General features: G+C 37.7%; 1 protein-coding gene across 1 annotated transcript; it reads left to right on the plus strand.

The window, feature by feature from the left end:
• Positions 1 to 7,761: 7,761 nt before the first annotated feature.
• LOC149223636 (neuronal acetylcholine receptor subunit alpha-5) lies at positions 7,762 to 36,043 on the plus strand. The gene is made up of 2 exons (XM_089385896.1): positions 7,762 to 8,128; positions 35,651 to 36,043. Exons 1-2 carry the CDS (start codon positions 7,961 to 7,963, stop codon positions 35,699 to 35,701), a joined length of 219 nt encoding a protein of 72 aa, XP_089242022.1. The 5' UTR covers positions 7,762 to 7,960; the 3' UTR covers positions 35,702 to 36,043.
• The last annotated feature ends 36,046 nt before the right edge of the window (positions 36,044 to 72,089 follow it).

A 72,089-nucleotide genomic window follows, 5' to 3' on the forward strand; every position in this document is an offset into this window, starting at 1 on the left:
TGTGTCAGAACAGTTTAGTTAGTTAATCAATTTTCTAGTCAGTTTTAATCTGAGTATGGGAATGCCTACCTCAGCGATGATATGTTCACATATATATATATATATATATATATTGCATTGAATGTTTTTTACAGGTTTCAACTGGGGTGTCCACAGGATGATCCTTGAAATGATAAAGTACTTCACTCTTCATACATGAAAAACTTCATCTTCATCTATTACAAACTTCACACTTTAGGGGGCAATCTGTTGCACAAAAAATCGTCACCTTGACATTCTGCAATTTGTGTGAGTCCATTACCACTCATACTTTCCTCCTTTGCAAGTCTTAAGCCTCAGCTCTTCATATCAAGCCTTGAAAATAAGAGAAAGCCCTCAAAAGTCTCTAAAACTCTGGTTTCGCACTTTCTCTTAGCATTACCTACGGTCCTGCACCTGAAGCTCATTTCTCCTGTGCATCTGACCGCTCTATCTCTGTGTAATGGGTGCGGACCCCTGTAAAAGTTAAAAAGGCGCAAGTATATTCTTAAAAACTCACTTTGAGTCATTTCTAGAAGCTTGTGGAAGGAATCTTGAGGTGGCAAGTTCGCTCCCTTAAGGTTCATGCATCCTATACCTTAAGGAGCTAACCCCTTGATGTGAGGAGCTTATCCCTTTGAAGGAGGACTCTATCCCTTCATAGGTGGACCTATAACCTCCTTCCTCTGCACTATAAAATGAAGCATTGGGCTAGTTACTGGGGAGGTTAAAAGTTGAATATTTTTGAGGTGAAATGTTGCTGGAACTTAGTCTCCTTAATTGAGCTTTTATGAGGAGAGATTACACACCTCTTTGATCTCATTTGGAAGAGTGTAAGGCTTGTCAAAGTAGAGGAGATTCCTATTTCGGAACCTGGGAAGAGCTTGTTCAACATCAAGGCACCAAAGGTTGTAAGGTTCTTCTACTTCAAAGTTAATACAAATAAGTTTATTTTTCTCAATAAGCTGTGTTTTATGGTGTATTTTATGGATTCCTTGATCACCATAATAAACATGATTTATGATATTAGCTATGTAGGTGTTATTTGATGTTTGCTTGTTTATGTTTGCAGGTTCTCAAAAGGAAACTCTTTCGGACGGTTGAAGAATGGCTGCTACAAACTAGCGTTGGACTTAAGGTAGGGTCTAAACACCTCTATAGTTTTTATTAATGAATTGCAATATGTTTAGAGAAAGATAGATTTGCTTGTCTGCTTGTTGCTAGATATATTTTGATACTAGGGAGATCGGCCTTGTCCGCAAGATCGATTTATCCGACCAAAAATTGTTGAGATCATCATCGTTGTTGCACCATCACTGAGGTCTTCATCAACAAGATCTTCATATTGAGATATGTATAGGAGAGCTGCATGTAGATCCACCGATATTATGACAGTCTCATCATGATTGTTCCTTAACCGAGATCATAAACTTTGTGACTGTGTCTTCATCAAGAATGAGATTGTGACTGCACCTTAATGTATGTCGAGATAGTATGTCAATATGAGATTCTTCTCCCATAATCAAGCCGAGACTGTGTGTGGTATTGTAGTATTCCTGAGATCATACTTACCACTATAGTTATGGCAGCACTAAGATTTTTACCGAGAATGAGATTGTGTTCTCTTGACACCTAGTCATTGTTACGCCGAGAATACCTCACTGTACACCCATCTAAAATCATAGTGATATCTCTCCATCCAAGGTACTTAACTGTTGCCTTGATCCAAGATTCCTCCACCTCTTGTACCCATTCGAAGTTCAGAGCATAATCCGAGTTTCTTACTTTTTTGTGGTGACCCTAACTGCGTATATATATTAGTTATGTATCTATATTTGAGCCGACATGACAGTGTGAAATGTTGTGTCCTTTTATTGAGCTGGAATGAATTTCTTTAGTTTATTTAATTCAATTTGAGGCCGACATGACTGCTCTCTTCATCGTTTTGCTTGCTACCTTCTTCAAGAGGATTGTGCTTGTCTTGAAGGGTTGTTATAAACCTTGTATACATTACATATAGGCTCAAGAATAGCATGACATTAACTCTTTGACATCCTAAGGCTCTCAATGGGAGCTACTAAATAAATAAACATCTTGCTTATGAAACACATGCAACAAGGAATAATAATAATTCTTTTTCTTATTTACAAAGATCATAATTACAATGTCATGAAGACCGAACCTAGTTACACTTTCTTCAACACTCCCTCTTAACTAGGGAGGTATTAATAATGATACTTGGTTATTCTCAATATGAATAATTTCTCATAAGAAGAATTAGACTGGTAATCCCATCTGTATAACATCATATCAACCAACATTGTCACAATGCAAGGCCTTGACTAACAACTCCATCTCTCCATGAGACCATGAGCTACAATGCTGGCGAGACCAATGACTATAGACACCTTCATCATTGTCTCTCAAGGTACATACTCACCCGGATGTTCTCTGAGTATGAACTTCTAGGACTATTCTTATCTTGGGTTCCCAACCCTCAAAGAATATCGGTCCTCTTGCCTGCTCTTATCTTGAATGCCCTACACATCCACAAAGAGCATCAGATGCCAGATGATTACCAAATCCTCCATTCTTTCTTCCAAGAATGTTGTGTCTATATCCCCCTCTCAATTAGGGAGGATACATCCATCATGTGTCTACATTTCTCTTCATGGCCTTCACTAAGACTTATGACTGTTAGTCTTGGTCTAGTGCATGACACATGAAATAGAAAAACACAATTGTCACTCCCTTTTAATAAGGGGTTACCCAATCCAAGCTCCCTCTTAATCAAGGACTTGCCTTTTCATCAACAACTCCTTCTTCGTGTGTCCTTCAACTGTTTGATCAACTTCTTTCCTTGATGTCATGAAATTCACTTGAGCTCATTCCTTGTAGGGCATCAACCATCGATCACTTTCCTTCTTGGTTCATCATGTCATTCCTTTCTTCATGGAAAGTGGCCTTCTTCATATCTGGAACCTTCGTCATATGGCTACTTCTTCCTCATCATGTTTCTTTCAGGAGTTTCCATCCACCACATGAATGCTAGTTGTACTTGTACTTTCAATTCTTGTTCCAGCAGCCCTGCATGAAATCATCCAGATATTATTCAAGAAATCATAACATTAAATCAAGTCACACCTTTCGAGACGACTCTTCATTATGACATCTTCCCGTAGGTATCGACATCATGCATACATGTTGACACATCTCCCAAAGATATCCATTGTTAAGGGTCTTCATCTTTTTATACTTTCATCAAAGTCTTCATATCTTTTCCAGGAGATTTCCTAATCAAATATTCTTGGTCCTTTGGATGTTGATTGCCTTCATCATGGTTGTATATCTCACGATCTCTTCCTTCCTCACACATTCCATTCCAACGAGTTTCAATCAGGGTTTCTTAATTGTAGTCAACCACCTCATACTTCATACGAGGACATATTATGTTGATTTCATCTTAGTGTGACTTTATGCCTTCCCGCATCCTTTCAAAGGAGGAGATCCATTTCCCTTGATCATGATTCTCAAGATAGAAGTAATGATCCATGTTACCTGCAACCATATGACATGACATTACAATATTAAACACAATCATACATACCTCATTTTACCTTTAGGTCATCTAGGCTTCTTCCAATAGCTTCCTTGACTGAAAAGATCTTCAATCCCTTGATCTGCTTCCTGTCATCACACCATCACCCCATGAATTCCATAAGTCTGATGAAACACTTGCTTCTTCTCTAGATTAGTGAACCCTCCGATGAGGACTGCATCAGAGAACCTTGAGGATGTTGCATATCCCCCTCTGGCAGATGTTTCCTTTTGCCTTGATGTATGATGAGCCCTGTCTCGAATGACATCTTTCTTTGCTTCAATGTTCAATGAGATTCCTAATAGCTATATCCTTCATGTTTGACTACCATCGATTTTGTCCTTCATGATTCCCATGGTGATGTCATGAGCTCTCGTTTTTAATGCTTCCATGATGCCATGATACATCTTATTATCATGGTCATATCTATAACAAAAGCTTATGATAGGACACGTTTGTGAGGGATACCATCTCAATCATAGTAGAGATATGTTATTCCTCTTTTTCTTGGCCCTTTTCATCTTCCTCCATCTTTAAGGTGATATGAGCTTTCTTTTCATAACCTTTCCATAACAGTATTGTTTGTCTTTGTTTAAGGACCAAACTTCCTTTTCCTTTCTGCAAATGCTTGAGTTCTTTGACCTTCAACATTTTTACCTTCAACTTGTCTTTTCCTATCTAGCATAGAGACCACAAGTTGAATGAGGTAACTTCCTTGTCTATGGACATTTGTTACCTTGCTTATCAATTAGTGTATAAATGATGATCATCTTCTTATCATCTTTCCCAGATCTCCCAATTAAGATATCATGAAGATATTCCTTCATTATTTGATACCTTCAATCAGATCTAAGTGATATGACCTTCTTAACTTCATTTCAGAGAGTATATCTTCTAACATTTCATATATCTCTTTTATGTCTCCTTTCTTGCTACATAGGGATGAGAGGACTTTAAGAGTTCACTCCCATGAATTCAAAGGAGACCTGTTCACTGACTTCTCTCATCTATGAGGATTGTGACAATCCTCCTTATTCCATGCAAGGACCTTTGATGACCCATCCAACATATAGATCTCCTTGCAATTATGAAGTCATTTTACCAATTTGATTAATGAAAAATACTTACTTGATCATAAATTTTTCACCTTGATCATGTTGAAAGTTATTGAAGTAGATGCATTGATGCTTCCTTCGAATAAGATCCTTGTTGTAATGATAGGAAGATTGCCTTCTTGCCTTCGAGTTAATTCGACTTATACATCTAACAAACTGTAGACATACTTGGGATGGCAATATATTGCTATCACATAAGTGGACTATGGAACCTTGTAGTATGCAACATCGTATAGAACCATAAAGTATTGAGGTCGCTTGCCATGATGTATACAAACCCATCAGTTAGTATTGTTGTATCATAGGACACCTTCATTCTATATTGAGTACTGTCCATACAAACTTTTATATATGCCCTCGAATATGTATCATCAAGCTTTGAGAATCTGAGATGTCAACACTGCTCCTTTTATAGAAAGGATTCAATCCAAGGTTGACGTCCTCATATTATGGCACCGAGATTGTGGGTAGTATAAGACTTGTGAAATAAATGTCATTTGGCTGTGTATATCCGAATTGAGCTGCTGTAAGAGCTCTCCTAATCGAGTCTTCTGCCTGTGATCATTTGCATCTTTTGATCGAGTTTTCTGAGGCTGAGAATGTGGGAAGAATCTGAGTATAGGCCATTAAGCTATGGGAGACTATAATCTAAAATTGTGACATTGTATAATGTTGTTGTAGATTGATCCTTGAATGTCTCTTTTAGTTTCCCTTCCTTTGAATTTAGAACCTTAGCTCTAAAACCATGTTGAAGAATTTGGGGAAATTAGAGTTGATAAAATTCTTCTTAGCATGACAACTATTTGTGAGGTTTTCTTATCAGTACAATCTTTCCTTATTATTAGAGTGTGCCTTCTTTAGTTCATCAAATAGCTGCCAAAGCAAAGAGACAAGAACACAAGATGTTTGGCTTTCTACTAGGGCCAAAACCTCTCCCTCTTGGAGAAGAAAACCCGAACAAAATTCTTCTTATAGAGATTCCAATTGATGAATACCAAGACCATGACCCTTGACCTATGAGGCCACTCCAAGACTAAGACACCAATCCTCTTTTTTTGACATTGTTGAGATCATCATCATTGCTGCACCATTATCGGGGTCTTCATCAATGAGATATTCATATTGAGATATGTATAGAGAGTTGCATGTAGATCCACTGATATTATGATAGTCTCATCATGACTGTTCCTTCACTGAGATCATAACCTTTGTGATTGTGTCTTCATCAAGAAGGAGATTGTGACTACACCTTAATGTATGTCGAGATAGCGTGTCACTATGAGATCCTTCTCTCATAATCATGTTGAGACTATGTGTGGTATCGTAGTATTCCTGAGATCATACTTATCACTAAAGTTATGACAACACTGAGATCTTTATCGAGAATGAGACTGTGTTCTCTTGACACTAGTCAATGTTATGCTGAGAATACCTCACTGTATTACCCATCCGAAATCATAGTGATACCTCTCCATCTGAGGTACTTAACTGCTGCCTTTATCTGAGATTCCTACACCTTCTGTACCCATCCAAAGTTTAGAGCAGAATTTGAGTTTCTTGCTTTTATGTGTTGACCCTAACTGCATATATATAGTAGTTATGTCTCTGTATTTGAGCCAACATGACAGTGTGAAGTGTTGTGTCCTTTTATTGAGCCGACATGACTTTCTTTAGTTTATTTAATTCAATTTGAGGCTGACATGACTGCTCTCTTCATCATTTTTCTTGCTTCCTTCTTCAAGAGGATTGTGCTTGTCTTGGAGGGCTGTTCTAGACCTTATATACATTACATATAGGCTCAAGAAGAGCTTGCCATTGACTTCTTTGACATCCTAAGGGTCTCAATGGGAGCTACTAAATAAATAAACCTCTTGCTCATGAAGCCCATGCAACAAGGAATAATAATAAATTCATTTTCTTGTTTGCAAAAATCATAATTACAATGTCATCAAGATTGAACCTAGTTACACTTTCTTCAACATCACACACTCTCCCTCTTGCACTCTCTATCTCCCTTTATCTATCTCTCCCCCCTCTCTTTCTCCCTCCTTCCCTGCCTCTCTCTCTCTCTCTCTCTCTCTCTCTCTCTCTCTCTCTCTCTCTCCCTCCCTCCCTACCTTTTTCTCTCTCCCTCCTCTCCCTTTATCTATATATCTCTCTACCTCTCTCTCCCCCCCCTCTCTATTTCTCTCTCACCTTCTCTCCCTCCCTCCCTTTCTCTCTTTCCATCTCTCTATCAAAGTCATATGATGACTATAAACATATGCGGGTGTTGTGTGTGCGTGCGTGTGAGTGAATGTGAGTGAGTGTGTGCATGAGAGAGAGAGAGATACACTAGGGGGATTGGTAACTGAATAGAGTAACTTGGGTTAGGCTTGGAATTAAATCGATCAAATACTAATATAACCCCTAAGATATACACAACAACATGCAAGTTACATACACTGATATCTCATGGCCTAACCTAGAGATGAGATCTCTCTCTCTCAATATATACTAGGAAAATTAATAACTAAATAGAATGACATAAGCTAAACTTGCAATCAAATCAACCGAATACAACTATAACCTCTAATATATATATATGCTAGAAAAACCAACAACTAAATAAAGTGACATAGATTAAAATTAAATTAATAAAATACCACTCTAACTCCTAAAATATATAGGACTAATAAGTCATTTATAATAGTATTTGTGACTAAACCTAAAAATAAAATATTCCAAAATGTAAGGGAACTTACCCTTTTAACCTAACAATTTGAGATGAACATGTCATTGCAAGATTTGAATCGAGATAAAAAGGTTAACAAACTCACTCCTTGCAAAATTGAATTAATACCTTATCCACTAGTAAACATATACAAATAATAACCCTAATTTTATCTTCAAGATTATAGCCTAACCTAAAGAAACACTAGAATGAGACACTTTGTCTCTTGCACAAGAAACCCCTCCATGAGGCGATTTCATACTTAAATGTGTTCATTGATATCCTCACATAAAAAAACCCACACCTAAAACATTTTTATATTCATCCCTCATTAAGTTGTCCTTTCCAATATATACCGCTCATGGTGTGAATCTGCCTTCCCGAGAGGGTTGGGTTTTCAGAAAGGGCATTATAAATCAGAAAGGAAGGATCAGCATTGGGATTTCGAGCGATTTGGGCAAACGCAAGCAGGCATTTTCCGAACTGTACTGTTGTTCGATCCCGGGATTCGTAACCATGGCAGGCGGAATGGAGGTGAAAAAGAATAAATACATTGAAGAGTGGGGGACAGCCAGGGAGAATCTGGAGAAGAATTTTCGCTGGAACAGGAAGAACATAGCTATCTGTAGTATCTTCGGCCTTCTTGTACCCTATCTCGTCTACAAGGGAATTGTCAGAGATTTTGTAAGACTCTTCTTTTTTATTTTATTTGTCTTTTAACTTTATATGCGAACTACCGGAAGTTTTATGGTTACGGGTTGATCTGGATCGACGCGAAGCTTATTATATACCCGTTTTTTTTTAAAACCCGAAGTCATTTGGGTTATTTACCATCTATTATTGTATATTATGATAAATTTCAATGTGCGAATGCTATCAGGTATCTAACCAAATTCCAAAGATTGCTTTGCTAAAACTAAATTTTAAGGCTAATCTAGAGTCAATCCTGTTCAAATGAAACTCACACAAATAAGGCAATTCACGAGAGAAATGCTATGGGTGCACAAGTTATGCAGACTATATGTTATTATATTTATGACAGTACATAATATCGAATATTGGAATGGAGTCAATTAATGGAGCGATTGATGGAGAAGTCAATGGAGTGATTGATGGAGTGGCAGGTAGAGTGATCAGTGGGTGTTTATCTCCTAAACATAGGGGTTACAGTGAGAAGATTACAAATACATTAGTATGCATTGCCACTTGTTGCTTTTCACCTACATTATTTTTTATCTCACCTTTTGTGCCTTGCTTAGAGGAAATTGTCCCTAGTCCTCGTTGGAGGTTGAGAAAATACCTTGTACTTGGCTAGAATATGTGATGTGCTCAAGCATGATTTTTTGCAAGTTTCCACATAAATGAAGAATTCTTGTCTTGCTCCTTTTGTAGCTGTGAAGTAGCTATGGATGAAAGAGAATCTAGAATCTCATAAGGTCGTAGGGGTTGGAAACCATAAGAAACTTCAAAAGGTTACAGCCTTGTGGATACATGACTAGCTCCATTGTAGTTATGCTATTGCTGGGGCCCTCCCTGTTTTAGTCCAGTTTGGTAGCACGGGTCAAGAAGAGCAATCAAAAGGCACATTCCAGTGCCTCTAGTCGAAGTTCACCGGGACAAGTCAATAGGTGTGATAATTTAGGACTCGTTAGCGCCCTTGCATGCATTTTAGATTCTTGGGAGTTGCACCACTCCATACGGGTTCACCTTATTTTTTCAGATAATCTGAAGTGGACCAAAGGTTGACCTAAGGGTTGGGTCCACCTAAGTTGCATATGCTAGTATATATAAATTTAAGTCTTCAGCCTTGTTTGGGGAGTTAGAGAGAGAGACAATGTTACAATGTTACTAAGAGTGCCCCCCAAGGTTCCCACAACACGCACCCCCCCCCTCGTCACCCCCCTGACTCCCCCCCCAAAAAAAAAGAAAAGAAAAGAAAAGAGGAAAAAAAAGAATAAGGAAAACCACACTTTGAGTGGGAACATCTAGGGAATGTGCTCCTGACAAATTTAAGACACTTTTAGCCCTTTTGGGAGCATGGCGCTCCCTAGGACACTCCTAAAGCCAAGGAGTGCACTCCTTGGGCACTCCCTGAATGCTCCTTGTAATATTGATGCATGATTGGTACAGTGATGTGTGGTTTGACGGTAAGTCACTTGGGCGAAGCCTGGGAGACCGAAGTTCAAATCTCATTGAGTACACTGACCTGCTGTGGTGGAAGCTAAAGGGGCGGATTCCCCAATCCCGTCTTGGCAGCACGTGAGTTTGTGCTTGCTAAAATCATAGGATCTTAGTATACCCGACTTGCAGGTGGTTGGATGTACTCCCGGTGTTATAGAGGCAGCTACGAGGATTGATCCTGGGTCTCCCATAGATTAGGACTGGCAGTTACCGATTCACCATGTGGTTAATAAAAAAAAGGCAGCTACGAGGATTGATCCTGGGTCTCCCATAGTTTAGGACTGGTAGTTACCGATTCACCATGTGGTTAATAAAAAAAAAAAAAACATTGACGCATGATTGTGGTCTTTGAGTAGGTTTGATCAAAAGTGCTAACAATAATGGTAATGTTAAATTCTTAAAGTAGGTTATGCTTTTTCTTAATTTTTTAACATTACCATTATTTGTTTTAGGATGTTTGAGAGGGTTCCATCCTCATCAAACTTCATGTGGAGATAGTGGAATTTCATATCCCAAGCAAAATTCAACAAACCTAACAATTTTTAGGATTTCATGATTGATGGAATTGCAATGTTTTCATTGGATTCTATCACATATAAGGGTATGTGATTGACATGTAATCAAGAGCACTAAGCCCTTTATGTACCCCAATGTTCGTGGTGTTGATTGTTGAACTTCTTTGTCATCGCTTTAGTAAAAATGTACCTTTGACTCGGGCCAAAATCATTGATTAGGCATGTTAATCTTTTTCAACCCTTTATTGAGGCTTGGATTAATCAATTTCAGCAAAATTGGGTGGTGTCGATTGATGCCCCTAGAGGATTGAGTTAGTGGCAAAGGCTAAAGAAGAGGCAGAGGATGAAGGATGATACTAATGATAAGGATCCCAATATGAGTGATGTTAGAACACTGCTTCTTATTTAAATGGTCTTGCTCATTCAAAGTTTTAATTAATCATGAATGTACTATGGATGGCATTTCTAACTTCATTATACTGTGGTATTCATCTACAAGTATTGCAAATATGCACATTTTAATATATTTTGCAACTAATTTTGCCATTTTGCATAATTTTTTTGAATATAAATGTAACACTATATATATGACTCTGTTAGGACACTTTGTCCTCAAGGTTTTTGGAAAATGACGCTCCCTACACTCTCGCTCTGCTCTGCGCTTTGGCAACATTGGAGAGAGAAATATACAGTGTTGTAGTTGTTCATCCACTTTGTTGTGCTGCAACTATTGTGTGATCATTGGTGCACTAGAAGTTTGAAGTATGATAAGATTATGGGGTCTACTACAAATTTTATGTTGCATATGGATGAATGACATGGTTATGGCTTGTTTTCCTTTATTTCTATGAATTGTTATGGTGTATGATATGTTGTGCTAAGAATATATGAGGGTGCATGAAGATGTCAATCATTGAATTGATTTGTCCTAGCTTATGCGTCGGGTAAGTCTTTCCCCCAAGAGGGATTCTTGCCTAGCTTTGTTCATTGACCCAGTTAGATTGAAACCTAACTAGTTAGCTTTGTTCATTGACCTAGTTAGCACTTATGAAACCTGGTCTTTGAGGTTGTGCCAACGACTACAAAATATGTTGATAGTTGTCTCATTGTCTATTTTTTTGATGGTATAGGTAGAGAGTATGGACTAAGGTTTTGTTAACAACTTTAGGCTAACTATCTATTTAAGGGTGGAGTGAAGTAGAGAACCTCAATTCACAACCTAATAGTTTCAACCTAAGTTACCAAAAGTGATTTAAGAATCTTGAGTCATTGTTTGAAGTGATAGTGAGGACAACCCAAATTGACTCCATATATTCTTAGTGAAGAGTTGCAATTTGTGCAACAACTATGGAGTTAACAATTTGTTACAAGGATTCCACCATCTTAGAAAATTTGTGAACTATGAAAAAAATACAATCATGCATCGTTTGTGAGAAATCTATTGAGATGGATTCCCAAGGTTGAGAAGGTATTATTGAAGGCTAGTATAGTGCAAAATTCCAATAAGAAGGCTTAAATTAGTTGCAAAGAGCATTGTTTGATGCTATGTCACATGGTTCGGGTTCGAATTCAAGTTCGGAAACAATTAAGTTCGATTCAAATTCGAATTTTTCGATGAGGTTCAACATTAAGTTTGACTATATATATATATAAATATATATATATATATATGACATAAAATAATAAAAAATCAAAATCAATCAATACAACTATATGAGTAGCAGTGAGCACCCATGAGCCACAAATCACGACCATTATTAACTTCACACTCCAGGCGGTGGGGACAAGCAGTGTCTAGAAATTGAATTCAAGAAATTGCAGAGAATACAACACATAGCGGCAACATTGAGCACAATAGAGCGAGTACACTCAGACTGAAGTTGGATTGTGAAAATCTATTGACAACCATGGTAAATAAAGCCAAACAAGTGTCCACCGCGGGAAACTAATTGGTGGGAAGCGGAACAAGAGAAAACCATGTGCTGCTGATGGTTTTTCTCATAAACCTTAAAACAACTGACAAAAACCATCCGAAATCTAACCTCGAACCCCAAAAAAAATTTGAAAAATTAGAAAATTGGGCTTCATGTTCGTCTTTAGGTTCGCCTTCAGGTTCAAATTCGTTGAGGTTCGACTATCAAGTTTGAATTCGTTGAGGTTTGAAATTGAGGTTCGACTTTCAGGTTTGCCGAACTTGAACTAATTTGAAATTTTTTTTTGGGTTCGCCGAATTTCGAACCTCAAGGTTCAAATTCGGCAAACCCTGTGACATAGGTTTGATGTAGTCTTCTACTTGTTTTTGCATGGAAGGCTAGGGGAAGTATTGTTGAAGGTAAAATTGTAAATAGAAGTGTTATTGAAGGTAATGCAATATCTTAACTTTCCACCATAGGAAGAATAATGGGTTTGCTGAAGGTGTTGGTGGGTTAGTCCCATTGGCACACAAAATTGATCAAGCTTGAAAATAAAATTATATCTATCTATATTGCCCAAAAAAGGATTTTATTCACAATAACATTTTTCTATAGTACTTTGAGAAATGGGGCAAAAATGAGGATCAATTGAGCACATATCTTTCCATTCTTTATCTGCAACGCATTAAACGTCAAGAATGTTGAGGACCTTGGTGGGAGGTCTACTAGGTAAAGAAGCCTTGTTGGATGAGTCTTTCTTGTCTTTGATCACCAAATGAAACTATCAAATGTATGAGGCCCGCTAGAGATTGTCCTTAAATTTTTGACCATGAGTTCAATAATACAAGTGGTTAATGCTTTGTGTATAGAATGGCATCTTTGCCAAAGAAATAACGGTTCCCTAGCAAGGGCATACAATTCCTTGTTACGTGTTGTAATTCATATTTGTTTGGTTGAGACAATTTTTCATAGTGATATGTCACTAGGGGTCCTCTTTGCTCAAGTACAATTCCAATAACATGCTAGGAAGCATCAATTTCTTTCAACACATTATTGTATATCAGTAAGGGCAAGCACGTAGGTTGTTTAGATGGCATTCTTGAGCTGTTAAAAGGCTCTACCTACTTTTTGGTTTTGGCTAAAAGCTTTTTAATTTGTCCCTTGATGCAAGAGATGAGTAATATGTGTGATTAACCGTAGAATAATTTCTTGTATAAATTCATGCCACCCATAAAACTTCAAAGGTTCAAGATGGTGTTAAGAACATACCGATCTTCAACACCTTGACCTTGTTTTTTCTCTTTTTTTTTCCATGTAACCGAGGATCCAACCCTCTAGCCTCCCACAGGGGGTAAGATACTCTTCAGGGCTCAAGGTCATTTAACACCAAGGTTATGGGTAACGATCATTATTCTTGACCACCTGAGATAAATCCAATTGACAACCTTGATCTTGTTTGGATCTATATGTACACCAAACTCACCAATAAGGAACCGAAGTACATGATAGATTTGTATCCAAAGAAAGATATCTTCATTGTAACTTGAAGCTTGTGTTGCCTCAACAGGTTCATGATAACACAAACATGTTGTAGGTGTTCCATCCAGGTGTTGTTGCAAGTGAGGATATCATCTAATTACACAACATATGCTTTATAACGTGGGGTTGGAAGATGTCATTGATGAATCATATGAATGTGACATCGAAGGGTATGACCAACCATTCGTACAACCCAAAATTGGTTTTAAAGGATGTCTTTACACATCCTGGGGCTTCACGCAAACTTGGTGGTATGATTGGGATTGGATCATTATATTATTAGTCATCTATCTTGATGCCTTTAGAGTGGAAAAAATTAGAGGAATCAACTTATAAGGTTATTTTAGCGACAGGTCCCAATTTGGAAAATTAGGGTTTGAAACCTTCTGGAGCGATTTTGAGGCATAAAACAACATTTTTAGGGTTTAAACTTTCCCAATTATAGTTTGGACCCCTTGATGCGATCTACACCTAGAGAAACCTTTCCAACGCTGCAAAGATCACATTTGTCGAAGCTCATATGCAAAAGTTATGCCTCTTGCAAGTTGAGCTACCTTGTTGACCACCATGGTATTTAGAGGATGTTGCGTCAACTCTATATTTAGGCATATGGGCTAGCCACGTGTGGACTTTCAAGAAGACTCTAAAAGGTCCAAACCAAAATTGTAATTGAGGATTGAGGTAGTTAGAAACCTACCTCGAGATGGCTATCGGGTAATGTTAATTTTTAAATATCGGGATGCTAGGAGGAGAAGGGGTTCCATTCTATGTCATTGTATTTGTTCCATAGTTGAGCAGAGCATCTAGGAGTGGGAAGTTAGAGAGAAGAACAAAGTGAGAGATAAGATTTTGTAGTAGCCTTATAGCCTATAGGCTCCAGGCCTCTCTGATTACACCATAGAGAGTACCTCTTTCATTGTATTTGCATATTTCCATACTAGAGAAAAGAGAGCAGAGCGACCTCACCTTCTAGTTGGGTTTTCTCTCATACGAGTTGCCTAGGATAAATATTATGTTTATTTGTGGATGGTGTGCATGCATTTTTATGTTCTCTATTTTTCACATTTCAACTATTTCTTACATTTAAGCAAAAAAAATATTTAAAGAATTCGAGATCTAAAGGAAATTAACCTTCATAGCTAGATTTCAGTATTTTCTCAAATTTGTTTTGACGAATTGTTTCAATGGAATATCCATGGTAACTAGAAGCTAATTCAGGTTTGGTGAAGTAGCCAAGTAGAGCATCATTATTGGGAAGTGAATAATGATTTTTGATTGTGATCTTGTTAAGAGCCCTACCTAGTAATTTGTGCATAATCTCCCCTCATTCTTCTCTTTCTTGGGAACAATGAAAGTAAGTAACCCACAAGAGGATTTGTTGGGTTTGATCTTGCCATTCTCCAATCATTGTTGGGTTTGGCACTCTATCTCCACACTTCCCAAAGTGTTAGTTGATCTAGGTGTTTGTCCCAATATCCCATTGTTTCATAAATGAGCTTGAATATTGCCAATTTTGCTTGTTTGGACTTTTGACACTTTTTTTGGGCCCTGCCCATGCATTTTTAGCTATTTTCTTTGTTGGGATCTCTTTTTGTTAAATTTTGGTTAACATGTTCTTTGCTTGGGACAATTACTTCAATATTCAACATTAGCCCATGTATCAATCCATTTTATTTCTATCAACAATCAAATACATCAATAGTAACTGAAGAAAGAACATAAACGATAAATGAGGAAGACAAGCCAAGACAATAGAACACAAGGATATGGCTCAAGCTAGGGAAAAACCCCAAGATGGGGAAAACCCTTGATCAAATCTTCTTCTTATTAGTATCATGTGTTCAACAGAGAAAGAGTACAGTAATTCAGAGTCAAAATTGTCTTGCCAAATTGGAGATCCAATATCACTGCCCCAAGACAAAGAGTGCCTTCATAAACTGATGACATACTGCTGTAGAAGCTTACTCTGGTTAGGGTTCCACTGTCTCACTTAGCAGCTTCGAAATGCCTCCTATCAACTGCTTCAATCTCTTTGTTCCTATGTCCAAACACTGGTCATCCTTTTCTACCCTTCAAGCCCTTTTTTTGAATGCTACAACAAGGATAAACAACCTTCTAACCAAAGAAAAATACCTCTGATCACAATGCTGCTCCTTGGAGTGACTGCGGCTAGGGTAGAGAAACCTACCTAGTCTTCTCGGCCCACTCAAGCAATCCCTTCACACAATTGTAACCTACAGTAAAGACAACGACCTCCTTATTGGTGACTGCGGCTCAGTGAGGAGGCCCTAAATCAGACCTTTCATCCATCAAACAGCTTCTGCCTACGACTAGGGTACACCTCCTACTTGCAGCCTTACAACCGAGGCAAAACCCTCATATGTTACATGCCCAACTGGTCAGCAAGACTGAGGCTTGCTAGAGAAGACTTCTTTGAGGCTGCGATATACCTAGAAGAGAGATCCCATATCATAGAAACATACCTAATCACTTCAGCTCTTCCTATGCCTGCGGTTAGCCTGGAGATCGATATGCCCAAAAACAACCCTGTCTCGTCCTTTAACCAACATTGCTGCCACAAAGAAGAATTATCACAAGAATGGTGTACAAGAATGTGTGTAATGAGGTTGGAGACCACCTCTATTTATATAAATCAATGGGGTCAAAAGACACGTCCATTGGGCTCCATGAGCCTACAAGATGATGTGGTTGACCTTGTCAATTTACACATGTGAGGATATAAATTCAAAAACACTTATGCTTGTCCAAATTTGATGATCTTTAGGTCGATTTTGGTCCTCTTGAAAAGAGGAATTTAATGCAATAATCATCTTCATCAAATGAGATGTCCAAAGTAGAATTTGGCCCTAGTTTCCAATTTTAACACTCCCTCTCAACTAGGGAGAATTCCATCTTGCCAATCCATCCATTATCTTGATCATCATGCCATCCTTTTGTCATGAACCATCTCTGTATCTCGTCTTTACTCTGCTGAACACTAATATAGATAATAAAGAAGAATTGTTCGAGAGTGAGTCATAAGACCTTACCACTCTCCACTGACAAAAGTCAGTCCAGGGCCGAATCCCAATCAGAATTGATCCCAAATCCGTTTGTTGAACATCATGCATCCTAGACATAGGGAGTACAACAGTACACAATGCATCCATTGGTAGTGCTATGGTCCCTATCCACTTTTCCCAACTCGTTGGCCAAATGAGAGGTACTTCCCATGTGTCACGGACAACATGGGTAGGATGAAATCACATCCTGCTCACAACCATACGTAGGGAAAGGATGAACCACATCCTACAGTCACATGTCACAACCATCGTAGGAAAGGATAAACCACATCCTATGTGCGTGCAAATCACCGATAGTAGGTAAAGGATGAACCACATCCTACATGCATGCCAACCAACAATCGTAGGAAGGATCCGACATGTGGGGAAAGGATGAACCACGTCCCACCGACATGTTGACATGTGACAACAAGCAGATGCCTATATGCATCTCTTATTGGGATGTCCGCAGGAGAAGGTGAACCACTCATCTTGCTTACATGCCATAGGAGAAGGTGAATCACTCATCCTATTCATATCTCATCAATCGTAGAAGAATGTGAACCACTCACCCTACAGACATGACAACCACCATAGGGGAATGTGAACCACTCAGCCTATGTGTCATATATCATTATGAGGTATCAAAGGGAAGGTGAACCACTCACCTTGTACCTGACGTACCTATAGAGGAAGGTGTGCTCAAATGGCTCACTGAAGAGCTTCCTCAAATAGCTTCATAGTAAGTCATGCTTACTGCTTTATACATTCAGACTCAACAGAGCTCCTAGACGTCAGTCTTTGATTTATTCATGAGATGAGGGTGGATTATAACAATTTTCTTTAGAGTACCTCAGACCACCACAAGTTGTCTATATCAACATCAATAGTTGTCCATAACTCCCTCTGAATGCAGGGAAAGTGACCTTGCCAGAACATAATCATCAAGTTACCTGTAGCCTGACCCTTTTCCTGCTATAGACCCTTAGATCGACGTGCCAAAGTCATCAATCATAACTATACAACTTTCATGCAGCCTCTGAAGTAACAGGCATATATATAGGCATCATCAGAGCCATCATACTTATAATCAGCTACCATGAAAACATTTGGCAAGAAGAGTTATTGGGTCCTATTGCCAGGGATTGTATGGCTCCCTCTGAAGTCTTACTCCAGTTGGAAATCTAGACTTTATCAATCTGCTCCCCATCTTTAAAAATTTCCAATTACCAAATCCCAGCAAGATGCATGCACTGGCAATCTCTCTTACATGCTCTGCCCGATCAGCTGATAAATCATATGGTTTGTAACTTTTTTATAAAGATAAGGTTAGTATGATTACAAGACTGAAGATCAATGCAATCTGTATCAAGCCATGCAAGGGTTCTTCATACCAATGAAGCTATTATGTCAATATTCCTGGAGGTCAGGGTCATGTTAATATTCATCAAATCCAATCATGGTCACTGTTAACACATGTCTGTCCTTGAAGAAAGATGTCATTATGCAAAAGTTACTTCCAGGTTGCTGCCTTTTCAAAGTCCAGTCACAAACAATATAGCTGATATCAGGTTACACATCACAGTCAAAGGGTTGCAATACATCAGAATATCATTGTCATGCTGATATCATCTCTGATATATTGTAGGAATATTTCAGATATACTGAGCTCTGTAACTTATGTTCGACAGGTAACATAAGTTCTTACAATAGTGTCAATCTGGCATCCTTACTATAGCTCCATCATTCTGAACTCCTCTGCTAACTAGCCATACTAGATTCTGAATTACTAACTGAGCAACAATTTCAGATCAAAATGTGTCTCTGCCTCACATTTGGATGCTTGTTTCATAGACAATCTTGAATACTGATGTCAAGAGTGCTTTTGTTACAGACTTAACAATCCTCAGTTCTGTCCTCTACTACTATTGTGTCATTGCCAATGATGCCTGAAAGTGCTGCTATCACTACTTTGCATGCTGCTCTTTTCAGAACCAAATGTGTTGCTTTAGAAACCCTTACAAATTCTGAAGGAAAGATCCTTGTTGGGTTTTGAACGCTGTTCAACATCTTAGCTTTTCTCCCTTTTATAAGATAAATGTCCTGCAATCTGAAGAAATGCGATACTTATATTCTTGAAAAAGGATCGGTGACTTGGATGCCATGACCCCTGCAATACTACCTTGCCTTCACAGATTCTGAAGATGTGGATGGAGAACCTATGCATATAGAAGATGAGCAAATAGGTCACAGGGAATTCAGTTCTCCTCTTGTGCTCTAGGATAATTTCAACTTCAACCTTTCTGTCCCTTAACTGCAATGTTTCTTATATTAGGGCGGAGATACAAGAACTTGTGATTTGAGGCGATCACTTTCAGAAAATTTAATTTAGTGGAGAATCTCAGATTTTAATAATGATAAAAAAATCATCCTCAACAAAGAGGGATCATAACCAAGAGCTTGATCTCCTTTTCAGGCTATTGTTCAATGAAGAAGCACTACTACAGGTGCCTTCTATCCTCACATCATAGATCGGACAAACCCTAAGGCCGCACATACATTTGAAGAATCAATTTCAGGGAATTGATGAGGATTATTTTAGTTTAAGATCAGAAGGTGTTCCGAATGGAAGGCCGAATGACCTTGGATGCCCAACGAAATTCTGAGCCAATTCCTTTGCTGAGATTGACTTAGTGAGTTTAGAGAGATGTAGTCCTTTGGAAGGGTGAGACCATGATCTGTGTTGACTCATGCCATTATATCTACAAAATGAATGTAGAAACCCTCACCGAAAAACATATCCAAGAAATTATTTACGACCTTTGCTTCAGATCCATTGCTGTAGGGAATTTAAGAATGGTTGTTCCAGGATACACGATATACCCAGATTGACCTACAAGCATACAAACAGAACCAGCAAAACCCAATGAAAGAAAAAAATAATCCAGAACTATCCGGGATTTCAAGAAGCTGAGTTCTATAAAATGAATCCAATGAAACCCATAAATAAAGTTATACGTGAACCCTTGACACTCAACCTATTCTTGCTGCAGAGAAGAATACTTCACTTGATCGCATAATCTTGAAGAGTAGAGGTCTAAAACAGACCTAGATGTGACTCGATCTGTCACAAGGTTGGCTTTGATAGTGGATGCATGTGAATATATAAGCCCGAAGAATTCTGAACTTCAGTTGAGTCGCGGGTATTCTTCAAACTTGTTCCAATCGTAACTATTTGTTGGACTTTAGGTGCCCTTCTTCAATGTTGATCTAGGTGACAAACTTCAATAACCGTCACTGTTTATCATATCAAGATGACCTCTCCGGAGCTCAGACATAACAAATAAGGTTACTATTTTGCTTAGAATTTTCTACAGCTCCACACATCTGATTAAGCAGTAGAATGCTCAGAGTTTTGTCCTTAAGGAGGTCCGAATGACTGCTTCAGGACTGCGGCCAGGTTTAGCATTTCATTCTTACAGTGGTACTACAACAATTCCAGCAATACTCATCACTGTTTTTCAGAGTGTAAGAATCAAGTCAATACTAGGCCTCTTGTTTGATTAGGCCAGTCTTCCACAGGACAGATGAACTCAGATCATGTTAAATTTTGAGTTGCCTTTACTCCACCAGGCCAAAGGATTTTGGATCTCTTATTCTGAAATTATCTTATGCAAAATCATGTCACTATGACACCTCAAGGGTTACTGAAAAATTCCAGAGTCAATGCAAGGATCTCAGAGGAAATCATCTCCTGCTCTATCTCTCACTCCAGCTACATATCTGATGATTCATTCCTTCAAAGCAGAATATCACGCTTCTCAGCTGTATTGCATTCTCTCTTGCTTGGGCTTGTCCTCACCTGAACTCTGATACCATGTTAAATTTTGATTAACATGTTCTTTGCTTAGGACAGTTACTTCAATGTTCAACATTAGCCCATGTATCAATCCATTTTATTTCTATCAGCAATCAAATACATCAATAGTAACTGAAGAAAGAACATAAACGATAAATGAGGAAGACAGGCCAAGACAATAGAACACAAGGATATGTCTCAAGCCAGGGAAAAACCCCAAGATGGGGAAAACCCTTGATCAAATCTTCTTATTATTAGTATCAAGTGTTCAGCAGAGAAAGAGTACAATAATTCAGAGTCAAAATTGTCTTGCCAAATTGGAGATCCAATATCACTACCCCTAGACAAAGAGGGTCTTCATAAACTGATGACATACTGCTGTAGAAGCTTATTCTGGTTAGGGTCCACTGTCTCACTTAGCAGCTTCAAAATGCCTCCTATCAACTGCTTCAATCTCTTTGTTCCTATGTCCAAACACTGGTCATTCTTTGCTGCCCTTCAAGCCCTTTTTCTGAATGCAACAGCAAGTACAACGGCCTTCTAACCAAAGAAAAATACCTCTGATCACAGCGCTGCTCCTTGGAGTGACTGTGGCTAGGGTAGAGAAGCCTACCTAGCCTTCTCGGCCCACTCAAGCAGTCCCTTCACACAACTGTAACCTACAGTAAAGATAGCAGCCTCTTTATTGGTGACTGCAGCTCAGTGAGGAGGCCCTAAATCAGACCTTTCATCCATCAAACAGCCTCTGCCTGTGGCTAGGGTACAGCTCCTACCTGCAGCCTTAGAACAGAGGCAAAATCCTCATACTTTACATGCCCAACTGGTCAGCAAGACTGCGATCTTCTAGAGAAGACTTCTTTGAGGTTGTGGTATACCTAGAAGAGAGATCCCATATCATAGAAACATACCCAATCACTTCAGGTCTTCCTATGCCTGTGGTTAGCCTGGAGATAACTGGGACCTGCAATAGAAGAAGATCGATATTCCCAAAACAACTGTGTCTTGTACTTCAACCAACTTCACTGCCACAGAGAAGAATTATCATAAGAATGGTGTACAAGAACGTGTCTAATGAGGTTGGAGACCACCTATATTTATACAAATCGATGGGGTCAAAAGACATGTCTATTGGGCTCCATGAGCCTACAAGATGATGTGGCCGACCTCGTCAATTTACACGTGTGAGGGTATAAATTCAAAAGCATACTTCTGCTTGTCCAAATTTGATGATCTTTAGGTTGATTTTGGTCCTCTCGAAAAGAGGAATTTAATGCAATAATCATCTTCATCAAATGAGATGTCCAAAGTGGAATTTGGTCTTAGTTGCCAATTTTAACACTTTTGAATGCTTGACTTGCCAAACTTGTAAAGTTCAAACTAAACTTTATATGGTTCAAAGAACGCCCAAAAGAGAGTTTTCTATAAAGCTATGGCCTTAGGAAGTTGTGTTCCAACCAGGGTCCTCAGGGCTTGCCTCCGAATACCACATCGACTCCCCAATTAAGATTTTTGATCTAAGGGTTCTTGCCTTGTAGGGCTCTATGATAAAATGTAGTTTCAGCCTCTTGTAATGGGATTTTGCAAGTGATTATAGTCATCACATCTTTTCTTAGAGATCAACTACTACCATTTTGTATTGATATGTGAATTTTAGTGCACTTCACCATTATTTCATTAATAGAATTTGGTGCTCACTACATATGACGTTTCATTGTGTTTTGTTTTTCTGCAATAGTATTCTTTCATTTTTCTCTCAACCATAGTTTGGATTTGTGGTTTAGAGAATTTTGCTTTTTTGTTGTTTTTTGTGCATGCCCCCCATGAGTTGAGAGTATTAGGAGTTAGGCCTTGACCTAATTGAGCATGGTGAAGATATTCCTTACTAACCTAACCAACCTCATAAGATAGAAGTCAAGAAAGACAATGGAGTAGGAGATCTTATCAAGTTGTTGCTCTAGGAAGCCCTTGAGAAACAAAGGATGAGATGATGGATCATTTCTCCCTAATCCTTTATTGACTCCTAATAGTGTTGGAAGCACCTTCGATGAGCAATGATTTTTGAGAAAAGACGCCCTTCAAGTTTTAGTTTAATTTTGATATCATTTTATTTGAAGGTACAATAGACTTGGAAGCCTCAGAGAGATGATTATATCAACTAGAGAGTTATTTATCTGTTTACAACTTTTCCAATAGTAACAAGATTACCTTTGCACTCTTGAAGTCCCTTTCCCATGTCAAATATACAAGATGGACAACCTTGTGCCATTGTAAACACTGAACTATGCTAAAGTACACCAACACCTTCCCTACCTTGTGTGCAATGTTGGATATCAAGGACTTTGAGTAACACTTGTTTTTGAAATACCTTAATGGCCTACAGAGAGTCATCCAAAAATAAATGGATTTTCTATACTTCCATTCATCCATTAGGAGCAAGAATCCATTATGTTGTCAAGATTGAGGAGAATATTATGCATAAGGGTAAGAAAGAGTATGGGGTTGGAAATGAACCACAATAACAGAAAGGTAAAGGTGGCCCTAACTCTTAGAGCAAGGCGCAGAGCAAGGGTAACTAAATTCAAGACGACCAATGGAAGCAATGTGCAATGAAAAAGAAGAAGTCGAAGGATACATGCAAATAGTGTGGCACACATAAATCTCTTGGCACAACAATGACAAAGGTCACACTAAACAATGGTTACTAGTTAAATTTGAAAGCCTCAGACTCTACTAGATCCCATGGATAGGATAAAATAGACCATTGAGGCGAAACCCAGTGTTACTGTTGTCACCACAAAGGTCCAACGAAAGGAAATCGAGGAAGTTGAGTGCATCTTCTACTCATAAATGTGGTTGAAGGGGACATCAATGCGTTTCTTTGTTGATAACAACAATTGGAAGATTTCAATCTTAGCAAAGGTTGTCAAGAAGATGAAGGGGGTGTCAACGTTGCACCTCTAGCCATATGACATCGATATCCCAAGCTAGGGATGATACATCCACATCACTCAACATGCTATATGCAATACAACACAAGCCCTTTAAAGATGAGGTATTGTGTGATATAGCCCTTCTTAAAGTGTCGTGTTGTTTAGCAGTCTAGGCCTTGTAGTTTTATTGTTATCGTGGGAAATTATCTCTACAAAATACCATAGGTAGCCTCGACAATGGTAAACTCTTTGATCATTGCTAACCTATGTAGAAAGATGATCTCTCATATTGGGAGATTTGTCCTCTCTATCGTTCGGTCAAAACGAGCAAGGAAAATTATTACAATTGCCAAAGACTTTGCAAGGGGTATTTCTATACAAAAGATTCAAATAGATTTGTTTGTGGAAGAATACATAGACATCTCCAACTCACCTAAAGGAGTACCTTCCACTATTAGGTAAAACATGTGAGTGATTTGACATTAGGTGCCCCTCTAACTAATGTTCTCTTTTGGATAATGAGATTAATGGTAGATTCAAGAGATAATATTGAGGGGCCACATTTGACTAAGCTCCTCATATTGCGAGAGCTCTATTGCGGTTGTTGAGAAGAAGGATGGCCTATGTCGATTTTGTATCAACTCCAAATCCTTGAAAAAATCATAATCAAGAATTGGTACCCAATTGAGTCAATTGATGTGTGGAAGACAACTTTATGTGTGAGGAAGGTCTCTTCGTTTGGTTGGTCATACCCTTTGGCTTAACTAAAGCACCAACAATGTTCATGAGGATGATGGACAACATTTTATAGCCACTCACTAATTATTTTATGGATGTATCCTTGGATAACATCTTAATCTTCAATAGCACTTGGGAAGAGTTTGAAGTACATTCAACAAGGGTTGAACACCCAAAAACAACACAAAGTATATGCCAATATTGAGAAGTGCTCATTTGGCATGCAAAGAATTAAATATTTAGGGTACATTGTGGATGAACGTGGTGTGCATGTGGATCTAGCCAAGGTCTAAATCATCCATGATTGGTCGGTCCCAAAGACACTAATCAAGCTTTGCAACTTCTTGGGGCATGCCAACCTTTATTGCATATCTGTGTTGGAGTTTTCTCATATTGTTTGGCCCCTAATGTAGGTGACCAAGTGTGGAGGCAAGTCCAAGTTTGTGTGGGTTGAAGCACAACATAACTCATTAAAGGAAATAAGTGTTTTATGTCCTCGAGGATAATGCTCATTCCACCAGATTTGCAGCAATTGTTTGAAATTGCAACAAACACTTCAAATTATGTTGTCAATTCAATACTCCTCAATGTTGACATCTATAGGCCTATCACATGAGATACTTTTTGACATGGTAAAGGCAAGGAATCATCTCATAGGCAGGGAGAGATGATGCCTTATGAAGGAAATAGGCAAACACAATATATTAAAAAAATGAGTGGGCATTGTAAATCAATGCGGAAAGAGAATGTAATGTTAGGGTTAGGGTTAGGTTGCTTGCTTCTAGAATTTTTGTTTTTGCATTTTAAAGTTTTTTCAACTTTTTTAGCGAAGGGTTTCAACACCTGAAATGTTTCCAAAAATTGTTAAATGTTTCAAGAGGAGGACGAAACCCTTGTTTTGATGTCCCCAAAAATTCAAATGAGCTTTCAAGATCCAAAATGACATGAAAACATTTCATAATCATTTTGAAGCCATGTATGATCAGAATCCATTTCAGATTCAATGAATGTCATTTTGAGGGTGTTCCTAGGGCATTTTTGATAGCAAGACATCCAACTTGTTGCCATTGAGGGAGCCATCAATGTAGAAAATAAAAAATTTGGTGTTCATCTTGAATAGCTTTTGGGGGATGGGAATGAAAGTCCAATTTGTTGTGTTGCAGTCATTGTTGTTGGGTGCTTATCATCCAATTGAAACACCATGTCCTTTATGAGCTTCATTTGGAACTCATTTTGTTATTGTTACCGATAGTGTTCCCTTTGTAAGGGTGTGTTGGTGGTGTTCTCCCAGTGGAAGTTGATCTTCAAGGAATTTATTTTGTTTCTTTTCTGTTGTTCAGCGAGAAGATGGAGAATTTTGGATTTATGCAAGGTTTTGGTGTCATGCTTGAGAACCACTTAACAATGAAAATCCACTAGTTTGGGTGAATATGTTGCTGGAAAGGAACCAAAAGAGGAAGAATTAGTCCAAGAAAAAAATTGGTGCCAAGAAACATTCTGCATGTTTTGACACTTCTTGGGCAGAATGTAATTAAAATAGTCACAAAATTCCATAAGCTTTGGCAATGCTTTTGTTGGTTTTGGCAGATTGCTCCCAAATGAAAATCCTGCTGGTTTGGACAATTCTTTCATTGCTTTCGATCAGTTTTCCACTGGAAAATAACGAAATTGCGCAGAATTGTGTCCATGAGAAATCTGAATAACACAGGAGAGGATGTGCCCGTAATCTGTGGTACAGTTTTTGAGAGTGCACATGAACAAATCTCATGAAATTGCGTTGATGTAAGAGCTATGGTTGAAGATTGGTGGAGATGTAGGGTTCAAAGTTGAACTCTGGACAAAGGCAAGCTTTGAAATTGCAGAAATCCAATGGAAGAATTTCCCAAACTAGTACATGTATGTCTTTTAGAAAGGGCACATGAACGGTTCTCATGAACTTCCCTTGATGTATAAGAGCTCCAGATAAAGATTGGTGGAGATGTAGGGTTCAAAATTGTATTCTGGTCAATGTGAAGCTCTGAAATTGCAGAACTTCACAGTTCTCACTGAAGTCTTGGTTACAGAAATGATATGTGCACACTAACAACAATGAAAGCGCACAAAAATAAATTCTGCGAATGTACACACGCTGTACACATTGTATGTTATTAGATGTATAATAGTACATAGTATCCAAATGAATGGAGTGATTGACTGAGTGATAGGTGGAGTTATTGGTGAGTGTTTATTTCCTGTGTTAGAATTAGAAGTTTATCTATACACTATGATACATTGCCACTTGCCACCTACTATTATTCTCACCATTTGTTGTATTGAACAATATAGTCCTATATCTTCTGACTTTATCCCATTGATGGTCAGGCAAGCAAAAGCATCAACAAAATTTCTGCTCTATTATGCGCTTGTTAAATCAATTCTATTGAATATAATGTCTTGGCCAGAAATTCTGGCCCATTTCATCCTCTACCATACAATTATGTTGTTGTCCAGGATATCTCTCTGGTAAAGCCTGTATGCTTCAGTCTAATTATTTAAAGGAATAAATGTTTCATCCATAGGGCCAATGCCTTGGCCAAAATTTCTTAATGGACACTTAAGAGTTTGGCTTACCTCCAGCTGGAAATAAGCTTTAGGTCCCTAGCTTAAGGGTTAAGCTTTTTATTTCTGCCGTTTATGATTTCCCAAATTACTAATTTCCAATGTCTTATTTGTAGACTTATAGCAGCTTCTGAGCCCACAAAGTTCCATGTAGCCTTATAAAACTTGCATAGGAAACCATCTAGGCATGAAGATTTTTTGTTGACTTGTTTCCTTCAGGAGAACATGTAGTTTGTACAATGTCAAAGATTGATCACATATATTCTTTGGGGATTTTGGTAACCCATAGGGTGCGATGGCTATATAAGTTTGCATGGATACCCTACATCTATCAATCCTTGCGGCTGTAAATTCAAAAAACATATTGTAATGATTGATAAATTCTCGTTGATATCGACCTTTTAGGTGATTCAACCCTCTAAATCTTGAGGGCCAATATTCTTATTGTTGCCTGTTGAGTGGCTAAAGCTTTGGAAAACTCCTACTTGGCCTTGCCCCTTGTTCTCAGCTGGTTATCTGGGCTTGGATTCAAGCACCTCGGCCTTTCTGATCTTGACTGTCTTCATGATATGCCTAAGCTTTACTGCCAACTTGCATAAATTTCATCAAGAGGGCTAAGGCCTAATTTAGAGCTTTGTGCTGACCTTTCTTAATCTCTCTTGTAGGTGGCGTTTTTGGTTCTTTTTTGAACCACTGCTCTTTCCCACATAGCTACAAAGAAAGAGTCAATTCAGGTGATTTAAGTCATTCTACCATTGAATCCAGCTTGGGATCAAGGAACCCTTTGAATGTTGTCAATGTAACTTGGGCTTTGAAAGTGGCGAACATTCAATAGATAGTGACCCTAGCTTGCAAGGTTTCTCCTCACCCCACATTATAAAAAATGCAATTGGTTGATGATCTGACAAGGTCACCTCCACCAACACCAACACTTGAACTCACATCATTCCCTTACACCAAAAGACAGTGATACCTTTGTTGTGAGAGCATAGCTCTATTCAGTCTCTTTACGGCCCTATTTTTGCCTTTGCAAAAATTTGACCACGTCAATCACAGGTATGCTATATCTTTTGTTTTGTAAATGTTTGGATTATATAAACTTACTCTGGATTTGAGACTCAAGTGTGCATCCTTCTCCCAGCTGTAGCATCCAAAGGGGAAGCAGCCTTTTTTTATCATACGGGAATTCTACCATATTTAAATCCCCAAAATCCAACCACCAAGCTTCTGGAAGCTTGTATGCCATTCGCCTCCAAAATGCATTTCTCTCAGTTACGTCACTGGGGGCATAAATATTGGCCATCCAAAGAATGTGGCATCTAAATTAAGCAACACTGAGATGAGTTCTTAAGAGGGGTCAGATCCCCAATCTGTAACATGAGAAGCAAAACTTGGAGAGATTAAGATGGCGGTGTCATTTATCCCCTCTTCATGATCTGTGGTGAAAAGCTTATCATTGTTTCAAAAAAAATTTGGTCCAATATTTATACCAACCTTCCAAATACTTCAACTTTGTATAAACAAAGAAGGTCTAAAGCTTAATAGAGTACTTAATTTGCCCAACTATTTGTTTTTGCAAGGGTTAGTTAAACCCCAGATATCTGATGAAAGGACTTTAATGATAATCGGATGGGGGATATGCAAGCAACTGAACCCGTTTGTTTCCTTTCATTTCCCCTTGTGCTCCAAAATTGGATGTTTTTGGGGGCTTAATTTACAAGAAATCATCAAGTTTGATATTGGTTGTACAAAGAATGAAATAAATGGCAGGAAAGGAAATGGAACGCACACAGAGAGATATGATAGGGAACACATTAAAATAATGAAAGCCTAACTTCTGTTAATAAATAAAATAGCTGAATACTGTAGAACACAAATTGGCTAGAATGGTGGTAGCTTATCTCTAAAGAGAGAGAGAGAGAGAGAGATGGTGGCTATGCTCATTAAAAAAAACTATTAGAAGAAGCCAAACGATTGGCCTTTTAACATAAAAAAGAACCCTAGAGGTCCAAAACCCTAACACTAGAAGATGAGATGCCAAAGGTTTGTGGGCTCTGAGGTGGTTGGTACATCCACTTCCTGGGGGTGCAACTTTTGAATACAATCTCTGTTTGGGACACAGAGTAGTTTGTTAGACACAACTATCTGAGAATTACAACTTATATCTAGTCAGGTTTAGCCAAATCCTTTGAATTTAAACAAGCTAGTCAGATTTGAATCTTTTGGGAGTTGGTAACAATCCATCGATACATATTAGTACTTACAACCTAGTGAGGCAACATCAACCTTAAATGTTAAAATTGGCAACTAGGGCCAAAATCCATGTGGGTCACCTCATTTATGGAAGCTGATATTTTTCCTAAATTCCTCTTGTCGAGAGGTGTAAGATTGATCTAAAGATCATCTGATTCCAACAAGTATTTATGGAGATATGAATTTATTTGTATTTACTTGACAAATTGTCAAGGTCGGCCAGCAGTTAAGTGTGTGGCACTCTTGCCCAGTGTTGCATATAAATAGACGAAAGGTTGAGTTATTATCTCAACTCATCTCATCCTCTCATCTCTTCCTTGTCACTTGGGTATACAAAGGAAGGAGGACGCAGATCTCACATGGGAAAGAGGACGCAGATCTCACGTGGGAAAGAGGACGCAACTAGGGCAGCATTGGAGGAGGACGCAGGAAGGTGCAGCAATTGGTTTAGGCCTGTGTTGACCAGCATATTGCCTCCATTGACTGCGGCCTTGTGTGGGCAGCCTCTCCTAGGCTAGCCGAAGAGCTGAACAAGTCTGCGTTGACTGTTTAAGGGCACATTTATGACAGCGTTGACTGGTTAGGGCTGGCTGCAGTATGCTGTAGCATTCACTGCTGTTTTGACCATCTTACTTTGACTGTTATGGGCTGCCACTACTTCTGTTGGAGACCGAGTTCTCCTAGGTTGTCTTGAGGACATTTTGGGAGCTGATTGATCCCTTTTGCTATTGCTATTGTAAATCACTGATTAGTGATATTGTACTATCTCTCTCTCTCTCTGCTGAATTATTGAAGATAAAAGAAGATTTGATCAAAGGGTTTTCCCGCATTGGGGTTTGTCCTTGGCTAGCCGCCACATCTGGTGTCTCTTGTCTTGGCTTGTTTTTTGTTGATCTTTTAATGTTCTATTTGCACTTTACTTTATGTTTATGTGATTGTTAAACAATGGCTAATAAGAAGAAAAGAAGTAAACTGCTTTAAGCATAGAACATACCATAATTTAACATGGTATTAGAGCTGAGGTGAAGACAAAGCCCAAGCAAGAGCAAGAGCAAGAGCAATCACCGAAGGCTGTTGAAGCTATCTTAAAGAAGTCATGGGGTCCTCAGCACACTTCCCTGCTGAAGACAAACTCCGTGAGAAGTCTGACTATCACGGATGGAAGATGTCTCTCGATCTAACATTAGAAGAGCAGGAAGTGTTGGACCATGTGAGAGGCAGGATTGTTGAGCCTCCATCAAATGCATCTGCTGTTGCTAGGAACAAATGGACCAAGGGAGAAATCAAAGCAAGGAAGATCATCCGGGACTCTATCAACAAGTACCTAGTGGCCTATGTTTCTGAGCTGACCACCTCCAAGGAAATCTATGATAGACTGGTGAGTTTATTTAAAGTTAATGATGCAAATCAAGTTTTGTTCCTTAGAAATAAGCTGAAGGAAATTAAGAAGGGCAAAGATGAGAGTATGCAAGCATATTTCTTAAGGATCACCGAGATCAAGAATGATCTCCTATCTATTGGGGAAGTAGTTCCTGACAGGGAAATGACACTCACAACTCTTGGAGGACTGCCACCTGAATGGTATATATTCAGGACTACTCTTTTCAACAATAATATGTATTCAAGAAGAGACAAGGATGGAAGAGCAAGAAATGCCTGCACTTAAAGGCCATCCCTTTACCTTTTCTTCTCATGCTTAAAGAAGAAACAAAATGGGCCACTATGTGAGGGAGTGCCCTGATAAAAGGGACTCACACCATGACGATGATCAAAATCACTCTCAAGGCAATCAAAGGAATGGCAGGTCCAATGGCAGTGGTAAAAGAAATGTCGGAAATCAAGAAAGAGGACAGCTCTTCAAGAAGGCAAGAAACTCCAGGTATGAATCTAACGTTGTTCACAATAAGTAAGATGAATATTATCTACCAACAACCCTCTCTACTACTACTCCCCCGGACTCGCTGGGAAATTGGCTTATTGATAGTGGTGCCTCAAGGCACTTCACTGGTTACAAAGAAGCTCTCTCTAATCTGATAGAGAAGGAGACCAACCTGGAAATTGTTCTTGGGGACAACTCAAAATATCCCGTGAAAGGCGTAGGGAATGTCACTCTTCAATTGAATCAGGGAAATACAATTCATTTACAAGATGTATTATATGTACCCGATCTCAAAAAGAACCTGGTGTCCATTTCAACAATGGAAGACAAAGGCTACAAGGTGGCCTTCGTCAATGGAAAGGTACGTGTATGGAAAAAGAACTTTAAAGATGCTTTCACTCTTGGATTTCGAGTTGATTCATTATATCAGGTCGGAGGAAGTCTGCTGGGTGTCATGTCTTGTGACACATCTCTTCAGTCTGAACTATGGCATCGGAGGTTTGCTCACCTTCATTATAAAGCTCTACCTGATGTGAGAAAAATGGTGACCGGAATGCCTGAATTCAGATTAGAGCAAGAAGGTGTATGTCTGGGATGTGCCGAAGGAAAGCTCAAAAGGGGACCATTCCCCTCAAGCCAAAGCAAGACCTCCGATATATTATAGTTGGTTCACTCAGACATATCCGGTATGATGCTTGTGAACTCCTTGGGAGGATATTTATATTACCTTCCGAGAAAGTAAGAAGCCGACTAGGTATTAGGGATACTTGACCATCATGAGCATGATCCTCCAAAATGAGCCTTCGTCATTCGTAGAAGCTGTCAAGCATCAAGTATGGAAGGATGCTATGACTGAGGAATATGAGTCCATGAAAAACGATGTCTGGGATGTGGTCCCCAGACCCCAAGACAAAGTAGTTGTCACTTCGAAATGGCTTTACAAGATAAAGCATGCAGTTGATGGAAGTGCGGAAAAGTATAAGGCTCGTTTTGTCGCTCGTGGCTTCTCTCAGAAGGAAGGTATAGACTATGACGAGATATTTGCACCTGTTGCCCGATATACCACCATCCGCTCGATCATAGCCCTTGCTGCTTTGCAAGGATGGAACCTACATCAGATGGATGTCAAGACTGCGTTCTTGCATGGTTCGATCAAAGAGGAAGTCTATGTGGAACAACCCGAAGGATTTGAGATTCATGATCGAGAATCTCATGTGTGCAGGTTGAAGAAGGCCCTCTATGCGCTGAAGCAAGCACCCCAAGCGTGGTATGAGAGGATCGATAGCTACTTGATGAAGTTGGGATTCACTAGGAGTGAAGTTGACCCTAACCTTGACTTTAAGGTTGAAAATGACAATCCTCTCATAATGGTGCTGTACGTTGACGACCTCTTTCTAACAGGGGCAAACCCTCTCATTCACAAATGTAAGAGGGAGTTGGCTTCTGAGTTTGAGATGGACCTAGGATTGAAGCACTATTTCCTAGGACTAGAAGTCTGGCAGAAGCCAGGGGATATTTTCCTATCTCAAGGAAAATATGTGGTGAAGAAATTGGAGAGATTTGGTATGGTGGACTGCAAGCTCGTAACTACCCTGATGGAGCTTGACTTCAAGAAGTTAAGTGATAGTGCTGCCAGACTTGTTTTACGAAATGATATTGAGTATCGTCAACTCGTCGGAGCATTGATGTTCTTGGTGAACTCCCGTCCGGATATATGCTTTGCGGTCAACACGTTGAGTCAACATATGGTTGAGCCTCACCACACACATTGGATTGGTGCCAAGAATCTGTTGAGATATCTTCGTGGCACAATCACTCATGAGTTGAGATACACTGCCGAAGATGTGAGACTACTTGGATATACCGATGTTGATTGGGCAGGCAGTGTGGTGGATCGAAAGAGCAATTCCGGGTGCTGTTTCTCTTTGGGATCTGCCTCGATATCCTAAATGAGTAGGAAGCATAAGTCGATGGCTTTGAGCACTGCTGAGGCAGAGTAAATTGCTGCTAGTATGGCCTCTTGTGAGGCGGTCTGGTTGCAAAAGCTCTTCAGTGAGCTGTTTGAATTTACATTGGATACCACCGTGATCCTGTGTGACAACCAGAGCGGATTCGTTTATCAAAGAATCCCGTATTTATCGATATCAGGTACCCCTATATTTGGGATATGGTGCAGCGGGGAGCAATAAGGCTCCAACATATCGGTACAGATGAATAGGTCGCTGACATTTTGACGAAGCTCCTAGGAAAGGTCAAATTCTTGACTTTTCGAGAACGACTTGGTGTCGTTCAAAGACCCTCTTATGAGGGTCGAGTATGATGTATTGATCTTTGGGAGCTCCAGGGGGCCGCGGGTACTTCTTGGAGCAACATGCGACCACAGGGCGACTCTCCGTCCCCTGGTGGTGCACTACGTACAGGGTGAAAGGTTCAACCTTCCCCTATGACACCCCATGGCGATTGTAGGACACGATGATTAGTTCTTCGTGGATACTGTGGAACAGGATGATTAGTTCTCCCGTGGGCCAGGATGATTAGTTCTCTGTGGTGACTGTGGAACAGGATGATTAGTTTTCCTATGGGCTAGGATGATTAGTTTTCCTGTGGCGACTGTTGGACAGGATGATTCGTTCTCCTGTGGTGACTGTTGGACAGGATGATTCATTCTCCTGTGGACAGGATGATTAGTTCACCTATCGAGGCATCCTACCCATGCAGTCTGGGACTCATGGGAAGTACCTCCCATTTGATCAATGAGTAGGGAAATGGGGATAGGGACCATAGTAGTACTATCGATGGACGCGTCGTTGTATCTACCGTACTCCCTATGCGAGGATGACCTCCATTGATCTGGGATTAGTGAGAGTGGTTTGACACACTTCGAGATTGACTTCGGGTCAGTGGAGGATGGTATGATACATCTTCGATCATTTCTTCTTCTTCATAGTTCGAGTAGAGCAGGGTTAAGCTGTGCAGGGCAGTGCATTTGATGGCTGGGATAGTAGCGATGGTCAGACGGATTGCAGATGGAGTTCTCCCTAGTTGAGAGGGAGTGTTAAAATTGGTAACTAGGGCCAAACTCCATGTGGGTCACCTCATTTATGGCAGTTGATATTTTTCCTAGATTCCTCTTGTCGAGAGGTGTAGGATTGATCTAAAGATCATCCGGTTCCGACAAGTATTTATGGATATATGAATTTATTTGTAATTACTTGACAAATTGTCAAGGTCGGCCAGCAGTTAAGTGTGTGGCACTCTTGCCCAGCGTTGCATATCAATGTAGGAGAGGTTGAGTCATTATCTCAACTCATCTCATCCTCTCATCTCTTCCTTGTCTCTTGGGTATACAAAGGAAGGAGCATGCATATCTCACATGGGAAAGAGGATGCAGCTAGGGCAGCATTGGAGGAGGACGCAGTTAGGGCAGCAAGGACACAGGAAGGTGCAGCAAGTGGTTTAGGCCTGCATTGACCAGCATATTGCCTCCATTGACTGCGGCCTTGTGTGGGCAGCCTCTCCTAGGCTAGCTGAAGAGCTGAACAAGTCTGCGTTGACTGTTTGAGGGCACATTTATGACAGCGTTCACTGGTTAGGGCTGGCTGCAGTATGCTGTAGCATTCACTGCTGTTTTGACCATCTTACTTTGACTGTTTTGGGCTGCCACTACTTCTGTTGGAGACCGAGTTCTCCTAGGTTGTCTTGACGACATTTTGGGAGTTGATTGATTGCTTTTGCTATTGCTGTTCAAGGGTTTCATTACTGCTGTTGTAAATCACTGATTAGTGATATTGTACTATCTCTCTCTCTCTCTCTGTTGAATTATTGAAGCTAAAAGAAGATTTGATCAAAGGGTTTCCCCGCAGTGGGGTTTGTTCCTGGCTAGCCACCACATCTGGTGTATCTTGTCTTGGCTTGTTTTCTGTCAATCTTTTAATGTTCTATCTGCACTTTACTTTATGTTTATGTGATTGCTAAACAATGGCTAATAAGAAGAAAAGAAGTAAACTGCTCTAAGCATAGAACATACCATAATTTAACATTAAACAATGTTTTTTCCATCAAACAGTTTGTTGGCTGCATATCTGCACCTAGCATGTCTGCTAGTTTGTTCCCATAGTTGCCAAATTTCTAAGAAACTTGGAAGTTTTGAGCCATTGAAAAATAAGTGGAACAGTTTTCTACTAACACATTTTAGAATAGTAAGTATAAAAAACATTTCGAACATAATTTATTTATTTATTTTTTTCTCTTTATTGTACAGTAGATTGCAATTTAACATCAGGCTATAGACAGATTCGCTGACTTATGCTTTGAGCTCATTCGAAGATACTGACCTTGCAGTACAAGATAGAAGATAATAATAAAAAATACTAGGTTTCCGGGAAGGTAGTCAACTAGAAATATTTCACTGAAAACATTCTTATGGATTTTCACTTTGATTTCATGCTATTACTTTTTCTGTGACTTTGCCCAAACCTCTAAATGTAAAATCGTTATACACCAGCTGAGCACTTAAAAAGCTGAATCGTCCTATAACCGATTCCTGAAATTTAGTGCAACGTAATCTGCTGTCAGGGTCCATTCCTATTGTAGCTTTCCATGAACGTTGAAGTACTATGCCTTGAAGATGTATTTTTGTTTTGAATGATGTGATGATGAATCTTTTAGCCTGAGTTGGGTAAAAATTGACCAACAATAAAAAAATTGGCATTTATGTTGACATTTTTTTTTGGGTGCAGCATATGCAAGATGAAGATGCAGGGAGACCACCCCGCAAATTTATCTTTTAGAGAAATTTGTACACCCGACAATGGTTTCGTTTGATCAGAATTTTATTGATTAAGACAGTTTTTACTATCCGACCACCATAGTGTTTGAGAGTACTGAGTTTCTTTAATTTGACCACTCGTAAATGCATCTGCTCTTCACTTCGTTATTTGATGAGGCTGTTTACTGGGCAAAAGACATTAAAAAGGAAACAACTTGCAGAACGATAATGTTTGGTCTACTCTGGAAATTAGACCTCAACATCAAATAATTTATTGTGTTTAATGTCAAGTTTAGGTTTGGGCAAACACTTATATTTGTGTTCCATGAATATTGAATAGATATTTTCAAATATTTGGAAGTTCTCTCAGTTGCTGAAATAAATTAGAAGTACCCCGGTGATGAATCCTTGAATGAATCTTTTCTTGCAGAATTATATTTGTGCCTAAGAGAAAAAAAATGATACGTGAATTGATGTGAAACTTCAGAGCTATACACACACAGAGTGGCACCATTCATTCAGTGAATTAGGTGGATTAATTTTACATCTAGTTTATTGATTGCCCTGGTTATTAACATGATGATCTAGATGTACACTCACCCTGGCAGTTTATCTATTTATGGCTCAATACTGTCTTTTTGATGTTGGTTAACTTCGTAATCTTTTAAAATTAATATCGCAAACTTCTTGGAGTTTATCTTTGATTGGTGCAACTTTATTCTCAATATTGTTGGAGGTGCGTCTCTGAATTAATAATATTGCCTTGCTTGTTATTGTGTGGTATTTCATCTTATACTAAAATCCAATGTTATATGGATACGTGTTACCCAGGGTTAGGGATGCACTACCTGTACCCATGGGATGGGGGGTGCCTAGCGAAGTGTTATCTGTAATATTCCTAGTAGAAATTTTACAATGATAACAAAGAAATGCACAAATAAATAACACAGAAAATTTCAGAAATGCATACATATAAACCAGAAATTTCCGCAAATCCCCAAATTGGCCAAATTTTATTAATAATATCTGCTGTGGTACAAATTAGTTGGAGAAATTGCACCTTGGCTTGCACAAGGCAAGCTACAAGCACCAGGTGATGAGTTCGAGAAAGCCAAACGGCTGCAATAATCAACACCTCGAGAAAACTGTGCTGCTGCTCCAAAACTGCACTTCTGCCTAATTTCGCCCCCTGCTTTGCCCACTCTAGAGTGCCCAGAAAATTCTATGAAATTAGGAGAGTGCCCCTAGCCCAAAACCCAGAAAGGGTTTCCCTTAGTTCCAACTTTCGAAATTTGACCCTTCACAACTTGGCCCTCCACCAAATTCGAATTTTGTTACAGTGGTTACTCTTGTCAATCTCTTCTCTCCAAACTCTAGCAATCCTCCTCAAATTGCCCTCCCAATGATTTCCCAGCACCCCAACTCCAAATTCCCCCGGATGATGCTTCCCCAAAAGAGTCTCACTCTAATGACTGCACAGTCATGGAGGAGATGATGCATTCCTGTGTATGATAAAGTGAGAGCTGCATGTAGGTTGGTCCTCTTGGTTGTATCTGCCCTCCACCATGAAAATGGTCAAACACTCCTGTAGTTTCTTCGGTCAATTCCCCAACAACCCAACTCCACAAACAACCAGTGAATCCTCCCTCTATGCAGTGGTGGCTCCTAGACTGCGTTCTCTACACCAGTAATGTGTGGGACCTGTAGTTGATGACTCTTCTAGTGTTAGTGATGAAGGAAACCCTTCCTAGGGTGGCTCTTGAAGTCCACCGAAGAAAGGTTGAATTTTTCTCCTTGGGAAGCTCTTGTGCTAAACAACACAATATTGGCTCAGCTGAACAGCTAAGGCAAATTCAATTTTCAAATAGACAAAAGACCCCTATTGCTCCCTCATTCCTTCCTTTTATAGTTGTTGGCCATGCATTCCTTGTGGGTCCCTCCACCAATTCGATTTGCCTCAAGGAATTCAAATTCTTTCTTCCGGAAGTGTGTACTTTATGTGAGCCCCATATTCCATTATCAATTTAATCATTCATTTTCTCTAATGTTGGTGGCCTCCATCTCCCAAAATTAAGTGGGGACTCCCTCCACCCACTTTTCCTAAGTTTACAAGCCAAAATATTTCCCTACACCCAATTGCAAAATAGAAATTCATCTTAGCAAAAATTAATTTAATTGGGGACATTACATTATCCGGCACTGAAGTAGGGTCAAATTTATCATATCCAGCATGTAAACTTAGCGACAGGGATGTTTATGCTAGGGATTCAATGTCCCTTGTCCCCTGTCCCCCGACATTCCCTACAATTTGAGGGTGTATCAACGCATTGCCAGAGTGTGCTTCCCTGCTCCTGTGACTCCATGTCCCGAAAATTTGGTTGAACGTTGTAAAATTCTAATCAATCTGTTTTTGGTTTTTTGCTAAGATTTGTAAGCAAGTTTTGAAAGCATTTATATTTTGAACTTTTGCCTGGCCATTAGTCCATGGATGTCTTGCTTATTTTTAATTTAGCTCTTTTGATAACCTGGATAGTATTAAATGTGTTGCGACTCACCAACAAAATGGCTATTTCTGCGTTGAGATTTTACAGTGCAGGTCTTGTAGCTTGTGTCTGCTATTTCTTTGGCCTCTTTTGGATTGTATCCTCGAACGAATTTCTTTCTTTTCAAGGCAAAGAAGAGAAGTTCGCATTGGATAAATTTTAGATGAGAGTTATCGACGTTTGAAATCTGATCTCTCCTAAATCCATTAATGTTTCAAAAGCTAATAAATTTAATTAGACGTAAATAATGTTTCTAGAACAAATGGAACTATGTAGGCTTGATTACAACTAAAGACTGTAAAATCAACCTTCTTCGTTGACATCAACTTGGATTCCAACCTGGTGTATCTTCAGGCTTTGATATTTATGCAAAAGGAGGCCGAAAGTACTGAAAGTACATCATCAGACACTAAAACCAAGCAATCTAATATTTTCTGGGTAATCTTAAAATAAAATGCAACTTTGAATTGTGATTTCATGCCTGCTCAAAGGTAGGTTTCCTAACATAAGGAAATGGCAAAATGGCTTTTGAAAATGAGCCTTCCCAAAGTAAGAAATTACATAGATGCTTTGCATCCGTGTCTGTGCACCTTCACACAAGCATTAGAGATATCAGCAGTTCAACATAAATAACTATATCAATAACTACTTGTAGCCTTCTTTATTTTGGAGATTTCCCCGTGTTTTGTTTTCTTCTGCCCATACTTTACATATGTATTTTTCTTTTGTTTAATGAGTTTTGAATTTTGTAATATTAATGCTGGTGTATGTGACCTGCAGACATCAAGAATTTGGCATCCTAGCCATGCCTGAAGTTGCTACAAACAAGAAACCACAACCCTGCCGATTTTTCTTGAACAAAGCCTTTTGGTAGGGGACGCCATATTACGTAGCTAAATATGCATAACTATGATAAATATATTTAAATAAATATTAATAAAAAATACGCATAAATATGAAGAGTATAATTAGATGACTATGAATACAATTTATTATTTAAACGTGATTATTCCATTGAGGATGCTGGCCATACTGACATTCCCCAACATATTGTCATAATCATCCTGATATGTCAATAAACCTATTATTTTAGGGTTTCCTTGATCTCTATGTTTGACTGCCATCCCTTATAAAATAAAATTCACCATTTCTGGTTTGCAACATGTCCTTGTATACGAACTTACCCACCTGTTCAAACATGTTTTCACCTATTGTTATAACATAACAATATTGATAAAGAAAATCAAAACACATTATAATAAACAAATGCTTTGATTTCATTTATCGGTAAGATTGTAAGTGAACATGTAGATTGAAGAGTTTGATTTTAAATGAATGATATACACATTGTGTGAGTAATTAAAGTTACATCAATGGTTAAAATACAAGTTTTTATAATAACCAAATCTCAATTATGTAGTAGTATTTATTATGATGTAATTTGTTATATTGTTTATTAAGGTTGGTAGCAAGACAATTTTTAGTGTTCGACCAAATTTTTAGGACATGCACACATAGAGATATTTTTGGGGATGTAGAGACACCCCTCAAATTGTAGAGATTGTCATAGGAAACATCAGGGTCTTTGGCATAGCGGTTCTTTTTGAAGCCCCAGTAATTAAAAAAAATAGATGATGAAAAATATAAATGCTACATTTAACTGTTATGCAAAAAACACTTACATCCATGATTTAGATCATCTTTTTAACCCTTATTAATATAAAAATTTAAATGATAAAAAACATAAATGATACAATTAACTATTAAGTTTCAATATGCAAAAAAACACTCGCATGATATAGATCAGAAACATGAACAATGAAACCATGAATATATATTCACATTCACATATTAGTTACAATCATCATAATTTGCTAACCACCATTGTGTTTCTCATCAATTTTCTGACAATCAAGACACTAATGGATGATATGTGAACAATATGATGTTAAATACTGCCCAGTGAAAAGTAAAGATGAGATACTTTGTTATCAATGTTTAAAGAACTGAAATCTATTATGATTCATGATATAAACTTAAAAGTAACCAAAGAAAATGATCAAATAATTATCAATGCTCAAGCCACTAATTCTCTACATCCAAATCTTGTAAGAATGCATCAACATCATCCTTGGAGATGTGATTGATTGAATTAAAGTCACACTTGGTTGGAATCAATGACACACCAATCAAACTTGTTGCCCCAGAGTGGGTCCTCCCTCGTTTATATATGCAATCTCCTCTAGATCCACATTCCATAGTCTTGTTGGTCCCTTTTGATAGTGTAGAGTCTACTGGTGCCCAAGGCATATGATACATTGTTGCAATTAGAGTCTTTGCTCTTTTAGAGGTAAATCTATTCCTCTTGATAGAGTGGATGAAGTTGTGTGGGCCAATCCCTTTTAACTATGGACAAATTAGTGATTTGAGACGATAGGAAAATAACAAGATATTTTGGAGCTCTAATGCATCATCTTCATGCATGCTCCACCAACCAATTGGGTTATCTTGGGCGAAGTCTTTGTGATCTTCCATTGCATTTGAGTTTGTTGAAGGGGCCATAAGACTTGCAAGCTTATTAAGTTGTCCTCAAAAAATTATTCACTACGTTGTAATGTACGTCTTTGTAATGGCAACTCGAAACACATTAACTCGTGATTATCAATAGCATGAACTTTATATTGACACCCCATTTTGACTTAAGCACACACATAACTATGTGCATAGACATTTTCATGGATTCCACCGACACTAAATAATTGGTTGAACATGGTTCATCTAGAACTCCAAGAAGGGCTCTTTTTGACAAGTGACAACCTCTACTTGATTGAACATGCTATCAAATGTATTAGATCTCTCCAAGGCTAGGACCTTTGTATTATTATGGAAAATGATCATCATTACATAGCTAAGGAATGACACCAAATAATGTAATCTACACACTAATAATTATCTAATACCTAAACACTGAAATTTTGCCCCTAATCTATCTAGAGAGTCTATAATATTTTATTTGAGGAGCTATGTGGGAGGAGCCAAGGTGAAAAGTCCATTTCATGTACAAATGAGAGGTATATATAGCCAAGGGTGAAACTAACCCTTGTGACTGTTCAACTTCCCTCATGATTGTTTGACCTACATGACTCTTTGACTTCATCCGTGGGTCTCTTGGATTTCCATGTTACATTACATTGGTTACATAGTTATGACCCAAAGTAGTGATGTGGCCAAGGTGACTTATGACACAACTCGACACGACACTGCATGTATGCACATGCTGACTGTGCTATTTGTGTCGAGTTGTTGTGTCGCTGAGTGATGAGTGTGCTCCTGGTGTACCATAGCTTCACCTTCGTATGACATAGTGCGTAGAGTCTTTAATTGTCTTGGTGTTCACTTGATAGTTTATGTATGCACATGTGTCTCCTTCGCTTGCTACTTGGTATGCTTCATGTGTTCGTCCAACCGCGAGCAAGTCTTATAGCATGCACTCATTGTTCATCACGTTCGTCATCATGCTATGTCTCATCCATGTAACTGTATTTGTAATCACTCATGACGAGACAATATCAAATCCAAAAATATCCTAGTCTACCATGATGCATCATCTTTCGTTTCGGGTGCAGGTGACCGGGAGAGAGAACAAGGTGAGAGAGGACTGCACATTTCAGGTCGGGATGCGGGCTCCTGGGAACTGTTGAGGAAAATTGCGCAAAGGTCACTGGGAGGCTGAGATGGGCAGTCCAGATCAGCAGTGACTATCTGTGGGATCTGGTTCGGCTGAAGGGCAGATTTGTGCAAATTTTCTAGGGAGGCAGTGTAGGCAACAGGGAGGACACTGGTAGTGAAAACTGCACAGATTCTTTGGGGAGGCTGGCAGTGGGTTGCGGGAGCTTGCTAGCCAAAACTGCATAGAACTGAGACGCTGGCCTACAGGGCATCTCTGCATAGTTTCTAGGCTGAGCAGGGTGTTGGGCAGCTTAAGGAAAGCCCATGAAAACTGCACAGTTTTCAGGAGGAGCAACAGGCCAATTGACAAGGTGATTCGCTGAGAGAATTGCGCAAATTTCGAGGACAATGCAGTGACAGGAAATGGGTGCTTGTCCTTCATGTTTGCGCAATTTATTTAGTCAGCGGAGGCGGGCATGCTAGCAGCTTTCGCGCAATTTTTTGGAGTGAAGCCCGAGGTCACTGCCCGGTCAAACTCTCTGGTTGACTAGCGGGAAGCTTTATAGATTTGCTTGCGGGCAACGCAGATTGAGATGGCTTGTTGAGAAACTTTTGCATTGTTCTGGGTGATAGACAGTCGGGTCAATTCCAGGATTGCGTAGTGCAGACTGCCTGGGAGGCAGTCTCAAGCTCTGTGCAATTTTGGGCAGCAATACATGATCACTGAGGGCTGAGACTGCGTAATGCAACTTAGTGGAGGTCCATCTGTTGGAGGGCGGTTCAGAAAACAGAGTTTCAACAAAATAACTAAGTGTGTGAAGAGTGAACTTGTGCATGCATGACCTCGTGAACACGCACTCAACACGACTCGACAACAAGATACCTCGAACCAACAAGACAACATGCTCAGTGTCACTGACCACAGGTGCAGGCGATAAGCGTGACACTTGTGATAGATCGTTGAATGACTGCGACAACACTTGCGCGACATTGCATACAACTTCGTGTGTGAGTGTGATAGATGCTTACATAGCGAATACAATTTGTACACACGAAAACAAATGTGAACATAGTCAGAACAAGGTCGCAAGCATGACATAGTAATTAACACGCTGAAGACGATAGTTGGTTAAACAAGCGAAAATAAAGCAAGACATGTAGAGGAAACATGTGAGATGATTTTTTTGTGTTTGCGCACATGCATGTTATTGAAGACAAGATGATATGACAATGACAAACAGTCCTGCAAACTCAACTAAGAGGAGTAATTTAAAAGGTGTTCTTTACTTACCATACTTACCCTTGAGATGATCATGCATCCGATGGAGTTTGCATGCGGTCCTGATCTTTTCCATTACTTGGTCTTTTGGTCCTTCTCCTCAACTCCTTGGGAGTGATATCAACATATCACATTTTCCTGTTGTCACTGAGAGATAGGTCAACGCTGTTTCAGCAGGTAGTGACTGTTGCTGGAATGAGGCCCTGGGAGGCCCATTTGCGCAATTTATGCATGCAAGACATACATGGAAACTTGGACAACACTGTGCAGTTTTGAGGCACATGACGTTGCTATGGGGTGGGGGTCCTAGGAGGACACCTCTGCACAGTTTTTGAATGGAGGGAATCTGGACTGCTCTACGCATTTATGGAGAGCAACGTTGGCTGGGTTCTTTGTAGGCTGTGAAGTTTCAATAGGGAAGGGAGGAAGTTTGATGGTTGTAGAAGCAAAGTGCAAAGTTTCGGGAAGCTGAATGAGGCTAGGTTGCTAGGGAAATGGCTAAGTGTGAGATCAATGACATATATGTAAACAATGGTAGGAGTCAACTGTGATCGCACATGGACACTTAGTGACACAACATAGACTATCCAAAAGGCATAAGACATACTTTGCTTGATGCAACAACCTTTGTGACAAGAGTGCATGAAGTGAGTGTGAAACATGTCTATGTGATGACAACCACTCATATGCACACAATTCCCTTGAAGCAAAACAACATTCCCTTTGCATGAAAAACAACCCCTATGCCTATAGATGACACATGCTGCATAGATATAAGAACACAGACAACTCTTAAGATCAAGGAGGGGAGCTTGAAATCATCAACTTACCAAAAAGTGACCAAGGATGATCAATCACAGGATCCAAGGTAGGCTCCGAAATTTGCATGTGAGCCAAAATTTCAGAGGGTGGTTGTAGCTGCTACAACATGCTTATTGAATGCATGCTCAAAATAGGTTTAACAAATATCCCCGTTTGTAATTTAATTTAGTAACCCCATTAATGTACACACTTTTTTTACATGTATCACAATCCATACCACATTGGTGGTTCCAACATCCCCTATAACATCTAAAAGAATCTCAATATGAAAAGTTGCATTATTTCTCTTCGTAGAAAAATTGATATCTCAAAAGAAAGGAAGGGCTTGCTAGACATGTAACTATGATGTTGTTTAGGGGATATTTCTTAATGCCTATCCACCCATCCATAAAAATAAAGCACCTTTCCCTCCTCTATGTTTATCTCAACCATTTATTTTACACATTAATATTGGACTTTTGTCTTTATAAAATTGTTCTTCTCAACGTGTGTTTATTAAGTGGCACATATGAGAGTCTTGATATTACAATTGCTTATGATATGTGATTATAATGAGATCAAGTAACATGGAAAGGAATTCTATTTGCAAAGAGACATTTGTCAATATAATCTATGTAAAACATCATATATTATTAAGCATGTTTGTTGAATTTTGGCTTCTATTCCATGAGGACAAGAATTATTTCTTCCCAATTGGTGTTGGTGGAGGCACAAGGGTGGATGGATCAACTTGCATTTGGCTATCCTGTTCACATATAGGAATTAGGTTTTGATGCAACATTTTGGTTAGAGAAGGTGCCATTTGCATCTATGACCATTTACATTCTTAGTTTTGATTTTGATTATGGTATATTTCTCACATAGAAGCTTTTCCCTTGCCTAAAATACACTTTGTAATCCTACGATACCTCCTAACCCAAGGATGACCACTAATGTTGCATTCTCTTTGCCATGCTTGTGTTAGGTTGTTTGAATGCATACGTCAAAATTAATTTTCTTAGATTAAATACACCCTTAGCATATTTCAATGAGTGATTTTGATGGGAAGGTATTGGCTCAGGCTCAACTTTCTTTTCTTGGTCCAGTTTCCTCGAATGTTGTTCCACTTCCAACCTTTGCCCCACCAAGACCCTCTATGTTGATATCTAATTTGAATTATTGTCACCATTGTTGCTATTAGCTAAGTGACATATTTTGGAACTTGCATATAGGTGTGTTGGTTTTATATTTAAAATGTTTATGACAACTTGCAATAAAGGTTTCACTCAACTCCCAACCTAAGGATGACCACTAATGTTGCACGTCCAATTGAGTGACTCACCTCTCCTCTTTTCCATTTTCATGTTAGGTTGTTTGGATGTATATGTCAGAATGAATTTTCTTGCTAATTATCGCTTGTAATCCTACTATACCAAGACCCTCTATTTTGATATCTACATTGAATCATTGTTATCACTGTTGCTATTGGATGAGTGACATATTTTGGAACTTGCATATAGGTGTGTTGGGTTATTTAAAGTGTGTCTGGAAACATGCAATAAAGGTTTTTCTCCCTACATATTGGGTGTAGATTTTTTTCATTTATAATTACCTTAACAGATGTCAAAAAATGAAATTAATTGAATTCTTTTACTCTACAATATAGATAAATTGCCATTTTAATAATTGAAATGTCAAATCTTACAACTAAAAAGAAAAATTGAAACATAAATCTAAAACCACAGAGAGAACAAAAAACTTCGAGGTTATTCCATACCTCACAATTGCAAGAAACTATAGAAGCACCGGTAATTATTGACTTTTTGACCATATAAGTGCCAAAATTGAAAAAACTAAAAAGAATCAAAACCTTGTGTGAACATTGCAATGTTTATTTCAAATTTTATGTTTATTGTTTGAATAGTGCACATTGAAACAAAATGGGTTAACCCTCATTCCTCAAAATTCAACTCATTTAACACTCCCAAATTTAAATCAAATGCAAATGAGTGAACACATTTTTTGTTATATAAGGTGTTTTATAAGGGGGAAGAGGACTTAGGAGGGTTTTTTCTTTTGATTTTTAATTATATGTATTTTTTAGACCTTTAGAAAGTGTTAATGGGTATTTGTTTGAGGGGAGCACCCAAATATCCTTATTTTCAAAAGAGGTGTCATGGTGTGTTGGAAGTGCAATGTGAACATGGAAATGTTCCCCTTTTTGAAAAAAGCATTTCCCTGGGAATTTATTAGTGTACCTCACAAAAATGAGGTGAGAAGTGTATTAGATGGAGCTTCTTCATCTTGAAAGTGCTAAGAGTGAGGGAAGCATGCCACCAACCCTGGGAGTGCATTTTTACATAACATTGTTTGTTTTATATGTGTACGTTATCAAGGTTATATACCAATTTCAATTTCAATTATCTATTTTTAGCTAAGATGTTATAGAAGATAGATATATTTTAACAAAAAAAATAGAGTATTTATATAATCAACTTTTTGAGAGAGCTTTTGGTATAGATAAAAGTTTCTATAAAGTTAGAACTGTCCTAATAATCTAGGATTACAATAGGCCTATAGTTTTTACCTAACATTACCTAAACACCATGATTAATTGACATATATGGTATATCTATCTCTTATCTTAACATTTTGGAGTTACAATGCACTGATAGTTTGACATGATAAATCCTATGCCCTAGAAGTCAACTTCATAAACGAGGAGCCAAAACCTACATAACTAGAACAATACCTAATTGGAATGACAATGATTACCTAACTTGAGATATAATAGTTAATTACCAACAATTATATATATCTATATATATAGAAACATATTACATGGTCAAAGACTTGATTGCAGAATGGAAACTTCTGCAGCGAAATGCTTAAATCATGAAAACAACAAAGTTGACAACAAGTTGATGGCCAAAGGCCGGATCAGACTGGCTTTGTGTAGCGGTTAAGCGGCTAGAGGATCAAACATCTCTAATACCAATGCTATGAACAAAGTTCATAAACACAACATAATACTGATAAGATCTGAAATATGTAAATATCCATGATAGGACAAATATAATTATATAAGAAATGTACAAAGATATGAGATGATGATGTGAATGTTACAAATGAAGAACCACTTATATACCTAGGTAGGTGCCTCTTCATGAACGATCATGTCTCTTAGACATGCCTCTTCAATACTAATTATTATTATGATCATTTATGATTATTTATATTTATTTTATTTTTATATAAATTATATTGATAGCATTGCCTTCCTTTTCAGAACGCTGTCCTCAAAGATTATTGTTTACAAGGTGTATCGCCTATTTCTTGTCTTGTAATATGTTCACATCCTTTACGAATTCTTGGGGTTTTCATCTTTGTTGATACAAGATGATAGGATCCTCTAAGCGATAAACAAAATTGTCGAAATGAGAAGGGATCTAACCATCCTAAACTAATCTTCTATGGAATCTTGTAGTTATTGGATACTTCGTGTGAATTTTTATCACAAGACTGAATTACACTTAAATTAGTAGTCTTCAAAGCATAAGTTTGTTGTTTATGAATTGAGTGATACAGATACGCAAACTGCTTGAGTTTTATGCTCTTGTGATTCAGATGTCGACAAGGATTTCTTGTGATCTAATCTCCCCTTAACTTGTTTGTGTCGTTTTCTTGATTTACTTGAAGTATATGATTTCCTTTAGCTACAGAAGTTCTGTGGTTAATCACTAGATATTCACTTGAAATCTTTGTCATTTGAACTACAACATCTGATTATGTTTTTACTTCTATTGGTTTATCTTCTTCTTGAGTTGTAATATTGACTAGATCGGTATTCGTCCCTTTTTCTTCAAATTGGACTGTTACCTCTGAAGACTTTGATGCTTCTTTTTGAATAAGTTGTTCTAACTTGTCTTTTAGCTACTTCTTGTCACTTTTAAGCTTCTTTATTTGTGTAAGAAGGTTTTGATTATGATTTCTTAGACGTGAAAGTTATTTGTTTTTTGAATAGTTGAATTTATCCTTAGTACATTTCTCCTTATCTTTTAAAACTCCGATTTGTTTTAATAATATTTGATTAAGGTCTTTAAGTGCAAATTTTCTTCTTCTTTCTCTAATAGATTCCTATTGAATTTCTTCTCGACACATTGTTTTTCTTCTTCTATTTTTTTCTTTCTTTCCTTAGACTTCTTGACCTTTGCAAGTAATTTTTGTTTGTGGTCCCTTTGACGCAAAGTTTCCTCATCCTTTTCTATTATTTTTTCTTCTAGTTTTACAAGTTTTTCCTCTAGTCCTTTAATTTGCATCTGCTCATTACCTTGACATTCTTTCACATTAAATAATTTCCCACATGGACAACATAATTAGCAATTTTTATGAATTCACGAATATCCAATGTATGTTTTACAAAATAGACATTTAGTCCAAAATGTATAATTATAATTCATTCATTTTTTGTCAGCGATTGACTCAATTATTTTCTCTTTAATATTGACTCCATATTGCTTTGATGGAAAAAATACCCTAATATTTTGCGTTTTCTTGACTTCTTTTCTTTTCCAATTATTATAATATATTTAACCACAATTTTCTTTTAGACTATTATAATAACAATCTACTTAGTGAAATAATTGAAATGTATTCCTTTTATTGAACTTCACAATGGCTAAACTCCTCAGTTAATATTTCTTCTCTTTATTTCAAATTAGCCTCGTTTTTATTTAAGGGAGCATAAAGAACTCTCTTAATTAACGTAAGAGTTCTCCTTAACAACTTTTACCCTTAATAACTTAAGAAAAAATGATTTAATGTTTTTTTCTTCTTCATGAATTCCAGTTATAACCAAGGGTTGCTTTGTATCCCACAACTCGAGATTCTCGAAGATATTAAAACGTTTAAATCTAATCCTTGGACCAGACTAATCCTTTTTAAATAATTCATAAAACATCATGACTTATGACTACTTAGGGTTGTTCTTGTCCTATATGAATTTTGTGACAAGATTACCAATTCTTTGGTGGAGACGATTGTACAAACTACAAAAACATTACAAAACTCAATACTGAAACCAATCCGTCAAACAAACAATGGAAACATCTAATGCAACAACAACAGGTTCCACCAACATGCATATGGCCTGCACATGTAGAATTTATGACATGACAAACTCAACTTGAGATAGGGTACACTCGAACTACTATCAACGTAAATATAATGGTAGAAGGTGTGCATTATATATTTTAATTCATTGTACTGGCATCCATTTACTATATGGAAAACTGATAATTTTATCAATTTGCACGAACAATGCAAAATTGTAGTGAATTTTTAAAGGTGCAGTGAAAAACACAATGGTGTGATCGATTTGTATAGGAATTGATGACAAAAGGTTGTATCAATGTTAGTTTTATGGATATGGATATGAGTGTGATTTTTTCACGGCGACAACATAACAAAATCGTACGGATGTTGGTTTATTTTTTGTTTTGTTTTGTTTTGTTTTTTTTTTTAAAATTATATAATTATTTTAATTTTATTTTTGATTTTTTTAATAAAATAATTTTGGACAATTTCTCTCTAATTTTTTTATTTTATTTTATTTTTATTTTTTTATAAAATGATCAAAGGCATTTTATTTTTTTAATGGTCAATGACTTGATTGTAGAATGGAGAACCTCCAAAACTTGTGTAGCAAAACGCTTAAATCACGACAACAACGAAGTTGACAATAAGTTTATGGCCAAGGGCCGGATCAAACTGGCTTTGTGTAGCGGTTAAGTAGGTAGAGGATCAAATATCTCTAATACCATTGTTACAAACACAATTCATAATTACAACAGAATATTCAGAACACCTGAAATATGTATATATCCATGAAATGATAAATATATTTATATAAGAAATGTACAAAGATATGAGATGATGTCGTGAATGTTAAAAATGAGGGTCCACTTATATACCTAAGTAGGTGCCTTTTCATGAATGGTCATGTCCCTTAGACATGCCTCTTCAATACTAATTATTATTTATTTAATTATTATTATGATCATCTATGATTATTTATATTTATATTATTTTTATATTCATAAAAAAATTAACTCCTACCTTGTGATGTTTAATGAATTAATTATATGATGGTTGGGAATGATGTAGACCACTTCTAGAAGCCTAGATGAAGAGAAAATAGAGACTTTAGAGATGAACATTGGTCGAGAGATTTATGAAACGATTTAAGGAGATACTTACGAAGATGGTTGAACTAATGTTACTTATGATAGTTGTTATGGTTACCTATAGTTATATAAAGGGACCATTTCTACAATACAAATAACATAGGGTGATTTGATATAATGTTTGTTTGTTTTTTTTTGTTTTTTGTTTTTTGTTTTTTTGTTTTTGTTTTTGTTTTTTTTTGTTTTGTTTTTTTTGTTTTGTTTTGTTTTTTTTGTTTTGCTTTGGTTTTTTTTGTTTTGTTTTGTTTTTTCGTTTTGTTTTTGTTTTTGTTTTTGTTTTTTTGTTTTTGTTTTTGTTTTTTTGTTTTTGTTTTTGTTTTTGTTTTTGTTTTGTTTTGTTTTGTTTTTTGTTTTTGTTTTTGTTTTTGTTTTTGTTTTGTTTTTTTGTTTTTTTGTTTTTTTTCGGGGGTTTCATGACCATATACTCCTTGCCCTCCCTTTCTTCATGTACGCATTTATGTGTTTGTTAATGGCTATCAAAGACAACAATTGGTATGAGACGTGAAGATGCCAAGATGGAGTGATTCCTATATGTTTATGCCATAATAATTGTTGTTGAACCATGATGAGGAAATGTTTTCTAGAGAACTGACATATACAATAGCTTGCAACCCATGTATTCTGGTGGATGGTAACTTTTTTTATGCAGACTTCAACAAACACAATTCTTATCTTTTTGTAGGTACAAGATAAAAAATGAAGAAGATCGAGGATGGAGAATGAAGAAGACAAAAGATCATAGAAGACTGAAGATGAAGATATAGAGCAGTGAAGGAAAAGATAATAGAAGATGAAGATATAGAAGGAACGAATTCAAAAGAGAGTTGAAGAATGCATATTGAGATCACGGGTACTTTTCAAGGGGGATAATAAAGGGTTAACTACTACTTCTTATATTTAGTGAATTAATTATATGATGGTTTGTAATGATGTAGACCAATTAGAGAAGTCTATGTAAGAATTAGGAGATGAAAAGAAAACTGATATGTTAGGGATGAATATTGGTTGAGAAATTCATGGAAAAATTTAACGAGATACTTATAGAGATGGTTCAACTAAATGTCCAACTATGACATAGTTTTTATTGTTACCTATAGTTCTATAAAGGGACCATTTGTATAATACATATACACCAAAGATGATTTAATATAATAAATTCTCCCCTTCGGGGGTTTCTTTACCATATAATATTAGTGTCCCTTGCTTCGTTATGTGTTTATGTGTTTGCTAATCACTATTAAAACCAACAACTTGTAGATAAAAAGAAACACAATTCTTGTAATATTTACTTATGTAACTATTTCTATGTACTTGAAACCTCTCTACATGCATGTATGTTGTACATTCATTATTGACATTGGTAATTGTGTAACATGTTCTATGCATAATAAAAGAGCCAACCCAACTATAGATGAAAATAAAAAACCAATTCTTAATATAATCTCAATGTAAATTCTCTCTCTGTATGTATGTGTATATATATATATATATATATATATAATATGGAAAAACAAACATTTCTGGGTACATATTAGAGAGAAATTAGGTGCTCTTATAACTACCCTGGGTTGGGGGAAATATTTATGCTTGTCCTTGAGTATTTGGGTAAAACTAATAAAATAAAATGGGATAAAAATACACAAATAAGCAAGGTAGTTACACATAGGGCGAGAGAGATCTCTATCTTATTACATTGGTAATTTTGTTGAATAAATAAGAAGAAAAATGTTGTGGAAAATAAAATAAGAAGAAAAATTAACTATTTACAACAAAAGTTATAGAGAAGGGAGCCCGATGTAGTTAGGGTTGGAAGCAACAAGGTTAGGGTTTTGCAAGGGATCCCAACTAGATCGCGTCTGAGGTCTCGTCAGGATGGCAGATAGGCGTGGATCAGTGAGGTTTCTCGAAAATTGGAAGGCATTGAGCATGACTTACTATCCCCCTTTCTTTATTGTCATTGGATAGGTAAAATATGAGGTTTTTGTTCTCTGGCTGGTAACCAATTTTCAGTCCAGGTTTTCCTTCCTAGAAGCTGTCACTAGGAATGTTGGTTTAACTCCACTTTAAACCCTCCTTGTAAGTTTTAACACCGTAGTATATGGATCAATGTGCAGGGAAGGTTGGCTTAGATCCGGATCTGCTAGACATCTTGGCGGTCTGGGGTTTGGAACCTACACAACTAAATTTAGAAAATGTAAAACTCCTAGCGGTTTCTTCACTTGTAAAACTCTTGGCGGGTTCTCCACCTGTAAAAATCCCAACGGTTTCTCTTGGAGGTATCACTGGCAAGCCACCAAATGGAATGGGCACGAAAAAGCAATTGGTTTTTTTGCGTGATGGGGAGCTCTTAGGAAACGGTGTGCAAAGTTAGATCTTGGGACCAGCTGATTTTACGAAATTAGAATCATGATTGGTAAGAAAATTGCTCCTTCTTTCATAAAAGCGTTTTCATCTGCTCAAGAAGATATAGTGTTCACAGGAGGGCTGTTAGATATTGTTAAGAGTTGTGGGTTATGGGGTCCCAACAATGCTCTTCCTCCTGAAATATCGGGATTACTTTGGTGGGTTCCCCGACGAGTGATATAACCTCGTCGAATTTGGTTTTAGGCTTCGAGTCATGAAAGAAAAATGCAGAGAAAGAAAGGACTATTCCGTCTGGGGAGAGGCCAGATTATGTGAAAATTTTCCTAGAGGTGGAGATTTCGAATTTTCTTCTTCATGGGGAAATAGATCTAACCTAAAATTCCCCCAATATGATAAAGGATTTTACCCTAGTTTCTTTAGGTGAAGCAAGATGGGGTCTGAATGAAGGGTTATAGGAGTCTAGTGGGAAATGAGTCCCCTCTCTATTTAGGGGTGGCTAGGAAGAAGGTATACTGAATAAGGAAGTGGGGGTAGTCACTGGGCCTCCAGGAACGACTTCTGGCAATGCGAAATGATTTCTTGGAAGGAACCAAAACCTTCCCTCAGGGCAGGAACACAGTGTGTCTATTCATGCCTTAGACTCAAAAGTAGAGGTAATTCGTAGGTCTAGTGCAAAGAGGAAGAAAATAAAGAGCATCCGGTCAAAGGTGGAGGACAACTATTTGGTCTTTGGGGCTGATATTTACTTTGATACAACAATGTCGACATCAAAGCATATTCTGGTTGGCAGATCCAAAGGGAGATATTTCAAAGCATCATAAATCTATGGATGGATGAAGAAAACATGGAAGAACACCTTGACATGTGAGAAAAAAGTTACAATCCTAGCCAGGGGCTAGTTTATGATGAAATTCGAATTAGCAGAAGCAGTTTCATTGGTGTTAGGGAGAAACTGGAGTATTTCTTCTTCTTCGGTTCTCCTCAAAAGGTGGAATCCCTTATTCAATGCAAGCACAAAGAAGCTGGAGGAAGTCCCTATGTGAGTTAGACTCCTTGCTCTTCCCCCTTAGATGTGGACATAGGATGTCTTCAAAATGGTAGGAAGAAAAATCGGGGAATTTATGGAGGTTGATATATCTTTCCTAGAGACAAAAACAAGACGGGTAGATCGAATTTTGGTGAATCTTGACCCTAGGGAAGGTTTGTTTGAAAACTTGAATTTTTCCTTCGATGGCAACATCCATGTTCAAAATATCAATTATGAAGAGCTTCCTTTTAGATTTAAACGATGCCATAGGATCAGTTATATGGTCAAAGACTGTCCTATGGGTTTCCGAGGCAAGCATAGTCACACTCCATTTCTTATGGGCGAGGATGGAAATAAGGGGCCGTAGATGGATAAGAGAAAATTTAAGAAGGAAGTGGAGGGGGGATCCTCTAGTTCGGAGTAGATGGAAATGCAAGCGGACAAGCTAGACATGCTTGACACCGAGGGCCAAATAGAAATTGAAGAGGGAGATCGACGTGTGGAAGGGGTCGTTGATGAAATCGTAAGAGGCATAGACTTGGATTTTGGTCGACTCTCTTTCTCTCCAAGTATTTTTCATGCATCATCTACCAACCATATTTCTAGTCTCATTTCATGTGATTCCACTAGGTGTGATCTTGGTCCCTCCAGGCCTTCTGTATTTTAGTCTAGTAGTTTCTTTTTTCATAATGATCCTATAGACAATATTATAACCACTATCACTCCCCTTTGTCAGTTCTCTACCTCTTTTGGAATCCCAACGTTTCCCTCCTCATCCTCTATCCCATACAATTTGAGACCCAGAGGGCCAAAGGATTATCCTTCTGCTCAACCGGGTGGTTTAGGGGCCCTCTCGGAGAAGCATGATGTGCCTAAACATAGGGGAAAAAATACAAATATTTATAAATATCGGTTGATGTCTAAGATAGACATTTCTGATGGTAAACATAAATCTCTGGATGGGGCGCTTAGAGCAGCTTTCCAGCCAATTCTATCATAAGCTTTGGAAAGGTAATTGTATGGGTTTGGATAACACTTGTAAGAAGCTATCCCTAAAGAGGCTCTTCGCCTCCTCTAGCCCTGGCGTTATAATTCTTCAAGAAACCCTTGCGCCTGGCGAGTTGGCATGTCAGGTGCTTCAAAAAATCCTTTCGGGTTGGTTTTTCCTGGGCCTAGATGCCGGAGGTCGCTCAGGAGGCATTGTTTCTATTTTCAATATGAGAAAATTCATAATTTTAAATTCATGGAATTCGTTCTTAACCCTTGGAGTAGAGGTCTTCTCTGGAGAACTTGGAATGGACATTTCATTTATTAACATTTATGGTCCCTGCCAAGACATGGAACCTTTCTGGTCCTCACTGTTTGCCAATACTTTCATGAAAAATCCTAATATGGTGATAGGGGGAGATCTAAATTTATCTCTGGGGGCATTAGAGGTATGGGTTCCACAAGCACATGTTGATCTGTTGGTTGGTTTTTTTAGTAGAAAATTGGGAGAAGGGAAGTTGATCGACATAAATCTCATCAAATTCATACCTACCTGGTGGAATAAATGAGTAGGGAACACTATAGTGGCGAAGTGACTTAACATATTCTTGATGGTGGAGGGGTTGGTTGATAGGGTCAAATTATTTAGGCAATGGGTCGGATTTACAGGCAAATTAGACCATCACCCTATTTTTCCATAGGTCCAAAAAACATCAATACGATTTGGGAAATGGATAAAGCTGATGGTAGTAAGGTGAAATGTTTTGAGGAAATTGCAAGTTTGGGCATGGATTATTTTAAATCTTTGTACAAGGCTCCCAAAAAAGTCACTATAGCAGAAGTCATAAGGGTTTTTCAACTCTTCCCTAGGTTCACTAATTAGGATGACAATCAGAACTTGATGTCTCCCATTAGAAAAGGAGAGCTGGAAGCAATGATCAAATCAATGGAGAAAGACAAGAGCCCAGAGCCAGATGGTTGGAAAGTGGAATTCTTCTAAGGTTTCTTTGATATGATTGGAAATGGTCTCCTCAGGGTAGTCGAGGAGCCGCGACAGAGGGGCCTTATTAATGAACCTTTTAAATCAAACTTTTTGGCATTGATTCTGAAGATAGATGACCCTCTCTCCTTTGATGATTAGAGGCCAATTTCCTTGTGCAACCACATATAAAAAATTATTTCCAAAATTATTGTTTCTTTCCTTCGTCCCATACTTTCTAGGAATATTTCAGAGCAGTTCAATTTTCTAGATGGGCACCAAATCCATGAAGCCATAGGGGTGGCTTAGGAAGGTTTGCACAATCTTCATTCGCAAAACATGAATGGCATCATCGCTAAAATTGACCTTTCCAAAGCTTATGATAGAATTGGCTGGATATATTTGTGTATGATGTTAACTCGCTTAGGCTTTGAGTTTCCTTTCAATAATTGGATTATGGGTAACTTGTATTAATAATGTGTCTTTTGCAGTCTTGATCAATGGTTCAACATCCCCTTTATTTCATTCTTATAGAGGGATGAGACATGGATGTCCCCTATCACCACTCCTTTTTTTATTAACACTTGGAGGTCTTAGTAGATTTTTATGGGAAGCTAAAAGAAGAGGAGATCAGTAGGGTATTGAAGTAGCAACAAACCTTTTTATTATGCACTTCCTCTTCATGGATGCCATTTTACTTTTTTCCAATGGATCCAGACAGGACATGGAAGTGCTAAAATAGGCCCTCAAGTTATTTCAAATAACAACTGGGATGATCCTTAATGAAAGGAAATCCTCCCTTGCTTACAAAGTCTTTTCCCAAGGGGAGATTAGAAGAGTTTAGGCCCACTTTCCCTTTGATTCTAAGCCAATAAATGAAAGCTTTAAATATTTTGGGTTCTTCTTGAAGACAAATGCATACAAGAAAGTAGTTTGGAGACGGTTAGTGGAAAAAGTGGAGAAGAGGATCAAACATTGGAGCTACAAGTGGCTGTCGAGGGCGAGCACATTAGTACTTATAAAATCATTTTTAGAAGCTATTCCAATTTACTGGGTCACCCTTGGGTTCTGAAAGGAATCCTGTAAGATATTCAAAAAATATGTGGTAGGTTTCTCTGGGCTGGTAATAAGGAGGACTTCACTTTTCCCTCGGTTGCCTGGAATAAGATATCCCTTCCTAAATCATGGGGGGAATTGGCTTTAAACGATTTAAATTCATTTTCAAAATCAATTTCAGTAAAATCCAACTGGAGGTTGCTATCAATGGAAAATTTATGGACCTTGGTGGTGACAAGGAAGCATATTTTCCCTCTCTCGGTGGATGAATGGGCCAGATATCCTGTGAAAAGAAGTACAAACTGTTCTGCGATCTAGAAAGAAACTGTAGAATATTTCTCTGTATTTGGCTTGAGTCTAGTGTGGCATATAGGCAACGATGAAAATGTTAGAATATCCTCTTTTTGGTCACAAGGTTGGATGAGTGCTGAACAACCCCAGCTAATTGATGAATATGTGATCCCTTGGAGTGAATACACAGAGGTTCTCAGGTGATCTAATGTTATAATTAGTGACAGAGCAGATATGATCAAGTGGGTCCATGCCCCTTCAGGAGTCTATGTGCCCAAATTTGGTTATCACCATCTTATTGAATCCCAGGTCCTTATCGATCCAGATTGGTGGTGGAATCCTCTTTGGAACTTGGACTGTGTAGCCCAATCAAGGCTGTTTTTCTGGTGTATAATGAGAAATAAGGTCCCGACATGGGACAAACTCCAAAAAAATGGAAAGAAGGGATATGTTGGTGTGATTTGTGTCAAAATGCAGAAGAAACAATCTCCCATATTTTTCTATCATGTCCCTTCCTTACCAACATAGCAACGATAGTCAATCAAAGTTCGGGGTGCAACCTAGTATGGTAGGGCCAGACTATTCAGGAGTCGTGGAAATCCTGATGGGACTCGATGTAGAATGGGAAACTTAGGAATATTCCACCTATTATTTGCTGGGGATTTTGGTTAGTGAGAAACTCATCTATATTTAAAGATCACATTCCATCACCTGCTATCATCTCTTCTAGAATAGACGCTGTTTACTCGCTCCTCCTGTTTGAAGAAACTGCAGGTGCTCCTACAATGATAGTAGAGGAAGTGATCAATAATCATACCCCTTAGGCCTATTTCGATGATGCATCAGACGAGCAAGGGGCATGTGGTGGGGGTTTAATCATTCACCTAAATAGTCAACATTTCTTTAAGTCTAAAATTGGGTTGGTAAAAGGAACCAACAACTATGCAGAACTTTTGTCCCTTAAACTTGTGCTATGTTGGGTTTGGGAACTCGGTTTCCACTCCATGCAAATATTTGGCGATTCTCTCACAATGATAAAATGGTTTAATACTATCCAGAGGTGCCACAATTTTACTTTATTACCTATATTGGAGGAGTTTCTACAGTTAAAATCCTTATTTGATTTTATCTCTTGTAAACACATCTACAGGGAACAAAATACAGACACAACTTTCCTCTCTAAGGAGGGTGCTAGAAAGGATAAAGACTCCTGGAAGGTCTCTAAGATTATAGATGGAGTTGTTCAGAATTATCAACATCAGCAATATCTTGATATTCAGTGCTTCAACCATTGTTTTCACTGGCAGGATATTACAATGATGGCTCATTTTTGGCTTCAATTTTGTTTTTGATAGGTATTTTCCACTTATATAGCATAGGATGACTTATATGCGACATTATGGAGGCTATGTAGACCCAATATTCCAATGGGAGGCTATCTAGTGTAACCTAAATCAACTCTTTTGATAAAGATTTTAAATGCAAGTTAAAACTAGGGTGCCATTGATTCATAAAAATCCATGCTTTCCCCACAAATCAAGGCATTGTTTATACAACTCAAGACCTATTCATTTTAGAGACAAACTTAAGAATGAAGAAACCATTGTTTGATGAATTACACATATTTCCCAGGAAGGCTCCTCGAGACCTTTCCATCCAAGACTAGAGTTTCTTTAGAGAGGGTCAAATATCATCAAACCACTTTTAAGGTTTTGGGTGATTTTCCATTCAAGACATATCTCAACTCCAATAATCCATTAAATGATCTTTTTTGGAACTAATGGTATCAACCTTAAATGTTCCAAGGTTTGTAGTAAAGGTGTTTTTGAACACCGACATAAACACGTAATAATTCATCTATAATAACATCTCTACAAATGTCTAAAACTAATTCTTTCTAGGAAAAATGTGGTTCCATAAGTCATTATCAAGTCTTAAGTTGATACCACATAAATGTTAAAAACTAATAATATTAATATATATAAATAATAAAGCATGATAATTAAATAAATAATAATTAGTAGTAGTAATAGTAGTAGAGTAACACTAATGATAAAATGCTTATAGAGGTTTGGTTGGTTAGTGAAGCAACAACATAGTTCGTTCTATCCTAAAGGTTCACATGTACTAATAACATGAACTTTACATTTGGTGCCATAATTTATTGTCACAACTACCATATTATAATTATTATGGTCATAGATACACTAATCCTTCTAAGCATTATGGATTTCAAGATAATCATCTTCGAAACAATTTCAATTGACACCCCTATACCCACTAAACCTTATGCCCTTAGCACAATCATCCTTTGACACAAAATGAACTCAAACACACAAACCTCTTAACACAATGAGACCCATAACCAATATTACCCTAGATTAATTGTACCTCTTAACTCATACGATCTTTAATATAATCACTTTGACTTTTATGACCCTTCACACAATCACCCTTTAACACACTACGACCCCAAACATAATAGCCACAAATTTCCCTATAACCTATAACTATTGTCCATGGTTGAACATATTGACACATTGATCCACTCACCTTTAATCCCCTAGTATACTAATATACTAAAACATTAATTCATATTAACATATGTTGACTAAATGTAATTATTAGTTAAAAGATGTTATTATAATTCACTGGCACCATTTCCCAATAACCCTTTATATGGTTAATCATTGTCGACAATCGTGACCATGATTAACCATATTGACTATATTAGCTAGGTTTACATAATTTTCCATATTAGCCATATTTGACCATATGAACTTCATTGATCCACTTAGATCCTTCAATACTCTAATATGTTAAACTTGTTACCCTTCAACCCTAGTAAATTGTAATCCATTAATGACTTTTTTGACCATCTAGACCATGACAAGCTATAGTTGACCCACAAACTCTTGAAAATCATATTCCATGAACCCAAATAGTCCCTAACCCACATCCCCTTAACCTACTAACACCATAATACTCCGTGACTGTTAACCCTTATGACTTAGAATTCAATCACAACATAAAACACTATGAACTCAACTACACTAACCCCCTAATACACCTTTCCCCTAAACTCATATGAAACCTAACGAAATCACATCCAATACATTATGGCCTTGAACAAACTAGAACCCCTAATCACATTGAAAATGAATGAAGTATACACCCTGATCTTTATGAACCTTAACACACTTGAACCTTAAAATTATTAACACCCAATACCTTAATCCTGAACACACTACAATTTTGATACACTTTGACCTTTAACAATTATTATCCCAAATTCAATCATCCCATAACACATAATTATTACCTCAAGTACACTAAACACACAATAGTGTTGGAAACAAAACTGAGAGGGTGGGGGTGGGGGGGGGGGGGGGGTGGTGTTGAATCAGTATTAGTCGGGTCAATAATCTTTTTCTTTTCATACTCAAATTTATATACGCTACTTCAATGAAGGTAACCCGCGTGAACACGCAACTGTGTTTAAGGAAACCAATATCTAGGAAAATTATGATTTAGTTAATTCATCATATGTTGATCTTTAATTTGTGCATCAGTACTTTATTAAACATTAAACAGTAACCATGTGCAGTTAATAACAAAATGAACCATCACACATAAGCAACACACATGAACACCAAGATTTAAGGTGGAAACCCAATGTGGGTGAAGACCACTTGCTGCTGTCGTCTGTGTCTTCTTTTAATAATAAGAAAATATGTTTACAACATTGTACTAGTGCAGAATCATACTAGTACGCAGGGTTCTACCTGCAGAAGGTTACTACCTTCTCTCGTTCTCCAGCTTCTAATGGAAGGGAGCTACAACCCCCTAGCTCTTGTACTAGCCGATATGTTTACTAGTACGTAGGCACTGACCCATGGAAGGCTACACCCTTCTCTCTTCCTCCAGGGACCACGTTTCATAAATTTTCAGACTGGATGCTCTTGGTACACAACAATACACATGAAGGCCTCGTTTCATCTAATTTTCACACTGGACCCATTATCAACATTGAAGCTCAAAATCAATCACCACTACACTACAACCATCAAATACATCTGCATTAATCAGTCATTGAAACTCAATCATAAATCTCTGAATCACCCATGACTGAAGCAGAGAAAGCCCATCACCACTGAAGCAAATCACAATCAATCAATCTAAACATTCAGTATACTGTCATCAAACAACAGTCACCAGAACACAGAGCAGAACCCAAAATTCTGCAACAACAGTCATATCCACCTGTAACTGCAAATATAATTTTACATAATGTATACACTACTTATATGTGTTGAACTAGCATGTATACGCGCTTTTATCAAAGCCAACCAGCGTATATGTCTGTAAATATTAATTCATAATTTTGCAACTATTCTAGACTTCAGTCATACTCAGATCATAACATCTACAAAACAACACATGCGTCAGTGTTCATTTCAAGCCTTAAGATCTCGATCCATCATTAGATCTTATCCCTTCATCAACCGCTAAGGTTCATCCTTGGTTCAAATCAAGCACCGCACCATAATCCAATAACCTGCATACTGGATCTCACACTTCATCAGATATTCAATACTTGCACACCTTGGCATAATGATCTTCTCTTCCTTATATAGTTTTAGGCCTTTCTCAATACCATGGACCAAAACCACTTAGGATCAATACCTTGGACTAATACCACGGATCAAAATATCATGGACCAAATACCTTGGACCAAAAACTTAGTTTTCCAAGATATACACGCTTTTCCTTCTGTGAAAGTACATGTGTACGTATACTCTACTTGTGTTCAGTGAACCTGCGTGTATACACAACTTTGTCAAGATGAACCTGCGTATACCTCTATTTCTTCATTCTTTGTAGTCTGATTTGTAATTCTTTGCTGTTAACCTGCTGCACTGTGAAATATCATCTAAGAGAGTTTCCATTGTACATTACTTCTAAACTGATTCCTTTGAACTGCCTTGCATATTGTCATAACTGTCATGAATTCTGTCACATTTGATATCTCTTCTGTAGATTCATCTAGTTACCAGATACAAATGAGTTGTTCTGCTACAAGTGGGTTGCCATCAAGTACAACACATGCATCATAATGCCAACAAATAGATTGTAATTCCCAATTACTCTAACTATTAATATATTATATCCCTTACTCCCTACTAACCTTTACAATTTCACCCTTTGACATAATCACCCACTAATATTGAAGACATAAACCCCCCAATACACTATGACCATTAGTACACTAACCCCCTTATACACCTTCACTCTTAAACCCGATGGTCCTTGAGGTAATTTCCCCTTAGTTTGTTATGACCTCAAATGCATTAACCACTAATATTATGAACCTAGACATAATATACATCATAATACTGGCGAACCTTGACATTATCTCCCTCTAACATAATCACACCCTGGTGCATTTTGACCTTTAAGACACTAAGCCCCTAATACAATATAACTTTGAATACATTAACCCCTAATACATTGAGTATTAAATCCTATAAACCATGATTCATTCACTTATTCACACATTACAACCTTAAACACACCAATCCATTAAAATATCATAAATCCTAATAACTATGACCCCAAACAAAACATAACCTCTAATCGCTATGAACCTTGACATGGTTTTCTTTTGACAAAATGTGAGCCTAAAGACATTAACTCCTAATATACTGTGACCGTGAACACATCAACCCCATGATACACTTTGTTCCTTAATGTACACTTTGTTCCCTAATATACTATGACCATGAACACATCAACCCTTAATGTAATCAACCCTAACATGCTATGAACTTGAAAACAATAACCTCAATAACCCCGTAATGTATTGTAACTCCCTATCATTATGTACCAAAATGTAATATACTCATAATCCCTGTGAACCTTAATAGGTTTACCCCATAACACACTATGACCCCAAGACACTTATGCACTAGTACACTATGACCACAAACACACTAACCACTTGGTACACTTCGATTGTTAACCCTATGATCTATTATGCAATCAACCGCTAACACCTTATTACCATGAGCACACTAAAACCCTAATATATTATAACCCTTAATCAATATGACCTTGAAAATCCCTACAAACCTTGGCTACAATCATTCTCTAACAAAATTTGATATTGAAGACACTAACTGCCTTATGCATTATACCTCAAAAACACTAACATATTACTACACTTTGAACCTTAATTCCTTGACCCTTGATGCACTCAACTCTAGCACATTATATCCCAAACTTTGACATTGTCACTCATTGACCCAATTACCCCTTAAAACACTATAGGCCACAAGACACCAACCCCATAATACACTATGAACCTAACAAATTAACCCCCTTATCACATTGACCTTAAACCACTCTGATCATCAACGAAATTACCTATTAACATCATAATTTCTTGAGGTAATTACTCTCTTAACACCTTCCAACATCAAACACACTAACCCACTATGATTATGATTTTAAACACATTATAACACTAATTCCTAAGAAACTTGATATGCTTAAGACCCCAAACAATCACAACCTAGTATATTATGACCTTGGAGAAACTAATTCATACAATACGACCTTAAAAAAACTAACACCATGCTACTATTTGCCCATTAACCTTGATGACCCTTAATGTAGTCACTCACTAACATGTTATCAACTCAAAACACACTAACCTCCATTCATTATGACTTCAAACACAATATGCCCCAAATCCTTAATAATCTTGACAAAATCACCCCTAACATGCTATGACCCTAAGGAACTACCCCCTTTATACAATATGACCCTAACACATTAACCCCCTAACATTTTTTATCCTTAATCCCTTTGATTTCTAATGCAACCACTCCTTGACACATTAACCCAAGCATGCTAACAACTTAATACTCAAAGCATTATAATACTTGAAATGGAATTCCTCAAACATTGAATAGTAATACATAAAAAATGAAAAACAATACAAGAGACAAAGGTTTAGGGGCATATACACATCTAAGGGTTGGAATGCACTTGGACTTGGTATGCAAATGTGTAAATAATATTTGATTGTATTGATAATAGAATGGATGAATACCATTGATAGTGGATATCATTTTTAATGAAGTATTAACTAAGAACCCTATATTAATTTGGTGGCGAGTCAATAATGAGTCAAATAATATCTCTCAACTAAATTAGTGATGAGCATTTAATACAAGTCACTAATTATTCTCAATGATCTTATTGAAGAAATGATAAATAATGCACATTAAACTTTGTACAAGATATATTATGTCTAGGTACACAACATTCAAGATATAATTGAAATATCCTTTATGACAACAATAATAACACCTTATTTTTATCACAACCATAAAGTATCCACTTTATGTTACCACCAACATTTAGTGAAGAGATATCCAAGCACAATCAATGTTACAAAAATCTCAATCAATTTCTTACCAGAAGAAATATGGCCCACCATTTATGTAAGGAATAATCAAGGGCTAAAGCACACTTTGTGAACCTTTAGAAATGAAATGTGACACCCCATGACAAAAGAGACATTGAGAGTGATATGAAGAGGGAAAGAAATCAGGGATAGCCACAATAAAAAATTTATAAGGATACAAAAATAATATATTGTAAGTGGTACACATATATTTATTATTTTCACCATAAGTATGGTTTAGGGTAGAAATGAATAGGTATCCACTCAATGTGTTCATATTTTACAACATATATATCACTCTTTTCAAACCATTATCTTAATATATAATCTATTGAGGGACTCACCTAGTTTCTAGATATACATAAATGCAATGATAGTGGTTGGATCATATCACGCCATTCTTGAAAAAACTTATCCTTGGCACCCTAGACTATATTTGGAGCTGATTGTAGATATTCCAACATTGAAGAGAAATATTTATAATGATTCTATTAAAGTAATAAAGTTTAAATTGATCAATATCCATGCCTTATAAAAGAATATCCCTATAATTCTCCATAATGCTTATATGCTTTGCATGTCCATTATACAAAGGAATCTAGGCATTGAAGTCTAAGCCACCCACAGAGTTTTTGGAAAGAATTCCAAGGGGGAAACAAAATAGAAATAATATAGGGGAATGAGGAGATGGATGCCCCAGAAAGAAAACAAATGGATGGAATTTTGAAGGTGAAAACTTTGAGTGGAAGTGAATAAGGGTAGGGGAATTAATGGTAATATCCTCGAGTATAGGTGAATGGTGGCATTAAAAAGAAGAATCATCACAATATTGATGAAGTGGAGAGCTTGTAATATGTGATAATATAACAAATACCAACAAAAAATGTAGGAGTATGGGGTGTAAGGATATCAACATGATGAGAAGATATGGGTGAAGCCTAACTTTGTGATGTAGACTAATTGAAATCCCAATTCCAAGGAGGATAGAATGACATGGGAACCAAAATGAAATAGGGGTGACTAGGATAGGGTACTCATGGAGGGAAGGTTTTATTTTCAGGTAGATGGTAAATACAAAATATAGATGGGATAATTCATCTACCCAAGCAATGGTGGTCCTATGAGAAATTCCAAAGGGAGTGAATGATAAATGCAACAAATTAAGGGTATTTAAGCTATGTTAAATGCTATTTAGGAAAATTATACCTAAGAATGACCACTTTCCATAGATAAACAAGGAAATCCATGGAAAATTCTTATACACAAGTCAAATGATGCCAAAGCAAAAGGTATTCAATAAAGAAAAGAAATCCATAATACTTGCTTCAATGTCCCCAAGAGAAAGGGGTTCTTGATGAAGTGTCAAATCAAGAAAATATGGATACTCTTTTGCAGGGATGAGAAATACAATTCCAATAGAACAACAAACATGTCAATTAAAGCCTATATAACTCTAAAGGAAGTAGAAGAAAATGAGGATTTTTTTTTTAAACGATGTAACAACCTTGTAGAAAAGTCAATAAAAGCAAAAAAGTAAGACAAGGGTCATGGGACACATATTCCAAGCTAAATGTTGGGAAAAACATCCTAGTGGTTTTTCATTTAGTTTATTATGGCTAAGGAAATTGGCAAAGGAAATGGAAAAGGAATTTGAAGACAAAGAGGCATTAATTGGCATTTATGAAAATAATGGAAAATAGGAGAAAAGGAAGGTGAAAGGTCATAGGTTGCATGTGAGAGGGAAATTGAAGGAAAATAATGGAAAATGAAGTAGAGGCCTCATTGATAAAAAGGCTTTTGAGGATCAGTTGGTAACCTTTTTTCAGTTCAGTTTTGGATCTCTCTCTCTATTCTCTCTCTCACACTCACAAAAAGATAGAAAAGAGAGATCCACGCCTTAGAATTCAGCCTCTTCGAGGGGGCAACCTCCTTTACATTACATAAATGAACAATTCTTGGATGATACAAATGAAAAACCTCCTTTCTATATATAGGAGTCTAAGTGGTCACAATATAATCCAGCCTACCTAACAATAATATTGTAGGGCACAACAATAACAATAGAGGGATTCTATGTGGCACAATATAACAATATGGGCACTAATGGGTACAACAATATAAATAAGGGGTATAACTACAATAGTAATGGGGTAATCACTAGTATTATAGGGACCCAACATGCCCCTCTCCTTCAAAAAAGTGTTGTCCTCAACGCTTGAGTAGTTCTGGATACTTCTGCATAAAATTCTCATCCTCCCATGTGGAATCTTCAGCGGATAAGTTCTTCCACTTGATAAGATACTCTGAAATTGATCGATTTCGTAGCTGTCGAGTTCTTGTTTCTGTGACTGCTTCTGGTTCCAATATAATTTTTCCTTCCTCGTCAAGTTCTGGCAATATTGTTTGAACTGGGAGCTTGTCGCCTATAACCTTCTTTAAACATGAAACATGGAAAACTGGGTGCAATCGAGAAGCTGCAGGAAGCTCCAATTTGTATGCCATAGTACCAATCTTTTGCAACACCTTGTACGGACCATAATACTTTGGTGATAATTTATTATCCTTCTTAGCTTGCTTGAGGGACATTTGCTTATATGGTTGTAGCCGTAGGAATACCCAATCACCTACATCAAAACTTCTTTCACTGCGATGTTGATCTTCCTGTTGTTTCATTCTATTCTGTGCCAACACAGGTTATCCTTTAAGAGTTGGAGGACTTGTTGTTGATGTTCGATGTGATGTTCCACTGCCTGAACCTTAGAATTTTCTCTTAAATATGATGTGATGGATGGTGGTTGATACCCATAAAGTGCCATAAATGGGGTCATTTTTGTTGCTGTATGGAAGGAAGTGTTATACCACCATTCAGCCAGAGGCAACCATTTGACCCATTGTGTCTGTTTATCAGATACAAAGCAACGAAGATATCCTTCCAAACATTTGTTTACTATCTCAGTTTGCCCATCAGATTGAGGATGATAAGATGAGCTATGAGCTAACTGAGTACCAAGACAAGAAAATAATTCTGTCCAAAAATTTCCAGTGAAAATGGGATCTCTGTCACTTACAATAATCTTTGGGTTTCCATGTAGCTTTTGAATTGTTTCCATAAATGCAGTAGAAACTGTACTGGCTTTAAATGGATGTGATAATGCACAAAAGTGTGCATACTTGGTAAGTCTGTCAACTACCACCATGATGACACTCTTTCCCTCAGACTTGGGTAAACCTGTGATAAAATCCATTGAAACCTCCTCCCAACGTTGGCTTGGAATGGATAAAGGTTGTAATAGACCCGGTGTCTTAATTGTTTCAACTTTATTTTGTTGGCAAACCAAACATTCCGCCACAAACTTTTGAATATCTGATTTAAGGCCATCCAAAAAAATTCCTTCTTAACCCTGTGGTAAGTTTTTAAAAATCCTGAGTGCCCTCCTAAGGGAGAAGTGTGCAATTCCATAAGAATCTTTTGTTTTAGCTGGGAATTCTTACAGAGGTATAAGCGATCTTTGTACCATAACGAATCATTTTTCCAGCTAAATGTATCAGACGTACTGGAATCTTGTTGTAGCTTTCGAATAAGTGCCCACACTTCTTCGTCATTCTTCCATTCCTCCCTTGCTTCGTTTATCCAATCTGGTTGGATAATAGAAATGGCGCACAACAATGCTTCCACATCCTCATCCTTTCTTGAGAGTGCATCTGCCACCACATTTTGCTTCCCTTTTTTGTAGATGATTTCAAAGTCATAACCCAACATCTTTGTGACCCACTTTTGTTGCTCTTCAGAGGATAATCTTTGTTCTAAAAAGTATTTAAGGCTATCATGATCCGTTTTTACCTTGAAGTGTCTTCCCATTAGGTAGGGTCGCCATTTCTTAAGTGCATGGAGTATTGCCAACATTTCCTTCTCATAAATAGCTTTGCTTAAAAACTTTCCCTTGATTGGACGACTTTCAAAAGCAATGGGTCTTTCATCTTGCATTAGAACAGCACCAATTCCATTTCCTGAAGCATCACATTCCACAATAAAGGTTTTTGTGAAGTCCGGTGTAGCTAAGACCGGTGCTTGGCACATTGCCTCTTTAAGATGTTCAAAGGCCTTTGTTGCTTCCGAAGTCCATGAAAATGCATCTTTCTTCAATAATGTTGTTAGAGGTGCTGCTATTCTCCCATAATTCTTAACAAACTTGCGATAATACCCTGTCAACCCAAGAAATCCTCGCAGATGCTTTATGGATGTGGGGATTTTCCATTCCTTAATGGCTTTAATTTTGCTAGGGTCTACCTTAACTCCTTCATGAGATACAATATGACCCAAATATTCCACCTCCTGGACTCCAAAGAAACATTTGGATCTTTTTGCATATAATTGTTTCTCCTCCAATAGTTGTAGCACCCTGTCAACATGTTCAACATGATCCTTCCAAGACTTGCTGTAGATTAGTATATCATCAAAAAATACTAACACAAATTTTCTAAGGAATGGTTTGAAAATTGAATTCATCAAACCTTGAAATGTTGAAGGTGCATTGGTAAGGCCAAAAGGCATGACCAAAAATTCATAATGACCCTCATGAGTTCTAAATGCCGTTTTCGGAATGTCTTCAATCTTCATTCTGATTTGATGATATCCTGAACGAAGATCCAACTTGGTGAAGTAAATTGATCCATGCAATTCATCCAGTAATTCATCAATGACAGGAATGGGGAACTTATCTTTAATAGTGAGCTTGTTGAGCTCCCTATAATCCGGACACATGCGCCATGATCCATCCTTCTTGTGCACCAATACTACTGGAGCAGAGAAAGAACTTTGACTCGGTTGAATTATACCAGCCTCTAGCATTTCTGCAACCATACGTTCAATTTCACTTTTTTGGACATAGGGATATCTGTACGGCCTGATGTTTGGAGGAACACTTCCTGGAATCAGATGAATAGCATGATCATGATCACGCATAGGTGGGAGACCTTTGGGAGTCTCAAATACCTTGGAATGATTGTCCAGGACTTTTTGGAGATCTGGAGAAATAGATGATTCCAATGTGGAAACATCTAGCGAACATAATTGTGCAATTACACCTCTTTGCTCCTTTTTTAGAAGCTTTGTCATACCATTAGAGCTGATTATCTTTCCTGGTTTCCCTGCAATACCCCTTAATTCAACTTCCTTTCCTTCCACAGAAAATTTCATGAAAATTAAAAGCTATTGTACCCAAGGATTGTAGCCATTGGACTCCTAGTACAACATCAGCACCTCCCATTGGAATGGAAAGCATTGGGCTAGTCAATACATATTCTCCCATGGATAGCTTGATATTATGGCACTTTCCAGAACAATTTATTGTTCCTCCATTTGCAATCATCACTTGACACTCTGGTGCTGGATATAGGAAGCAATTCAATTCTTTTGCTACCCTACAATGAATAAAATTGTGGGTGCTTCCTGAATCAATCAACACTATTACCTTTTTCTTCTTGATTTGTCCTTCTATCTTGATGGTTTGAGGAGTGGTAATTCCCGCCAATGCATTACAAGATATGGTCGGATTTATTTGTTCTTCATCTAGGCTTTGTTCCTGGAATATATCCTCTTCTTTTGACCTTTCTTGCTCCTTTTCTTCTTCCTCTTCACAATCTATGTAGAATAATTTCTTCTCAGCACACTTATGACCTTTTGTGTATTTGCTATCACAATTGTAACAAAGCCCTTTTGCTCTTTTTTCTTCCAATTGTTGTGGTGTCAACCTTGTAGGTTGTGGAAGACTATGGGCAACAACACTTCCGTCTTTATAGTTGTGAGTGGTATGCTTCCTAGTTGCCATAATTTTGCTTTCCATTTTTCTTGCTAACCTGAATGCCTTCTCTAATGAATCAGGTTCCCAAAGGCGCACATCATGTTGGATATTATCCTTTAAAGACCCTATGAACACATCAATCCTATGCTCCTCTGGAATATCTTTTACCCTTATGTTCAATTTTTGGAACTCCTCAATGTGCTCCATTATTGAACCCTTTTGTTTGAGACTTATCAATTGGCTAAAAAAAGTGTTGCTTTTTGTATCCTCATAATGTGCTATCAATTCTTCCGTAAAAATTGCCCAAGTGATAAATTGTTTACGAGAACAAAGCCATTGATACCATACAAACTGATTTGGTTCCAAATATAAAGTTGCCATACGTACCTTTTGTGTGTTTTGCACATTATTGAGATCGAAGAATTGCTCCATCTGTAATATCCATGTGGCGGGATCCTTGCCATCAAACTTCCTCATATCGATTTTTGGAACATGGTGAGTCTTCGATCCAACATTAGAGTCTATGGAATCATGATTAACATTTCTTTTATTCTCATCATGAGTTTCCTTTACTACCTTTTCACCATTAGTGACCCTTTCTTGTAGCAACTTCTTCAATTCATCCATCTTATCATCCATGCCATCAATTTTAGCGTCCATGCCATTAATTTTAGCGTCAATCTTAGCTTCCATGCCATCCATCTTAGCTTCCATTCCCTTTATCTTAGATTCCACGCCATTTACCTTAGATTCCACGCCACTTATCTTAGCTTCTGTTAGCTTTTGTGAGCGTGACATTTGTTGCACTTGTTCTTGTAATTTTGATATATCATGTAGCATTTCTTCCTCTTCTTCATGAGTCATGCTAGAGCTTTCAGGTTCCTTACTAGGTGTTTTCATTTTCTTTCCTCGGGGCATCAGTTACCGATAATAAAGTTTTACTATGCCCTTTGAATTCCGTTAAACCAAGCTTACACAAAAATTAAAAAAAAACTACACACCTTTTTTCACTTTATAGAAGCCTGATATTGAATCTGATGTATCTCTGTAATTTCGGATCATCAAATTCTGAAATTGCTACCTGGAGTAGCCTTCTGCGTCCTCTTTCCAATGCCACAAGTCTGAGCTAAATTGGATTCTCCAAGGAAGAGTTATGTGAAATCTCCCACAGTGACTTGCTTTTAGACTGGTTCAGTAGAGCTAACTTGTACGACGTGCCACGAGTCACTGTTTCAACTTTTGAATCTGAAACACACATACAAGAAACTACATTCCGTTCTCTTTCTGTACCTTTTTACGAAATTTCAATCCGATCCTCAGAGAGAGAGTTATGACGATTTTCCCCAGGTCACCTGGTTTGAATGTAATTCAGGAGTCTGCAAAAAGGCCAACTTCCTCAGATCATATCTCTGAAAATATCACTTGAAATGCTCTGAAATTCGGACCCAAGATTCAACGCCAATTCTTCTCAAATGGGTTTTTTTTGCGACTTCGGAAATGTCACAGAAAAAAAGTTATAGCGAAAATGGCACGATGACCTGTTTGGAGCAGCGAAACCCTAGAATCCAAAGCTCTGATACCAAATGTTATGAAACCAGCTCACAAAAAGATAGAAAAGAGAGATCCACGCCTTAGAATTCAGCCTCTTCGAGGGGGCAACCTCCTTTACATTACATAAATGAACAATTCTTGGATGATACAAATGAAAATACCTCCTTTCTATATATAGGAGTCTAAGTGGTCCCAATACAATCAAAGCCTACATAACAATAATATTGTAGGGCACAACAATAACAATAGTGGGCTTCTATGTGGCACAATAGTAACAATATGGGCACTACATGGGTACATCAATATAAATAAGGGGTATAACTACAATAGTAATGGGGTAATC

The sequence above is a fragment of the Pinus tabuliformis genome, chromosome Q (assembly GCF_031772625.1).
Source record: "Pinus tabuliformis cultivar Carrire ecotype Pingquan chromosome Q, CPIR1, whole genome shotgun sequence".
In the NCBI taxonomy this organism is placed as follows: Eukaryota; Viridiplantae; Streptophyta; class Pinopsida; order Pinales; family Pinaceae; genus Pinus; species Pinus tabuliformis.

What these genes read in the sequence shown, in the direction of transcription:
- LOC149223636 (XM_089385896.1), top strand. Translation starts at nt 7,961, where the DNA reads ATGGCAGGCGGAATGGAGGTGAAAAAGAATAAATACATTGAAGAGTGG. An exon ending in AGGGAATTGTCAGAGATTTT is followed by an intron (nt 8,129 to 35,650) that starts GTAAGACTCTTC and finishes TTTTGGGTGCAG; the next exon opens with CATATGCAAGATGAAGATGC.